The sequence below is a fragment of the Hyalella azteca genome, unplaced genomic scaffold (genome assembly GCF_000764305.2).
Source record: "Hyalella azteca isolate HAZT.00-mixed unplaced genomic scaffold, Hazt_2.0.2 contig7147, whole genome shotgun sequence".
In the NCBI taxonomy this organism is placed as follows: domain Eukaryota; kingdom Metazoa; phylum Arthropoda; class Malacostraca; order Amphipoda; family Hyalellidae; genus Hyalella; species Hyalella azteca.
In genome coordinates, this window is record NW_025937277.1 from 65,743 (window position 1) to 137,831 (window position 72,089).

At 36.9% G+C, this 72,089-nt stretch overlaps 3 protein-coding genes across 3 annotated transcripts; 1 reads left to right on the forward strand and 2 right to left on the reverse strand.

Moving 5' to 3' along the window:
• Positions 1 to 13,463: 13,463 nt before the first annotated feature.
• On the reverse strand, positions 13,464 to 33,984 carry LOC108680764 (carbonic anhydrase-related protein 10). The gene is made up of 10 exons (XM_047881140.1): positions 33,686 to 33,984; positions 32,137 to 32,333; positions 28,099 to 28,524; positions 26,386 to 26,481; positions 25,300 to 25,366; positions 24,418 to 24,572; positions 23,689 to 23,826; positions 21,345 to 21,387; positions 20,726 to 20,803; positions 13,464 to 13,828 (listed from the first exon to the last, which is right to left on the reverse strand). The coding sequence occupies exons 1-9, from the start codon at positions 33,936 to 33,938 to the stop codon at positions 20,781 to 20,783; spliced, it is 1,398 nt and encodes a 465-aa protein (XP_047737096.1). The 5' UTR covers positions 33,939 to 33,984; the 3' UTR covers positions 13,464 to 13,828; positions 20,726 to 20,780.
• Positions 33,985 to 38,909: 4,925 nt separating this feature from the next.
• LOC108680765 (proline-rich extensin-like protein EPR1) lies at positions 38,910 to 40,298 on the forward strand. The gene has a single exon (XM_018169662.1). It carries the CDS (start codon positions 38,910 to 38,912, stop codon positions 40,296 to 40,298), a length of 1,389 nt encoding a protein of 462 aa, XP_018025151.1.
• A 102-nt stretch (positions 40,299 to 40,400) lies between these two features.
• Positions 40,401 to 48,711, reverse strand: LOC108680769 (cell division cycle protein 16 homolog). Its single transcript, XM_018169666.2, has 8 exons — positions 48,574 to 48,711; positions 47,410 to 47,562; positions 45,537 to 45,689; positions 44,014 to 44,939; positions 43,473 to 43,647; positions 42,788 to 42,980; positions 41,981 to 42,070; positions 40,401 to 41,520 (listed from the first exon to the last, which is right to left on the reverse strand). The coding sequence occupies exons 1-8, from the start codon at positions 48,628 to 48,630 to the stop codon at positions 41,117 to 41,119; spliced, it is 2,151 nt and encodes a 716-aa protein (XP_018025155.1). The 5' UTR covers positions 48,631 to 48,711; the 3' UTR covers positions 40,401 to 41,116.
• Positions 48,712 to 72,089: the final 23,378 nt, after the last annotated feature.

The following is a 72,089-nucleotide window of genomic DNA, read 5'->3' on the forward strand; positions in this document are numbered from 1 at the left end:
TTCAAATTCATTTGATCTCAGATGAACAATTTTATATTTAATAGTAATAGTTTTTCCGTCTTCTCTAAATGAATCTGATGCAATGCATGTAACCTCTCATTTAAACTGCATTATTCGCTCTGAATGCTCTGCTGTGGCGGAGTCACTCTGACATTAAATAGAACATTTAATTGAACATTAAATAGAACATTTCATAGAACATTAAAGGAACATGTTGCTGGAAAGCGCTGCCATTTACTTGCAGTCCTGGGCAATGTTCATAAATTCCAGCCGCGTGTTCCGATCTTGTGCAGACCTACAGTGAACAGTGAACAATGAACATTTGCATAGATCATTAAACGTTGAACAATGAGCATCTGCATGGATTATTGAACAGTGAACAATGAACATCTGCTTTGAACAGTGAACAATGAACATTTGCATAGAACATTGAACGTTGAACAATGAACATCTGCATAGAACATTGAACGTTGAACAGTGAGCATTTGCATTAACCATTGAACAGTGAAAAATGATCATCTACATAGAGCATTGAAGAGTGAACAATGAACGTTTGTATGGAACATTCCTAAGTCTATGTAATGGATTCAAAATATTAAATTAAGTTATTGTATCCGCTAAGCACTTATGTATAATCAAGATTTCATACGGGGGAAATGGGACAAATCTTACATGTCCCATTGGCCAAATTATTTCATAAAAAATAATTTCTGCACAATGAAATCATTTTATGACCAAACATTTCTGTTATATGAATTTATTTTACAAGCGAATGATTCTGTATAATAAAGTTTCCATACAGGGGAAACGTACACTGATTATTAATGGGCTCTGTGTGTATAATACAAGATGGAATTATTCAAATCACATTTAATGAAACATATTTAACAGAAAAACAATTCATGAATTGAAAAAGTTAACAATAAGTTCAATAAACCGTTGAAAACTCATATAAATGCATTAATTTCCATTTTTAGTTATAATTGTTATTATTATTATCATCAATATTATTATTATGAATATTCTCATTATTATTACTATTAATAATATTATTATAAATAATTATTATTATTGCCTCTAGTCTTATTATATTATCAATTCTGTAACCCTATGAGATTTTAACAGGATGCATAATTTAAATGATTTATAATAAGCTTTATAAATTTCAAAACCAATTCACTAATTGCCGGGTAATTTAAAAAAACAATATAGTAATAATAAGGATAATAAGATAACAATAAAAAATTCCAAATGGACTATAGGTTTAATTTAGATGTTTTAATTCTCTATGATTTACCTACGTACATTCAAATGAAATCTAACAAATTATTCAGACAAAAGACTATGATTTCACGTTAAAACATATAATTTTTTACGTGTTATCATTAATCATTTATTATACACTATTATTTATTACGATTAAACAAGTAGGCATTGTGTTCCTTCAACCAAATACCACAAAATTTAAATCAAATAAGCAATTTTTTACCATGTGTTGAAGTGAACAATAATTTGAATGTTTTTTTGGCAATAAATAGAATTTTCGGAAACCAATTTTGATTCCGGTAATACATTATCGTGGCCCCGTAATGCTGACTTTAATTGGTAATTTAGTATGTTAATGGGGGAGCTATACATTAAGTAGGAAGTTAAGTAGGAGGGAGGGAGTTAGGGCACGTGTGGGAGGGTGGGAGTCAGGGCACGTGTGGGAGGGAGGGAGTCAGGGCACGTGTGGGAGGGTGGGAGTCAGGGCACGTGTGGGAGGGAGGGAGTCAGGGCACGTGTGGGAGGGAGGGAGTCAGGGCACGTGTGGGAGGGAGGGAGTCAGGGCACGTGTGGGAGGGTGGGAGTCAGGGCACGTGTGGGAGGGTGGGAGAAACGTTTTACTCATTAAAGTCCGGAGTTTATGTAATGCAATAAGAATATTAAGTAACTGAGTATATAGAAAGATAAAGTGTGTTAAAATCACAAAAAGGCGGAAAAGGTAGAAGAATTAATGAGAAGGCGAGATAGTCGAGAGGTACATGATACGAAACATCAACAGATGAAATCGGCATTAACACAAAACAATAAGTGAAAAAAAAAATAATAAAAAATAAGATAAATAATGAAGTTTATTGTATATATTATAACTCCATTGCGTAAATATTTAAACTAAATGAATTTCAAACGCATATGAAAGGGAAATAGAAGCAAGAAAGCAAGAGGGAAAGCAAGAGGGAAATAGAAGCAATAGAAAGGGAAATGAAAGCAATGTAAAAATTAAATTAATATTAACTCAGCAAATTTGTTAGCTGGCATTTAAAGTTTTCAATGAAAAAAATGTGCGCTTCAGAAGCGACCTAGCTTTACAAATAATATTTTTCACGTAACGCATAAAAAATTTTCACGAGCCTCGGACATAATTTTTCTTCCCCTTAGAAATAAAAAAACGTAGAAATAAGAAGAAATAAATCTCGTCACATTCACACTATTTCCCCCGAGCTGCGGATATTTGCGTGAAATAAAAAGCTTGTGCCGGGAAACACTTTTAGATTTATTTTTATTAACACGAGATTTTCATCCTCGGCGAGCTTTGATGAATACTTCAGTGTCATCGAGGCCAGGGAAATCGAAGTCAAAAGATGAACTCGATGTCGATTTTATCGTGATTTTTACCGCACGATATCGACCACAAATAACAGTTGTTTCCATAACTAATATTATCACAATCAAATTGTTCTCTCATCATTATTATCACAATCAAATTGTTCTATCATCATTATTATCATAATCAAATTGTTCTATCATCATTATTATCACAATCAAATTGTTCTATCATCATTATTATCAAAATCGAATTGTTCTTTCATCATTTGTACACTTATTGTTAAAAATCAAGTTTTTTCCATAACAAGTGTTCTTATTTTAAAAAATCATCAAAATTTCATATCTACTTTTACACAAAATAGTTTATCCTCGCAAGAATTAGCCTATCCTCGCAATAATTAGTTCATTTTCATACTAATTTGTTTAATTTCGTAATAATTAGTTTATCCTCGTACTGATTAATTTATCATCGTAATTTATTCAACAGTTTTGCAGGGAAATTTCCCTTAAATTGAGCAAAATTCGTTCATAATTTACGGATTTTAGTAGACTCAACGGTTCATCGATGGAAAAGACAACGATGGAAAAAAAATTTAAGTTATTCGTGTTAAAAAAATTATTATTTTAAACGGAAATGTTGGTAGATTTAGCGTAGATAATACATATCATTCCTTAAAAAATTTCTGGCCTGCACGCAGCAGTGATGTAGGCCTACACGCAGCAGTGATGTAGGCCTACACACAGCGGTGATGTAGGCCTACACGCAGCAGTGATGTAGGCCTACACACAGCAGTGATGTAGGCCTACACGCAGCAGTGATGTAGGCCTACAGGCAGCGGTGATGTAGGCCTACACACAGCGGTGATGCAGGCCTACACCCAGCGGTGGTGTAGGCCTACTGGCAGCGCTGATGTAGGCCTACAGGCAGCGCTGATGTAGGCCTACAGGCAGCGCTGATGTAGGCCTACAGGCAGCGCTGATGTAGGCCTACCGGCAGCGGTGATGTAGGCCTACAGGCAGCGGTAATGTAGGCCTACAGGCAGCGCTGATGTAGGCCTACAGGCAGCGGTGATGTAGGCCTACACGCAGCGGTGATGTAGGCCTACAGGCAACGCTGATGTAGGCCTACACGCAGCGGTGATGTAGGCCTACACGCAGCGGTGATGTAGGCCTACACGCAGCGTTGATGTAGGCCTACAGGCAGCGATGATGTAGGCCTGCAGGCAGCGCTGATGTAGGCCTACACGCAGCGGTGATGTAGGCCTACAGGCAGCGTTGATGTAGGCCTACAGGCAGCAGTGATGTAGGCCTACCTTGAATTCCGGCGGCGTGGCAAGTTTTTTAAGCGGCCACTTTAGGGAAAATTCGTCGCGGTTCCATTGAGGGCATTGTGAGGGCTGAGGCGGGACTTGCATAGCGAGGGTAGCATCCATATGGAGGAGTGTAGCGTCCATATGGAGGAGGGTAGCGTCCATATGGAGGAGGGTAGTGACTATATGGAGGAGGGTAGTGTCCATATGGAGGAGGGTAGCGTCCATATGGGGGAGGGTAGCATCCATATGGAGGAGGGTAGCGTCCATATGGGGAGGGTAGCGTCCATATGGAGGAGGGTAGCGTCCATATGGGGTGGGTTGCGTCCTATGGAGGAGGGTAGCGTCCATATGGGGGAGGGTAGCGTCCATATGTGGGTAGCGTCCATGTGGAGGAGGGTAGCGTCCATATGGAGGAGGGTATCGTCCATATGGAGGAGGGTGGCGTCTATATGGAGGAGGGCTGCGTCTATATGGAAGGTAGCGTCCATATGGAGAGGGTAGCGACTATATGGAGGAGAGTAGCGTCGATATGGAGGAGGGTAGCGTCCATATGGAGGAGAGTAGCGTCAATATGGAGGAGGATAGCGTCCATGTGGAGGAGGGTAGCGTCCAAATGGAGGAGGGTAGATACTATATGGAGGGTAGCGTCCATATGGAAGAGGGTAGCGTCCATATGGAGGAGGGCAGCGTCGATATGGAGGAGGGTAGCGTCCATATGGAGGAGGGTAGCGTCCATATGGAGGAGGGTAGCGTCCATATGGAGGAATGTAGCGTCCATATGGAGGAGGGTAGCGTCCATGTGGAGGAGGGTAGCTCAATATGGAGGAGGGCTGCTCCATATGAAGGAGGGTAGCGTCCATATGGTGAAGGAAAGCGTCCATTTGGGGGAGGGTAGCGTTCATATGGAGGAGGGTAGCGTCCATATGGAGGAGGGTAGCGTCCATATGGAGAAGGGTGGCGTCTGTATGGAAGAGGGCTGCGTCTATATGGAAGATAGCGTCCATATGGAGAGGGTAGCGACTATATGGAGGAGAGTAGCGTCGATATGGAGGAGGGTAGCGTCCATATGGAGGAGAATAGCGTCAATATGGAGGAGGATAGCGTCCATGTGGAGGAGGGTAGCATCCATATGGATGAGGGTAGCATCCATACGGATGAGGGTAGCGTCCATATAGAGGTGGGTAGCGTCCATATGGGGAGGGTAGCGTCCATGTGGAGGAGGGTAGCGTCCAAATGGAGGAGGGTAGATACTATATGGAGGGTAGCGTCCATATGGAGGAGGGTATCGTCCATATGGAGGAGGGTAGCAACTATATGGAGAATGGTAGCGTCCATATGAAGGAGGGTAGCGTCCATATGGGGGAGGGTAGCGTCCATATGGAGGAGGGTAGCAGCTATATGGAGAATGATAGCGTCCATATGGAGGAGGGTAGCAACTACATGGAGGATCGCGTTCACATAGGGAGAGTAGCGTCCATTTGGAAGAGGGTTGCGTCTATATGGAGGAGGGTAGCGTTCATATGGGTAGGGTAGTGTCCATATGCAGGAGTAGCAACTATATGGAGGGTAGGTTTCCATATGGTGGAGAGTAGCGTCCATATGGAGGAGGGTAGCGTCCATATGTAGAAGGGAAGCGCCCATGTGGAAGAGGGTAGCGTCTATATGAAGGAAAGTAGCATCCAAAAATGGGGAGGATAGCGTCCATATGGTGAACAGTAGCGTCTACATGGGGGAGAGTACCCCTCCACATAGGGAGGCTTAGGGAGGCTAACTTCCATATGAAGGAGGGTAGTCTCATCAAGAATATATTGTGTTACGTGGTAAGGAGGAATAGACGTGGCTTATGAGACCGACGATGACATGTCAATCAAAGGGACTTTCACTCGTCGCACTCCTCACAATATTACTAAATGAGGAGGGACACTCTTTCCTCTCACCCCTTGCTGTGTTACTAAATTCCTTATCAATACTCATAAAATAAAGTCACTATATACATACCGCTTAAATTGACCATCTATCCTGTTGACATTACGATACCATGTTCAAAAGATTACGAACAATTAAGCGAAGCTTTTGAAAAATCACAGATTTTCAAGAAATAGCTTCTTAGAACGTTCTAAATCATTAACAATAAATAATAAATGAAAATAATTAGTAATATAACATATAATATCAATTTCTTCAGATAGTTCTGGTATCGTTCACAGCTCGCAGCTCTGGAAACGCACGCTACGCTGTCGCTCTGCACGGGCTGTTGAACCTCAAAGACTTGTGATGCTCCGTGGCTCTCAGAGCTCTCTGAACTCAAGCTCTTGATACGCGCTCTCAATAGCGCTCTAAATACATGCTCTCAATAGCGCTCTAAATACATGCTCTCAATAGCGCTCTATATACATGCTCTCAATAGAGCTCTAAATACATGCTCTCAATAGCTCTCTAAATACATGCTCTCAATAGCTCTCTAAATACATGCTCTAAATAGCTCTCTAAATACATGCTCTCAATAGCTCTCTAAATACATGCTCTCAATAGCGCTCTAAATACATGCTCCCAATAGCGCTCTAAATACATGCTCTCAATAGCGCTCTAAATGGAGAAGTTTTCATTTCTCATTTTCAATTTAGAAGTTTTGATGAATATGTCAGTCTCATTATGGCCAGCATTAATAAATTTTCATAGCGTTTTGAAAAATAACCTTAATTTGATAATAAAACTTAGTGAATTATTAAGCAGTTATAATGAAATAAAACATTAAGGTATAGATTAAGATATTAAAATTTATGTGTAATGTCCGTAGACTACGACATAGCTCACAATGAACGTTTGATGTTATGGGAAATGTCCGTGTACAACTCTGCTAGAGATATTTGAAACATAATGTTTGCAGTACATTCAAATAATGTTATTGATGATTATGTTATATTGTAATTAATTATAAACTAATTTGCTGCTAATGAGTCAAGTAAGAGTAACCGCATTACCAACTAATTACTCAATATTACTAATTTACTAGCAAAATCCAGCTATTATTATAATTTGGCTTTTGCAATTTCTTAAACAAAGTTAAAACTGAAAAACGATTGAAACTCGGAAAATTTTTTGGCGAGCGAATAAAATTATTGTTACCTTTTACAATACCTAGTTCTTCTTATTTTTTACAATATTTATTCCTATTTTTTACAATAATTATTGCTATTTCTTACAATATTTACTGTTATCTTATACAATAGTTATTATTATTTTTTACAATAAATATTGTTATCTTTTATAAATATTATTGTGAATGAAGAGTATCGACTTACGCGTACATATAATGACGTTCTGAGGCAGACGACCTCCACCTGCAACAACATCGTTTGAATTTGACGTCGAACTGAGGAGCTTCCATTGCTTTAATGCCTTTAGTGAGTGCCTTTAGTGAATGCCTTTAGTGAGAGCCGTTAGTAAATGCCATTAGTTATGCCTATAGTGAGTGCCGTTAGTGAGTGCCTTTAGTGAGGGCCGTTAGTAAATGCCTTTAGTGAGTGCCTTTAGTGAGTGCCGTTAGTAAATGCCTTTAGTGAGTGCCTGTAGTGAATGCCTTTACTGAGTGCCGTTAGTAAATGCCATTAGTTATGCCTATAGTCGATTCCTGTAGTAAATGCCTTTGTTCGATGCCTCTAGGCGTTTAGTGGATGCCTATTGAATGAGGATTTTCCGAGCATCCTGCCTATCATCCTGCCTATCATCCTGCCTATCATCCTGCCTATCATCCTGCCTATCATCCTGCCTATCATCCTGCCTATCATCCAGCCTATCATCCTGCCTATCATCCAGCCTATCATCCAGCCTATCATCCTGCCTATCATCCATCCTGCCTATCTTCCTGCCTATCATCCTGCCTATCATCCTGCCTATCATCCTGCCTATCTTCCTGCCTATCATCCAGCCTATCATCCTCCCTATCATCCTGCCTATCTTCCTGCCTATCATCCTGCCTATCATCCTGCCTAGACGGTTGATATAAGGTTGACAGGTTCAAGACAGATCTCAACCCTATTAATAACACCGTGACAACTAGTCGCCTGAGAAACGAATTTATTGACATATAAATCCATGAACCTTATCTTGACATATTCTTTTCTTATCACCATTTTTGTTGCACTGAATTCATGCTAAACGTTTAGCTCTTCAAAGGTGCATGCAATTCAGTTGAATTTTCTGCTGGAATTGTGCGCTGAATTTTCCACGAATTTGTCTTGTTTTGAAGCGATGTAGCGAATGCCTGATTAGGTCCCCTATTGAAAACCAGAGCCGAATTATCGGGGGCTCACGAGCAAGATTTTCATAAGGGTTTTAGGCTCTGATGCAAATGAAGGGAAAACCGCATGCAGCTGCATTTCTTTATATATAAATATTCATATAGATGTATTTATTTTACAGTGTATGCAATTTTATATGGATTTTACGTCTGTTTTGTTGTTTTATTATTGATGTTTATTATATAATTGATTACTACATATTAAAAAGTAATTTCTACTTGAAAAATCTATAAACTTTAGATAATTTGTCCCAACCATCCTTTTTTATGTCAGTTTCATCATATATGAATGGAAATTACTTTCAATATGAAATAAGCTTAAATTATTTATTTGAGTCAAACGATAAATTCTAATAAATCTTCATTAGTGGAACTCGCTATTAATTATCTTTAAATTAATTGGCGTGTAAGCCGCACCTGGTAATCGATGGGGACAAACTGGGACAAAGACTTAGTCCCTGGACACACGGTACCAGCTGGGACAAAGACTTGATTCCTGGAACACACGGTACCTACTGGGACAAAGACTTGGTCCCTGGGACACATGTTACCAACTGGGACAAAGACTTGGTCCCTGGGACACACGGTACCAGCTGGGACAAAGACTTGATTCCTGGAACACACGGTACCAGCTGGGACAAAGACTTGGTCCCTGGGACACATGGTACCAACTGGGACAAAGACTTGATCCCTGGGACACACGGTACCAGCTGGGACAAAGACTTGATCCCTGGGACACACGGTACCAGCTGGGACAAAGACTTGGACCCTGGGACACACGGTACCAGCTGGGACAAAGACTTGATCCCTGGGACACACGGTACCAGCTGGGACAAAGTATTTGTCCCTGGGACACACGGTACCAGCTGGGACAAAGACTTGATCCCTGGGACACACGGTACCAGCTGGGACAAAGACTAGGTCACTGGGACACACGGTACCAACTGGGACAAAGACTAGGTCACTGGGACACACGGTACCAACTGGGACAAAGACTAGGTCGCTGGGACACACGGTACCAGCTGGGACATGGACCTAGTTCCTTGGATACCTGAAGAAAAGCTGGGACAAAGCCCTGGTCCCAGAGACTAACAATAGTCCCATTCAGATCATCCGTTCCTACTCTACATTAATTCACATTCATTATTCAGTTCTCAATAATCTCTTGTATTTGAAGCATCAATACTTGCGACAGTGAACCCAATACTAGAAAAAGCATTTTACATTCAATGGTATATATATGAAAATATAATGTGAATTTTGATTTTTTTTACAGTTATCTATAACTCCGATTAATGCGAGCATATCAAATTATCAATTGTTTCATAACCATCAACATAATTCCGATCAAAATATTAATAAGATTCCGATCAAATTCTTGTCGATATTTTTATAGATGGGCAATTCACTATTCGTAATTCATATCAATGAAATAATATGTCTATAGGACAGTCATGATTCATTTGGTATTATCGTTATTTACTTTCAAACGATTCTAAATGGAAAAAGTCTTCTTTATAACAAGATAGTAAGTAATAGGGAATTTAATTGATAATTATGATTATGAGTATAATCATTAATTAGGATTGTTTAATTTGAGTCTGCACTTTAAATATATGGTTAATGAATTGATTGGAATCTAAAAGCATCGATTTAATGGGCCATTAGAGGCTAAATGGACTCCAGGCACGCGCCTCTTTCACAGCCTTACGAATATATTAGATTTTATTATTTATGTGTATGTTATATATTATTTATCAATTGTATTATATATTATATTTTATGATTACTTACCATAGTCTGAATGTATGTTATCAATTTGGAATAATGGGTTTTGATATTATGTACCATACGCATTTCCTTCATTGAATCATTTATGATTGTTTTACCCGTAAGAAAATAATAGATTTCACGTCGTCGGTGATTTACCGACGTGGTCCGGTTAATGAATGGTGAATGGCTTGTGTGTTTATTTAGAAATTCATTTTTCACAAATTCCGCACTTTTCGACACTAAATTAAAATTCAATAAAAAGACTTGTTACAAGTACTCTTGGTTTCGTAAACAAGTTCTCGAGAATACAGTATATATAAACAAATATAACCCATAGCATCGAATAAACAAATTAACTAGCATTAATCTTAATTAATCATGTGGCAATTAAATCCCTCCTCACAAATAAAGCTTGGCTTAATTTAGCGCATAAATCTAAGCAGCGGGGAAGTGCGTGTAATCAACGCAGGGAAATAATGCAGGGGAAATTCCCTCGAGATTTAAAGTTAATGGGAAAAGGAGAAGCGATTTCCATTTTTTGGTGAATTTTATTTATGTTTCAGAGGCAGCTGGGAAGTGCAAAGGCTGGGAAATGATGCAGAGACTGGGAAGTGATGCAGAGGCTGGGAAGTGATGCAGAGGCTGGGAAGTGATGCAGAGGCTGGGAAGTGATGCGGAGGCTGGGAAGTGATGCAGAGGCTAGGAAGTGATGCAGAGGCTGGGAAGTGATGCAGAGGCTGGGAAGTGATGCAGAGGCTGGGACAGAGGCTGGGAAGTGATGCAAAGGCTGGGAAGTGATGCAGAGGCTGGGAAGTGATGCAATAACTTTTTCCTGGAGTTCAAGATAATTTTTGCAGATTTTTCACGGCGTCAAGAAAATTTGCGAGTTGATTTAATTTAAAAGTTTTAATTTCCTTCTCACCGGAACTCAACTTCACGATTGAGATTTTTTCTTCGAGATTAAATAAAAAACTTCACGGATAAAAACTTCTTTAAAAACTCTTCCATTTTTTATTTTTAAGTAATGAGACACGTGCTGCGATGTTTGAATTCTGGACTCAAAATTCACTCATTTCCCAAAAAATTAAAAATTTAAAACTTATGACATTAATACCTTGAACATGAATAATGAGTCATACTCCATTGGTAACAAACACATTGAAGCATTTCAGTGAACAAAATGCATTTAATAGAAAAGAACATACTATACTGTATATGAATAGTCTCTTATACCCAGTTATTGGTGGCTTGATATTTGTTATTGGCTGCCATCGATTTACTGATGGATATCTTAGGCATTATTTCGTGACTGGTGGATAAAATGAAAAACAAAGTTATTGCTTATTGCACTTTATATACAATCCTTATTATTTTTTTACTTGGTTTACAATTAATATTTTCCCTTCATTTTAAAAGATGCATTATTGCTTGGCAGCTCTACGACGTTGCCTCATTATACTTAAGTTTATATCAAAATAAGACAAGCACAATAATATTTATACAGATAAGATTTATTGCGATATGGTAAATTCACGATCATAATATAAGATAATAATCTGATATAGATAATAATCTAATAAAGATAATAATTAGTTTATGATGGAATAATACAATACAGGAATATTTAATCAAATTTTTTCGACTGCCACCAGCTTAGGAGCGGCCATTGGCCTCCATACGCTCGTGAATATTTCAATTCATCGTTGATTATCAATTTTACGACATAACTGATTATTCTTATAACAAAATTACTATTAATTTTGTTAATTTCACTGATTCACTGATGTACAATTAATTTTTCCTAGTTTGTATGAAAATTTTGATGATCTAAAATTCGTCAAAACGTGAACAGCAATTAGTATTCATTTGCCTAATCATCACAAAAATAATTGATACAATATTTTATTAAACGATTAATGGTACTAATATGCATTCGTTGCTATGAATTTAATTTTACCGGAAATTATAATTATGAAAGGGATCTGCACGTCAAATAAGAAACGCTTTTTATTAATGTGTTCTAGTAATCGACTGGGCACTTTCGTACTTTTATTCGTAATGCTATTCCTACCTGATCTGATTTGTAATGACCACCCTTCCAACAGACGTCAGATCAATTGTCTTATTCGAAATGCTATTCCTACCTGCATAGGCAACCATCTGGTGCTCAGGAATTAAATGTTTTTGAGCATGTCAACATTCGGGACTTGGTTGTGTCAACAATTAACATCACCTAACTTTACATATTTTTTCGCATTTATATAAGTAAAAATTACATTATTATTAAAATTTTTTCATAATTTTAAATTAATTTCTGTAATTTATACCGGGAATTTGAGACGTACAGTAAAATTACGCCATGATATGTGTCATGTTTTACTGATATGTGTCATGTTTCACTGATATGTGTCATGTTTCACTGATATGTGTCATGTTTCACTGATATGTGTCATGTTTCACTGATATGTGCTATGTTTCACTGATAAGTGTCATGTTACACTGATATGTGTCATGTTTCACTGATATGTGTCATGTTTCACTGATATGTGTCATGTTTCACTGATATGTATCATGTTTTATTGATATGTGTCATGTTTCACTGATATGTGTCATGTTTCACTGATATGTGTCATGTTTCACTGATATGTGCCATGTTTCACTGATATGTGTCATGTTTCACTAATATGCGTCATGTTTCACTGATATGTGTCATGTTTGAGGGTCATATCCAATTTTAATTCGGGGACTGTTGCTTCTCATATTTGAACAATCACGTTTGTGCTTAAAAGTAGTCAGAAGCTTAAAAAAACCTTCCAAATTAAAAAATTCGTTTCCAAATTAAAAACGAAATCGCAGCGATTTTTTTGCCCTATTGGAAACATCAGTTTTAATTAACGGAATAAAATGGACCGATCGCTTCACTTATTTCAAATAATGACGAGCGGAAAATTGGCAAAATGCCAAATACTTCTTAAACAATATCTATTTTTATTATCCCTTCAATTATTGCATTTTTTTATCAAAGTCTTTTCAAAAATCTATGACGAAAATCACTGTGGAGTAAAATAACCGAGAACCTTAAACAGACCTTGAGACCTTAAATAGACTTAATAACCATAAATTGACCTAAAGACCCTAACTAGCCCTTGAGTCCTCAAATAGCTCTAGAGACCTTAATAAAGTAGACCCAGAGACCTTATATTTACCTTGAGACCTTAAATAGTCCTAGAAACCTTAAGTATAAGATGTAAAGATTGGACAAAGCTTCGTATTTTAGGTAAAGTTACAATTCAAGTCAGACAATCACCGACACTTCGCAATTATTAAAGCTGTTTTGCAGTGCCATATATACATGTATATATACCATATACGGTATATACCACGTATATACCATATATATATACCGTATTTATCATGTATATATAATATACAGTATATACCACGTATATAACATAAATATATACCATATATACATGTATATACCATATATATACCATATCCCATATATACACGGCGCAGGTAAATTCAAATGGTAAGTAAAAGGCGTACAGAAAAGCTGAGAGCCACGCTCTCTGTATATCACATGTGCTCTAAAAAAATTAGTGAGAATTTGTCTAAATAGCGACACACTTTCTGCCCTTGCGATGCTCATCCTCACCCAATTTGGCCCGGCCAAATTAAGTATCAGTCAGTACTACGTGCAGAAAATGTCACAATTTGGACAATATAATCCCTTTATTTCTTTGAGTGTGGGTGCGCTGCAGAATATTGGCCGAATCATCGTCGGCCAGTCAGCGGCAGCCTTTATTTTTTGGCAGGAAAGCGAGGGCGGAGCGCGGAACATCAGTGAGATCTGCAAGGGAAATAATTTGAATTGAATTTTTTTTAATTTATACTCATTCATATTTAATTATCACACTGAGTCATTACGAAGCTATTGAAGAAAATATTTATTAACTTGATGTTGGGAAAAGAATTCAGCGGATCCATGTTGTAACCAATTTTGCACAATCTTAAGTATCATTTTCCTTTTTAACGGTCATTTGACACTTTTAACGTCTGTTCTACACTTTCAACTGCCATTTGGCTCTTTTCATGTCCGTTCTTCACTTTCAACTGCCATTTTGCTCTTTTAAGTCTGTTTTACACTTTCAAAAGCCATTTCGCGCTTTCAGCACTAAATTTAGTTTTTCTTCAGTCATTTAACACTTTCCACGGATAACTTTTCAAAGTACTGAGCTGTCTGATCATTGAAATATTTCGGAAGTTTAGACGAACCCGCTAGACTTCATTACAAGAAATTTCATTACAAAAATTTGAAATAATTCAAATAAATTTCGTTAGATTTTATTCCAAAAAAGCAATAATCATGTGAGAATTTTTTGGGCAAAATGGCTGTTTATTCTAAGCTAAAAATTACAAAAACCAGCAAATAATTTTTTTTTCAATTTTGATGTTCAGAAACTAATTTGGTTGACTGAAGTAGAGTTCGTAATTTCCCTTGAACCTCTTTCGAATTTAAATGTAACTAATGTATTCATACATGTTTAAATTAACCACTATAAACATATTACCCAGTTTTCTCATTGAAAATTAAAAGATGTTGAGTGAAGTTGGGAATAATTTCTCTACAGTAGCTTTTTACATGATTTTGAATTGATTCAAGAAGTTCTTCCTAAAATAGGATTGTTTTTTATACATTTGTATCTCAGTAGTTGTAAATCAAGTACATTTCCAAGTTTGTTCATATTTCTTAACACCAAATCCCAGCCAAAATAAACCCCATTCTATCTAAAGAAAATTGTTCTGCACAATTTGATTTAAACACTTGCGCAATTTGATTTAAATGTTTTTATTTATAAATTGATTTTTGTATCTTAACAACAAACTGACCCTGGCCTAAATAAAGTAACCTCAGGCCAAACTACATCCGAGCTGTCGGCGGAAATTAAAACAGAAATTGCGACGTTTCCGCAAGAATGACTTCCAATGGCGGACAAAATTGCTGCGGCCCAAGTGTGTGTTTGGGAGAATTCCTTACGGGCGCGTCAACAACAAGGAACTTCCTGCTAACATATATACTATGAGAAAATATTCTTCGACTAAATGCTACTTCAAGTGGCACGAGACTTTAAAAATTAAATAGTTCTGTTTAAAATAAATGCTTTATTATTCTTTAAATTGAATTTTTTTCGTTTCAATAATTTGAGCGAGCTTACTTTGTAAATAAGTATACTATGGTAACGGTAAAATTTTATAATGCAATTAATAAGCCTTCCTTTGCTGTAGATAACACCGTTGCTCTTTGGCCGCTTTATGACTCCCGATAGATAATTGTATTAAATAAATTATTTTGTCAAAAATTATTAGGAGACTGAAAGCAATGCATATATTATTAATTAACGAATAATTGAATACTTTCCTTGTCTCTGACGTTTTTGTAAAATATTTTGTAAATCAAGTCATATTCTACCAACAAGAATCTTTAAGCATATCCGAACGTTTATCTTTTTCTCAAATAATTATAACAAAAAATTGCAATATTAAATTCTGCAAGTGTAAATTAAAATATAAATTTTAATTTAGCCAAACAAATACAAAAGATATGAAAATTCGTTACACATATTACCAGGGAACCCGATTTCATGGATTTGAGCAACGGAAATGTCGGTCCATCATCAATATTAAAGGTTAATTGGTTTTAATGGTTGTAATTGGTTTCAATGGTATTTACCATCTTTACCACATTAATGTGCAATTCCTTGAGAAGAATGTAATATTGACAATAACAACTCATGTTTAGCCGGCATGATGGGGATAGTTCTAAATTTAAATACATTTTAATTGAGCGGGCTAATAATTTTCAGTAAAACATTTGAAAAATAATTTGTACTCTGAGTAGCTCTTAAAATTTTGATAACATTAGATTTTTGATAGTAAAACAGAAGACTAACGACGCACAAGTGGTAGTTTCACCACCGAAAAGTTCCAGTCACCGAGCAGTTGACTGGCTGGTGCCAGAGTATCCTTCTCTCATAGCAACTATCAGGTTGCTGGGGAATATCAGTTGACATGTGAAAGGTTATGTCATGGCTTTACTGTAGAGGCTCAGGGTGTGTAAAATATGCATGCACTAGGCAAATATTTTAGAGAAATTTGGAGATCCTTGATATATTTCCAATTTATACACAAATCTGCATTGATTAAAATATATGCTCAGGCGACCAATTTTAGAGAAATATGGAGATTCTCGCTTCAATATCGATATTTCCAATTAAGACCTAAATCTGTATTGTTTAAAATACAAGCTCAGGCAACCAATTTGAGAAACACTTAAAACTAGACCCTCTATATAAATACATCAATTACAAACCTAATAAAATACGTTAATATTACGATGTCTGGGTGAATTATTTAAACTTATTTTGGCCCATATCCGTTTTATTTTATTCTGTATTCATTCTTTATTAATTTTTCACATAGGGAAAGATAACAGGAGTAAATATATGATAAAAAAGCGGTAAAATTGTATAATTTATGCTTATATAAGTAAATGGTGACGGGTGAACGTTGATGCTGAACAAAGCTACGACCAAATCAGAGATACGAGGCTAAGGATACGAGTTAGAAATGCAGGAAATTTTACACGGTTTAAATTATATACTTTCTTCACTAATTACTTGCGAATGTCATTAATTTTTACACGTCGTACTTACAATCATTATCAAGCTGAATCTCGAAATGATCTTCAACTTCACCACAGTTTCAACACAAAACAAGCTAGAACCTCTGCCAGAAGTCTACATCCGGCTTTGAGTTTTACGCTTCCTTAGCCGACGTTACAGCCGAATTATCCCCGGCCAATCACCGGCCATCTATAAACCAACCAAAAGATTTACAAAATGGCGGTAGAGTTTCCGGAGCGATCTTTCGTAGGAAATAAAAGTTTGGTTAAGTAGCCGCTACCAAGTTCTTAAAGTCCAGTAATTAGGCGCGGCTTGCAACTGCAAGTGCAGCTGGGAACCGCGGCGCGGTTAAGCTGGATCTTCTGCCATCTGGGCAGCAATTTAGGTAAGAATAGCACTGTAAACGAGTGTTGACTGACAGTTCTGGTAGGAATAGCACTGTAAACAAGTGTTGAGTCACAGTGCTGATAGGAATAGCATTAGATACAAGAGAATGCACATCTCTGCAAGGACAAGATATGTAATACTTTACCCTCAGGTAGGAATAACATTACAGATGTAAAAAAGGCTGAATTTTTACTTGCAGTAACTATGTGAGAGTGAAGTTACAGCTCATGATTTTAAATACTTGATGACAATGAATTACATGTACACTGTTTGTGCATTTGTATTTAATGACTATATATTGTTTGTACATTGTATGTACATTTGTGTTGAATGGCTTTGTATTGTATGTACACCGTAGCACATTAGTATGAATGACTATGTATTGTAGAAGTTCAGCGATTGTAATACATTAAAAGATATACTAAATTTCGGAAAACCTGAGTGTAAAAGTAAACCATTTTCTTGAATTCTTATCATCAAATTAAATCGAAATCTACATAATTAAGCGAGTCAAGTTACTGAAATTTTCTAAACTCTATAATTATGTACAATTTGGTGAAATACATGTAAACATTTTTTATAACTCTTTCGGTGCATCGAAGGAAATTTTTAGTTAACATTTTTTCCATTATATTTTTTTTTTGTTTGTGGGAATTTACTCGGTAGAAGCATAAATTAATATATTTTCCTAAATTATTTGAAGGCTAGGAAAATACAAAGGAATGCACCACAGACACTTTCTTTTGATTTTAAATTCATCCTTAATTTGCCATATAAAGAATCATAATCATCTTATTATTTCTAATATGGGGAGGAGCTTCATATCTTTAATGTCATTTACAATCTGAAATTTTATTATAGTTTGCGCTCGAGCTGACTGTAATCGCGGTTTCGAGAATAATAGAATTAATACGTGGCATCAGCTGCGATATTTGCTAATCTCTTTACATTGATACTTCAGTAGCAGCTCGAGTAAAATCTGGTGTTCTTGTTCTAATAAGGAGGATGACGACGGCTTATCCTTTTGAGTGGAATCTTGTATAAATTGTATTGGAATATTAATTAAAGTGATAAAGTATTTTAAAATGCTTGTTATAGTGCCTACCCTTTTTACTACATATGTTTTTCTGGAAAAGTTAATTGTGTTACGTATTTTAGGATGTATTTTTGTGATAGTGCCTTCTTACTGGGAGAATTTTCAGCCTAGATATTATTTTAAAAATAATTTAAAAGTTTTAACTTAATTATTATTATTAACTTTGTAAACTTAAAATTTTAACGTTCTGACATTAGCGTGAACATTAACACAGAGGGAAAAAACTATGAAACATTAGGCTTCACTATGAAATATTAAGCTTGACGCTTGAGCAGCATTGAATTATACATTTAATCACTGCATTTTCTACTCAAAATATGACCTATTCTTACATTTCCAAACAACAATTCTAGTTGTTTTTTAACTGTATATTCATGTCACATGATACCATCTCAATGAATAAATCCCAGAGGCAAAACCAAGATATGCTAATGCAACCGCTAGGACAAGTTTGCTCATTTTCACGAGCAAAAGTTAGTTGAATGTTAGTTTCAAAGACCGTAGAGTTTTCCTGGAGTTAGTTGAATGTTAGTTGCAAAGACCGTACAGTTTTTGCCGCAGACTCAATACGACTTGGACGTTAAATAGCTCCGCTTCTGACTGCCTTAATAGACATGAAATTAATATTACAAGTATTGGTGAAGTTGCCGCCTTATTAAAATTAAAATGGGTTATAAACTAAAAACTAAACTGTCAACGCCAATTAATTAAAAACATAATCAAGTATATAATAATGTCAAAATATTACTCTCATAAATTCAAACAATGAAAAGAAAAAAAAACATTATCAAAAATCATGTGGTCAGACCTAAATTTTGTCTAAAATATTCACAATGCATTTTAATAACCTGAATCTTTGATAATTAAACTCAAAATAATGAGTTAATATAAATAATATAATGAATTTTAATATCATTGCATACTGCAGCACAAAAATTCCTTATGCGGGCTTAGCAATGATTTGAACAGAATATAGAGGCCATTTTGTTTTCAATTATCTGAAAATTCCAAATTAATTGCACATTATGGTAGATTTGTATCTCTATTATTTTTTTCACCTAATTGATACAATATTTGTTGCCTGTTAACTCACGTACGAAATCTTACGTTAACGTTAATTAACAAACGCGTCCATTAATTGAACTTCTAATTAAGGTGTGTCCATTAGTTAAATATGGAATTTATGTCTGTTCGTTGAACTTCTAATGAAGGTGTGTTCATTATTTGAACCTTGAATGTGTGTCCATTAGCTGAACTTTTACATAAAGTGTGCCCATAAGCGGAGCCTTGAATGTAACTCCATTATTTTAACCTTGATTGTGAGTCCACTATTTTAACCTTGATTGTGCGTCCATTATTTTAATCTTGAATGTGCGTCCGTTATTTTAACTTTAAATGTATGTTCATTATTTAAATCTTGAATGTGTGTCCATTATTTTAACCTTGAATGTGCGTCCATTATTAGCTGAATCTCTGTTGTTGAACATTAACTGAATCTTGGATTAGTTCAACAAGACAAATAACGTTCATTTAAGGCTGAAGTCTTACAAACATTTCTTCAAGTAATTCATAAAAATTAAAATATAACCCCAACTGTTTAGTTACTAGTCCTCACTGTTCAATGGAAAATAATGAAACGTTACCATTTCTTATTCTCACGGAGATATTGTGGTGAACAAACGAATTTTATAATATTTTAGCTCACAAAATAATGTTAAATGTTGTAGTGTACTAAACAACTTTCCAATTTATTAGGGTGCACAATAACTTTAAAATTAAAACGCACCCAAAAAACGACCCAAATTATATTTAAAATTTAATTTCTGGAGAAATCATCGAGCCTTTCAATAGCGCGTAATTAACAATATAAAACGCATGATCATCCACTCACCCTGTCATTCAGGATGAATGAGGTAAGTTATGAGTTGACGCGCAAGGCATTCACGATGAATGAGGATTCAATAGATATAAGTCATAACTACTCTGATTCAAGTGACTCAGCACTTGACTCACTTCAATTAATAATTGTGATTTTTAATTAGAGTAACTGTCGTTCAGTCCTTCAATTCTATTAAATGGGGTAATTATATTTCGTAAATTGCAGTATTTCTGATGCAGTTATTTTACAAATTATTTATATTATAATTATTTAGACAAATATTATATTACTATAATTATTTAAATTATTGATATTGCTTAGACTATGGGGAGGTGAACCACACTCAGAGATATAAACAGATCGTAATGTCCAAACAGTGACACATTTTATGCACGGAGCATTGATATGCTCTATTATATGGCCAAACTGGGTCAGGATGACCTATAAAAGGACATAAAGTGCATCGTTATTTGGACAAAATCCCACTGATTGCTCTGAGTGCATGAAGAAGAAAAAATATAACTCAGTACTCACTGCAGTGAGTGACAGAGAGCGAATTTTCTCGTCGACGAAAACGTGAAATCACGGACGGACAGACAGACGGATGGACAGACGGACATGCCGAGCATAATAGTTAATTTTTTCCATAAATGAGAAAATGCGCTAAAAATGTCTGGGGTGAATTTTTTGGGGGGGACTCACCTTGGGATGGGAGTTTAAAGCGAAGTACAGTGATGGGGAAGGCGGTGCCCCCTTATCATGACCCCAGCCAACTCCCAACTGGGGGAATGAAAACGAACTTTATTGTAAAAGTGACGTCATTTTGAATGTTCCTATAAGTGATAAGTGAAAATATTCAAGGAATAATTCAGAGGTTTCAAAGAGATTAATATTTATTATGGCTTATGAGATAATAATAATTTAGGGATGAATTATGCCTTGAGATCAGATGGTTATAAATCAGATCTAGGTGGCCTAATAAATGAATTAGATGGATCTAACTGAATGATGAATAAAAAATTTGCAAAATCTTGAGCTTGTTGGAATCCATGTGAAGATTTACACTGTCTATTGAAACATACAGTAAATTAGCCAGGGTCAAAATCGGCTGAAGACTTCATGGTTTAATAAATAAATTAATCAATATTTTATTAAATAATTACGTCCATATGCAAAAAGAACAGACATTTTTTCATTTAATTTAATAGTCTGGAAATTCTGGATTCATATGGCTTAATTCAGTCTAATTGTAATTCGCGAAATTTCTTGTTCTGAATGAGCCAATTCATGTATGATGAATGATTTATGAATGCTCACTCACCTCGGTAAGCAAACCTTGGGTCGGCGATGTGACACCGCGTCTCCTGCACAGCAAATACATATTTGTTTATTATTTATTCATATTTCTATAAATAATTTATATTAGAATTGTTTTTATAATAAATATTTCATTTCTAAAATAAAAATATTAAATGTTTATTAATTATAATATATTCAAAGTTAAATATTTATGATAAATTTAATTTAAATTAAATATTTGTTAAAAATGTTACTACTAAATGTTCATATATATTATAATAATATGAAATACTTATCATTTATTATATATTTCAATTTAAATATTTTTAATACATATGAAATATTTATTTCAAAAATGTATAAATAATTTTTTCCTTTTAAAAACCAGTAAAAGTTAAGATAAAGAACAAATATATTATGGAGGGCGAGTTAACATTTAAAATATAATGTTGGGTGCGTGCACCGTGAGATGTGGTAGCTTGCCTGCGAGCGCTCCTGACACGAAGAGAAACTAAGTGCCTTTAAACAACTATTGATAATTCGTCACAAAAACCTTACCTACTTTCTACCTTTAATTTGCTTCTTACAACTGCTATTAATTCCAATTGATTAATTATAATCTCCAATTGCCTAACTCTAATCTCCAACTGCATAACTCTAATTTCCAGCTGCATAACTCTACTCTCCCGCTTCATAACTCTAATCTCCAACTGCCTAACTCTGATGATCAACTGATTAACTCTATACTCCAACTGCCTCACTCTAATACCTGAGATCAAGATTAAAAATTTACGACCACCTAACTATCACTTTTCACCGCCCACAATTCCATCGAGAATTTACATTGAACATTAAGAAGAATTTTTATAGCAGGATATTATGTTTGCTCCAACATAATAATATCTAAAGTTGGGTAAATAATCACTATATACGGCAATAATAAACAAGATTAGGCTAATCATCAATAGGAGCGAATTAATAATCAATAGTATAATATTGTTAATTAATGAGATTAGTATTATAGTAAAAAAGATTAGCGTAATAATAAAGTTAATTAGGTCTAAAATAAACAATAGTTAGCACCATAATATTTAATAATTAATGATATTAAGTAAATACTATATTAGGTTAGGTCAATAATATTGAAAATAAGGTCTAATTAAAAAACATTGAGTGTGGTAAGTGGCAATCGAAGCCTATTGATTACCGAGATAAGTGGTGATTAAGCTACCCACTCAGTCTACGGTCGCTAGGGGAATGAATGGCAAGTGCATACCCCACACAAACCACTCTGGTGTGAACACATTCAGGTGAAATCAATCAACATTCAATGCATTTATTATAATACAGCGACCGTAAAATTGTGACGCTGAAATACGTGCGATGTATACGATACGATACGAGAAAACAATTTGGAGGAACAAAGAAAGAGAGAACAGCATAAATTGAAAGGACAATAAAAGAAAAGTAAAATTAAAATAATAGAACAGGAAAAGAACAAGGAAACAGTAAAAACCGAAGTCGTTCGCGCGTTAGTTAGCTAAGAATCACACATTAAATTAATCGTAAACACAACTAATTCGACGTTAAACACCGCCGGCCTAACATGATAATGAGCATCAGATCAGACATTCAACTCATTAAAGACATTCAACTCATTAAAGATATTCTGCCTATTAATGCCATTCAACTCGTTTAACGTCCCTCAACCCAGTTCAACTCTTTCCCGATCATTTTTAGCACTCACCCCTCAACGTGTTGGGATTCTCACCAGCATGAACATTTGTTTGATTTAATAACTTTTATCTCATCAGCTTTGGCAGTGTCATTAGCATTAAGCATATATAACATCAACATTATTCAACATGAGCATCCACCTCTTCAACACTTTCAACATGTGCATCCCTCTCTTCAACATCACTAAACATGAGCACAAACCTCTTCAACGTCATTCAAAATGAGCATCCACCTTTTTCAATATCATTCAAAATGAGCATCCACCTCTTCAACATAATTCAGCATGAACATCCCCCTCTTCAACACCTTTCAACATGTGCATCTACCTGTTCAACATCATTAAACATGAGCACAAACCTCTTCAACGTCATTCAAAATGAGCATCCACCTCGTCAACATCATTCAGCATGTGCATCCACCTCTTCAAAAAAATATAACTTAGTACTCACTGCAGTGAGTGACAGAGAGCGCATTTTCTCGTCGACGAAAACGTGAAGTAAAGGACGGACAGACGGACGGACGGACATGGCAAGCACAACAGTGCCTTTTTTCCATAAATGAGAAAATGCGCTAAAAACCACTCGACAACATCATCAACATTCACAACATTCACCAACATTGAAGATCACCTCGCCGAGGGGGCGGCGCTGGATGTTGGCGCGCACGGTGCGGTGGTGCGCCGTCTGCGCGGGGCGGAAGTTGTTGGCGAGCGTGGCGTGGGTGAGCGGAGGTGCGCTGCTCTGCCGCAGCCCCCGCAGCTCCTCCAGCTGAGATGAAGTGGGGGAAGTATGGGGGATGAGATTATTTAGGGTGAAATACCCACCATAATATTTATATGACCTCCCCACCATAATCACAGTCTTCCATCAACAAGCAAGTAATCCTGGTCCATCATCATAACATTTTTTATAAGACTGTAGTAATCGCATTTAGTTGTTCAACATACATAAAAACCCAACCATGTCGTTCAACTTACATAAAAAAAAAACAAATTATCATCCAATAAACTACGACGAGTCCGCTTCGCCTTGTCGGCAGGTTTCCGCGACCAGGACCAGGCGCAGAGGCCGAATTACCGTGACAGACTGACGCGACTCATCGAGAGTGACAAACAGTAAAGACGAGACTAGAAGCCTGGTACAAACCAAACTAACCGACACCCTTAAACTTTGTTGACCCCTTTGGACCTTGCCGACGCCCTTGAGTTTTACTGACCTCGTGAGATCTTGCTGGCGCCTTGAATCTTACTGACCCCTTAGGTTGAGTAGACAGAAGTGTGGATGTACCCACCTTGTCACGGGTGATGCAGACAGAAGTATGGATGTACCCACCTTGTCACGGGTGACGCGTTCACCCACCTTGTCACGGGTGATGTAGACAGGTTTGTTAGGCAGTATCCATGTTACAGTCTCGTGGCAGGCGGGCTCGGTGGTGGAGCCCTCATAGGTCATGTACTGCTGGGTGCTGGGCACCAGCTGGTCCACCCGCACGGGCGACGTGCGCACGCTCGACCCTACGCGGGGTGGGGGAAAAAACCCCACGGGGGAATGAAAATATATTAATATAATGTATTAAACGGTGGGTTATATATATATAATATTACATATAAATGCGTATAACGCTAGAATATGTGTGAGGTTGTAGCTATAAATCTGCTACTGTCAAGTAAACGCAACGTTATGGTAAAGTTGGGAGTTGTAGCAGCATATATGCAACTGTAACGTAAAACTGAAGTTATAGTAGAGTTGAGAGTTGTAGCGGTAAACATGCAACTGTAACGTATATGAAGTTACAGTTGAGTTGAAGAATAATTTTTAATTTTTAATTTTAGAGAAGAATTTTCGCAGCAGCTTGGATCAAACCCACGACTCAGCGCCCCCATCTTGGTACCTTGAACTTTACCACCAAGCCAATGAAGTACTTCTTATAGAAACTTAATTAGTCATAATTTTATTCATAAACAATCATGAATCATTTACGTAATAGGATCCGATATTAATTGAATTATTTGAGTAAATCGAATAATAAAAATCACGTATAAAAAAATATAACTCAGTACTCACTGCAGTGAGTGACAGAGAGCGCATTTTCTCGTCGACGAAAACGTGGTCACGGACAGACGGACGGACGGACAGACGGACAGACGGACAGACGGACAGACGGACAGACAGACAGACGGACATGACGAGCACAATAGCGCCTTTTTTCCTTAAATGAAAAAAAAACAATGTCTGCCTCACCGCCATATTTGATCGCCTTGACGTCGCCCAGCATGACCTGCAGCTCCGGTGACACTGCGTCTCCTATCTGAATAAATATAATTATATTATATAAAAAAATATAGAAATAAGTATAATATATATACTCAAAAAAATGAGTCACAATTCGTCCAAATATCGATACCCTTTTTACGCTTTTGTGGGTCAGTCATCCTGATCAAGTATGGCCCGGGACGAAGGGTAATCAGAGCTACTTTCTGCTTGTACCATGAGTGAAAATGTGTCATTATATGAACAATGTGACCCATTCATTTTTCTGAGTAAATAACTATTGTCCGTAAATAAATAACTCAGATATGAAGTATATCGTTGAATACTTTAATACAAAGGCAAATAAAAAAGAAAAATTCAATACAGTTCCCTTCTAAGATTATCTGTGAAAATAAAGTTTCCAGTTAAGATATATATTGAATTTCCCTTCTTCATTTTTTTCTTTTCTCAGTAAGTTTAAGATAGAAAAAAAATGATTTTCATTATTGTTACATGATTGTCTGTATGAAAATATTGACTATTCTCTATATATATTATTTTAAGAAATCATCAATAAGATAAATCTCTTGAATGCATTAAATAATGCCAAATATGAAAAGTTTTTTCTTAATTTCAGTTTATAGAGTGAATAGTGCGATGCTAATATCCTCTACACGCCTCCTATTTATGAATATGCATTTAATAATTCATGGTAATGTAAGGAGGCTGAGATGTATGCAGGAGATGTATGTTGCAATATTGATAGAAATATAAACCATTATTTCGAGACTATTTACATTCACACTTTCAAAATTCACATAAAAATAAAAAATACGTCGAATTACTACATTCAAGGGTTAATTATGAAAATACATTTACACTTTTTTAACATTCACAACATTCACTTGAAAGTTAAAACTAACGTTGGCTTCCTACATACATTCAAGGATCGACTAGTCGAAATTCATCTATGTTCTTTATTCCATTCACTAATAATATTGTAAAAAAATATTAATTTTTGCAGGTTCACAAACCTCATTGAAAAATCAAGAGTTACAATTTGTATCAAATAGATACCTGCAAAAATATTGCAATCGCTGCTACTCCGTAAACTTTGCTGGAGGCTTCGCTGAAATTTTGATAGAGTTGGGAGTTGTAGCCGTAAATCTGCAACTGTAACGTAAGAGAAACGTTATTGTAGAGTTGGGAGTTGTAGCCATGAATCTGCACTGTAACGTAAATGAAGGTTATAGTAGAGTTTGGAGTTGTCGCCGTAAATCTGCAACTGTAACGTAAACGAACCGTTATTTTAGAGTTGGGAGTTGTAGCTATAAATTTGCAACTGTAACGCAAACGAAAAGTTGTTGTAGAATCGGGAGTTGTAGTCATAAATTTACAACTGTAACGTAAAAGAAAAGTTACAGTAGAGTTGGCAGTTGTAGCCATGAATCTGCAACTGTAACGTAAACGAAACGTTATTGTAGAGTTGGGAGTTGTAGCCGTAAATCCTCACCTGTAAATAAAAATCTCGTAGCCATGGCTAACCTTTGCCCCTATCGTTATCACAAACGAGATAATCCTAAATTGATATGATTTAATAATTTCATCTTAAATAATTCATGGAATAACTTGCTATCAAATCCAAACTTTTCCTTAAAACCAAAAAATTCATCATTTCCAAACATGCTACGGATGTAAATTTGTATCAGATTTTCTACAAAGATATAGATATATAAATTATTCGTACATACAATACCATAATCTAGATGCATTGAATATCTTTTCGTTTGCAGTGGCAAAGTAAGTTTCACAACTTAGGTTATTTGACAGGCCGAAGACGCAGCCGAACACAAAAAGTTTGGCATTAGCCAACGCTATTCAAGTTCGCGCATTCGAACCAAGACTTGGCCATTAAAACTTTTCCTTTGTTCTCGGCCTCCACCAGCAAAATCGCTCTGAAGTTTGTTCGTGTCTTAACTTTTCGTAGGTCCAGATACTTAATACTCATAAGTTGCTGAGTTTTACGGGGGTCGTTACTCTGACATTCGCACATGCGGTGAATAAATTGAGTCGTAGGCGTAATTTAAACACGATACATTGATTTATACTGAGAGTTTTCTGATGGATTTGCGCCATGTAACGAAAAAAATATTTTTATAAATGGTTATAATTAGCCATATGCACTGTAACTGACCTTTAATTACTTACCTGTACTTTTATATCCACACATCACATATCCTTTGATTCACTATTTTCACCACACTTAACAGAACTTAAAATAACTCCACCTTTCTTACTCGTACTTTTATAAATAGTTAACCAAATACTCGGTTGGTAATAAACCTAACCAAATATTTCTTACCCTCACTATCCTTTCATTACTTATTCCTACATTCACATGGCATACATTATCATAACAATATTTATCTGTACACTCGCTACTCTTACTAATAGCCCACCTATAACCCACTAATACCCCCACTTCTTTCTCCCCAATACCACACCAATATGCCACCTATACCCCACCAATACCTCATCTATTCCTAACCAATACCCCACCCATATCCCACCAATACCCAACTTATACCCCATCAATACCCCACCTATACGTCACCTATACGCCACCTACAGTATACTCCATCAATACCCCACCCATATCCCACCAGATACCCCACCTATACCCCGCCTATACGCCACCTATACTCCATCAATACCCCACCAAAATCCCACCAATACCCCACCTATACGCCACCTATACTACAACAATACACCACCAATACGCCCCGTTACCTCAGCTGGGAAAGGCCGGCCGTCGAGCAGATGCTCGGAGCCCTGCTGGTCGGTGTCGCCGAAGTGGAGTCGTGTGTGTGTGAGGGAATACGTGTACGACAACGGCCCCCCAGACATGTTTGCAAGGGGGTTGCTGCCCTCAGACCCCCCGCGGGGGGTCACCAACCCTCGGTTACGTAAACCGCGACTTGATAAGTCGCTGTTAACGGTGTAGTTCTGGCGACTGTTCTTCCAGTCGTTGTAGTCTTTGGGGAGAACTGAGCGACTTGGCGAGGAAGTTAGCTGGCTGATTGGCGCTATATTGGCTGATTGGCCGGATGATTGGCCGGATGATTGGCCGAATGATTGGTCATCAGTATCGTACGAGGAGTAGCCACCCATATGCCATTCAACACTGTGCCCTGTGTTGACCAGATCACCTGCTACCTGTAGGTGGAATAATAGAATATTTAGCACATTTATACATACATATATCATTACTGCAACTACAAGTTGTTTAGTAATAATTGATGTGCAATAATAAATGAAAATGTTTCCGGAATTTATTGGTGTTTTTGTGTCTTTTACATTGGCTTTTCAAGCGTGTATCCGCAATACGAGATTTTACCTCGACCTGAAATTCGCATTAATTGGGGTTTTGTGCGAGCTTGAACGCTGCTGTCGTTAATTATCATTGCTTAAATTAGGTAATAATTTAAAAGCTTGAATAATCATAGATATATCGGAGGCTAGTAATATATGTATTCGTGAAATATTGTTTGAAAAATGGCTCCACAGAGATTAAAGATTTGATGTATTTTAATGTATTATGCATGACTGTGTATTGTAATGTATTATGCATGAATATGCATAATCCTGTGGCTTTTATCAGGCTAAGCCTCTTACCTGTAAGGAGAGGCATTCTCAATACTTGTATTTATTTCGAGCTATTTCGAAAATTCATTAAAAGTTCAACGGAACGGATACAGGAAAAAGTCACAATACGACATTTTGTGGGTAATTCCATCGTTCCGGCTGCTTCAATCATCTCAAGATCATTATCATTAGCTGTGTATTTTAATCATTCCGAGAATGTTTTAATCATTCCGAGAATGTTTGAATCGTTCCGATAATATTTTTATCATTCCGAGAATGTTTTAATGATCCTGAACATGTTTTAATAATTTAGAGAATGTTTTAATCCTTCCGGGAAGTTTTTGTTAATTCAGCGAATGTTTTATTCATTCCGAAAATGTTTTAATCATTCCGAGAATGTTTTGATCATTCCGTGAATTTTTGTATCATTCCGAGAATGTTTTATTCATAACATGCATGTTTTTATAACACGTGTGTGTTTTAACTATTCCATGGATGTTTTCAATTATCATGGACGTTATCATTTCGGTTTTCTTTCGTCTTCTGACATGAAACAAATGATTTATGATCATTTGATGGATATGAAAATAAAGGATTACTGGAAGTGTTGTAGTATCAGTACGAGCACAGTTTGCGTATATCATCGTCGGAAATATGCGATTGAAGTTGAATGAAAACTCGATAAACTATACCCGTTATATCCCATCCCTATATATTATATTTATATATTAATTTCAAACATATATCCCATCCTTTTACTTTTGAAAAAATTCACGAATCACAAAGATTTAATAAAGACAATGATTGAAAGCGATTTTAATATCAAATAATTAAGACGAATTGCAACATTCACGCTGTTGTTTTATTTTCGACGCCCCTGCGACGGTATTTATTCTTGCGGGAAGTTCAATTCAAACGGAAACAAAGCTGCCGGGGTTTGGCCCCGAACTAAAACGTATGGCTTCATCAGAACCGAGAAATATTTTATTGGATAAAATTGAGCTGGACGTCGGCCACCAATGGCCATCCATAAATCGCCTCTGATTCGAAGCTCCACCAGGTTCGCGTAACCGGATTTTCGGCTTCGTTGTTTGCATCCGCAAATCCGGAAGGAAATACGGAAAGTCTTTGCATTTCATCCGCTTGTCCGAGGTATATAATATTTTTATTTTTGAACAGAAAAGCGAGTAAGAGAAATCGTATTTAAGGAGAATGATTTCATGTTAAGATGAGTCCGTAATTAAAACAAAGAAACCTAATAACATTACCGTTGGAAGAGCTAGCCAATAAGTTGCTATAAACCAGATCAAAGAAAACGGCGCTGGTCGATTACTGTCTTTGCATTTACTGGCATTTGAGTGGCCTTTACATCGGCATTTACTGCTGTTTGGATAGACCTTAACATCGGCATTTACTGCCGCTTGGATAGACCATAACATCGGCATTTACTGCCGCTTGGATAGACCATAACATCGACATTTACTGCCGCTTGGATAGACCTTAACATCGGCATTTACTGCCTCTTGGATAGACCATAACATCGGCATTTACTGCCGCATGAATAGACCTTAACATCGGCATTTACTGCCGCTTGGATAGACCTTTACATCAGCATTTACTGCCGCTTGGATAGACCTTTACATCGGCATTTACTGCCGCTTGGATAGACCTTTATATCGGCATTTACTGCCGCTTGGATTGTTCTCTTACATATCTCTTCTCTTTTACCAGACTGTTATTTTCATTTCGTATAACATATCACTCTGTTTCATCAATCTTAAATTTTACTTTTTTAATGCCTGCTTCCCTTTATTGCTGTTATTCTCATATTTTAATGACAATTTCTTATCTTTGATTAAACTGCACCTCCATCCCTCTATACCAGCCTATAAATATATCACGTTAACTCAACAAACAATTTTGTAACCGTGCTAATTACTTGTTTTCTTCAAACGAACTTAAATCCCGAGGCGTTCTTGTTTACTGGTTCACAATTAATTTGATTGGCTTAATCTGCGGCAGGATTTAGGAGTGGATGTAATCCAGTCTCTCTGGGTGCTAGGATAAACCTTAGCCAGGAATCCTCTGAATAAAGTTATTCTCTTAAATCCTTGTCGTAATCCCTTGAGTAAAGTTATTTATTTAAATCCTTGTCGTAATCCCTTGAATAAAGTTATTTATTTAAATCCTTGTCGTAATCCCTTGAATAAAGTTATTTACTTGAATCCTTGCCGGTAATCCCTTGAATAAAATTATTTATTTAAATCCTTGCCAGGAATCCCTTGAAAAAAAGTTATTCACTTAAACCATTGCCACTAATCCCTGGAATAAAGTTATTTACTTGAATACTTGAAAAGAATTTCATGGATACAGTTATTCAATTAAATTCTAATCAAGAATTTTGCGGTTAAATTATTTGCTGAAATCCTTGTCAGGAATCCGTTGAATACAATTCTGCTTTGAAATCCTTACAAAATATACATGCAATGAATTATTTCCCGTAAGTCCTTGCAAAATATTTTTTTAATAAAAACCTCTACCTGTGTACGAGAAATACATTCACTTAATCCGTTACCCAAATTGCCGCTACAATATTCATTTATTAAATCCATAAATATTCCATTTTATTTAATAAAAATTTAGGACAAAAAAATAATGAAGGAAAACCATCCATTCCAAAATTTATTCAAAATTAATCCAACATTAGAACATTCTGGTAATTCCATTAAATAGAATCTGTTATTTTAATTATGAAACCAAATCAAAATCCACATTACAAAATTTTGTCTATATACCAATTGAATAAAATCTGTCACTCGAACATTACTATAAATAAAAATATATTTCTCACTATAATTCAAATAAATTATGTGAAAATGACAAGGTTTAAGTGAAAAATATTAATAAATAAAACCCACATTTTCTCTTACTAATTTTCGAATAAAATCTTAGAAAATGACAAGGCTTAAGTGAAAAATATTAATAAATAGAGAACAAATTTTTCTTACTAATTTTCAAATAAATGCTGTGGAAATAGAAAAGTTGAATTGAAAAATATTGATGTTAAAGTGAAAATGATTAATGAATAAAACCCACATTTTTCCTTACTAATTTTAAAATAAATTCTGTGAAAATAGATAATTTGAAATAAAAAATATTAATGTAAAGGCCCCAGCAACTCACGCTGGTTTTGTCGACCGTGAAGGGGGAGAGGTTGGGGTCGAAGAGGAGGGTGCGGGGGTCCACGTTGATGGGGGATTGGCGTCTGCCATCCCTACACATCCCCCACGCGGGGTTAATGACCCCCCAGAACCTGGGGCCTGATATCCCCTCGTACGTCCACCACTGACCCCAGTCAATCCCCCTGGGGTTGCCCTCAGCTGGGGGGAAATATACAGCGAGCAATCAGCTGGGGAAAATATATAGGGAGCAATTAGCTGGGGAAAATATATAGGGAGCAATCAGCTGGGGAGAATATATAGGGAGCAATCAGCTGGGGAGAATATATAGGGAGCAATCAGCTGGGGAAAATATATAGGGAGTAATTAGCTGGGGAAAATATATAGGGAGCAATCAGCTGGGGAAAATATATAGGGAGCAATCAGCTGGGGAGAATATATAGGGAGCAATCAGCTGGGGAGAATATATAGGGAGTAATTAGCTGGGGAAAATATATAGGGAGCAATCAGCTGGGGAAAATATATAGGGAGCAATCAGCTGGGGAGAATATATAGGGAGCAATCAGCTGGGGAGAATATATAGGGAGCAATCAGCTGGAAAAAATATATAGCGAGAAATCTGCTGGGGAAAATATATATATAGCAATCGGTTGGGGGAAATATATATAGAGCAATCAGCTGGGGCAAATATAGATAGAGCAATCAGCTGGGAAAAATATAGATAGAGCAATCAGCTGGGGAAAATATAGATAGAGCAATCAGCTGGGGGAAATATAGATAGAGCAATCAGCTGGGGAAAATATAGATAGAGTAATAAACTGGGGCGAGTATATATAGAACAATCAGCTAAGAAAATTGTACATAAACAATTGAAAACAATCATTGCCTATGAAATTTATAATTTGTGCGATTGAAACGATAGATGTAGTCAGAGTTACACAAACTGCATGAATTAATTGAATAGATATGGCTACTCAGGAAATAAACTATATGATAGAGAAATAATCGTAACTCTAGATACTAAATTAGACTAACTAAAATGTAAGTTATAGTAGCGGAGGAGAGAGAATAGGCCAGGGTAAACTAGGCGGTCATAGGTTCTAGGTTAAACTAATCGGGAATTCTAGGAATTTTGAATCAGTGAACTGGAGACAAGCAACTAGAGGTTATAGTTACTCTAGCAGCTATAGCGATAGTTATAGTTACTGTAGCAGCTATAGCGATAGTTATAGTTACTCTAGCAGCTATAGCGATAGTTATAAGCTATAGTGATAGTTATAGTTACTCTAGCAGCTATAGCGATGGTTATAGTTATTCTAGCAGCTATAGCGATAGTTATAGTTACTCTAGCAGCTATAGTAATAGTTATAGTTACTCTAGCAGCTATAGCGATAGTTATAGTTACTCTATCAGCTATATCGATAGTTACTCTAGAAGCTATAGGTATAGTTACTGTAGCTCTAGAAGCTATAGGTATAGTTATAGTTACTCTAGAAGTTATAGTTACTCTATATATATTTATTTACTCTGTAGCAGCTATAACGGTGCCTCACCTGTAGCAAAGAACAGTATCAATGCGAGAACAAGAGCTGTTCTCGACAGAACGAACTCTTTTCGATGAATTCTTGTTGTTGCTGGAACTTTATACGGAGAACTTGAGCCAAATCTTCTACACGAAAACAAAAAACACAGCAAACACACATTCATGAATGAGGTGAACATTCGCAATACATTCGTCCTATTAATTCTCACAGTTGAGCCTAACTGGCATCGCCAGTTAGGCAGTTCCATCATCCAATTTTCCATAACCTTATTCACTTTTAATTCATAAAAATATATTTTCAAGCGCAAAAATTTCAAAAAATATTTCCATTTCCAAATAAATTTATAATTTTTTCAAAAAAAAATTGTGAGAAAAATTTCATGTTTTTTCAAAGATTTTAATGCATTTAATTTTAATATTTATGCATCGTTTCAGTCACAGGATAAAGAAAATCTATTGAGTTTCACTGTATTGTCTGTATATAAACTTCACCAAGAAAAATTATTTTTTAAAAAATCAGAAATTACTGTTGAAGATAATTCCACCATATCGTCATTTCTTTTTATATTTCAATATTTCAAACTATATTTTTTATAATTTAACCACATTTTTAACGACAGTTTTTCATTATTATCATCACAATCATATGTTATCATCAAACTTGAATTTCTTCAATAACTTGAGCATTTTTGTTCTCTATTTTTTTAACAATGACTATGAAAATGTTTGCCTCTGACCCGAAAAAATTTGTAAAAAATCATAAGATAATTACCTCATAAATTTCAAGATAAACGTACAATTGGTTTTGTTCCCTCGTACACAAATATTAAACAAATCATTTACAATGTTACAATGCAGCTCTGGAAAAAATGGTAAGAAAATAACAATAGCTCTCAAATAATCATAGTGAAAAAGTTCACCGCAATTCAAGAATTAAATGTTTGAAAAATGAATCTCATAGAGAGCAGTATCAGGGCAGGCAGTGCAGTATCAGGGCAGGCAGTGCAGTATCAGGGCAGGCAGTGCAGTATCAGAGCAGGCAGTGCAGTATCAGGGCAGGCAGTGCAGTATCAGGGCAGGCAGTGCAGTATCAGGGCAGGCAGTGCAGTATCAGGGCAGGCAGTGCAGTATCAGGGCAGNCAATGATACGCGGTGGACACAATGATACGCGGTGGACACAATGATACGCGGTGGACACAATGATACGCGGTGGACACAATGATACGCGGTGGACACAATGATACGCGGTGGACACAATGATACGCGGTGGACACAATGATACGCGGTGGACACAATGATACGCGGTGGACACAATGATACGCGGTGGACACAATGATACGCGGTGGACACAATGATACGCGGTGGACACAATGATACGCAGCAGGCGAGGGGCGCGCATCATTAAGGCCTAATAAGGCGCGGTCGCCTGCGGCGTCTTACAAAAATGAGGCTGAAATTTGTGCTTGTTTCTTCCGTATTATTTGTTCATATTTTCTTGTTTATTAACACGTTTTTCTTAGCTTAGCTTCGCGTTTGTTTGTTTGTTTGTTTGTTTGTTTGTTTGTTTGTTTGTTTGTTTGTTTGTTTGTTGTTAACATTGACAACGAAAATTAGCCCACTTCTGATTGCTCTAGAGATCTGAAATTCGGCATGCAGGCTATTTTCGCCTAACAATTTCAGATACAATCATAAAAACTAGCAATTAGAGACCTAAATTAGCTTAATTGAGTATAGTATATATAAATAGTATATATATAGTATGACGTGCGGGCGCTGACGTTATAGACGAGCAGGCGCTTACGCTGCGTATCATCGATACGTACGTCAAGGCAAGTAAATTGGCTCGCAACAACGTTTTTCATGTGTAGCAACGGACTAAAAAGGAGAAAATAAAATACTTAAAAAAAAACTTTTTAAAAAACCACGTTTTTCTTGAGGACTAAAAAGTAGAAAATAAATTATGGCTCGCCCCAAAAAACGTGGGTCGGACTGTACGTTCACCATCAAATTTCCCAAATTCGTGTGTTGTGTGCTTTTCGCTTTTATCATAAATCTGCCCGATACACGTTTTTGGGGCGAGCCACAATTTATTTTCTACTTTTTAGTCCTCAAGAAAAACGTGTTTTTTTAAAAAGTTTTTTTTTAAGTATTTTATTTTCAAATGCGTTCAAATTTTGGTGTTCGTTCTTTTATTTCTTTTTTTTGTATCCTCTTATTATTATTGCCTTTGAAATTTTTATTCTTATGTGTCCGTTTCATTGTTGCCTTTTTTTTGTATTCGCTTGTAATTATTTCTTTATTGATTATTATTGTATTTTTTTGTGTATTTGTACACGCAAGTCAGCCTTCCCTTCATTATATAACTGTTGAAAATTGCTTAAACTCTAATCAAATTTATTTAGCTAAACTTTAAATTTAGTTTAACCAAACAATTTATCAGTTTACGATTGATTATTTATCATTTTATCATTAATTATTTACCATTTTAGGGCTAATTATTTATCATTTTATGATTAATATAGTTATAATAGTTTATCAGTTATTTAATAATGATTCAACAGTTTATGATTAATGGTTTATCAATTAATAATAAATGATTTATCAGTTTGTGATTATTAATGATTTATGAGTTTAGGATTAATCATTTGTCAGAGTATTTACTCACATTGCACTCTCAAATTATCAAAATAAACGCAAAAATTAAATCAATGCGTAATTACAGAGTTTACTCAATTTACTGGCTGCCTAATTCGAATTATTTCAATTTCAACCCATTTCGATTAAGCTAATAAAAAATTCAGCATAATTCATCCCAATTTACGACTAAATGAAAAATATCTTTTAATACGAAATTTTATAATAATTATCCCAGTTCATCCGACATCCCAGTTGATACGACGCTCACCCCAGTTGTTCAATCCCTCCAGTTTATCACCCATATCATTCACCCCAGTTTATCACCCATATCACTCACCCCAGTTAATCACTCGCCCCAGTTGATCTCGCACTAATAACATGTTTTTTACAATTCATCACAGATTTATAACAGAATTCATCGTGTGATTCTTAAATTTAAGTCAGTCATCCCACTTCAACAATATGACAGTAGCGATGTCATTTCAACAAATCAACACTTATTGTTTTATAGTTCAACAATGTTACATTTATCAATTTTGATTCAACAATTTAACATGTACACATCTCAATTCAACAGTTACTCAAACAGTTTCAACAAACACAAAATCAAGTTTAATTAAAACAAACGATAATCACGTATCACATCATTCATTATTAATGCAACACAGACCAGTTTATTATTAATTCATCCAATTTGATAAAAACTCAGGTTTATCAGTAATTCAACCAATTTAATGAGAACTCCAGCCAGTTAATCATAAAATTAAATTCGATGCAGAGATAACGCAAGCCAATTTATCAGTAATTCAAACACAGTTTAATGAAAGCTGAAGACATTTTAGGAATAATCTTTAACATATCAATTAGAAGTTAAGCCAGTTGATTATTTATTTATCCACAGTCTAATGGAAACTCCATCCAGTTTATCCCAGTTAGCGCGGGATGAACTGGTCACAGTTTGAGCCGCTGAAAACAAAGTCCCGAGGACAACACACACAAAGAACGCCATTAAAGTCAGCTAAGTGGAGCTAATAACATAAGTTATTATCATTAATAAAAGTTATCTTCATTGGGTTCAAGTTGAACAGGGTTAAAGTTCGTAGGGTTCAAATATAAGGGGAAACTTTTCGATGCCGTCACAGGAACAAGGGAAGAGAAGCGGCGGCGGAGCGACGACAACCTCCCCCCACGACTGCCAGGACGGCACTGCGTCTCGCTGCGTCGGTCGAGACGTGAGGGACGAGACGTGAGGGACGAGACGTGAGGGACGAGACGTGAGGGACGAGACGTGAGGAGGACGAGACGTGATGGACGAGACGTGATGGACGAGACGTGAGGGACGAGACGTGAGGGACGAGGCGTGAGGGACGAGACGGAGAAACGAGACGTGATGGACGAGACGTGAGGGACGAGACGTGAGAAACGAGACGTGATGGACGAGACGTGAGAAACGAGACGTGATGGACGAGACGAAGCATTATTCAATAATAACAAAACTCTACGGACATTTTTCCACGTGTTTCATTAATACCAAATTTGCACTCAACGCAATTGATGTGTCATATACCCCAAATACCGACACACTTTCTGTAATAAGCTCCGTTTTGCCAGTGCAAGCAAGTGGGTTAGAATAATCTACACAAGAACAAAAACAGCTTCGCTAATCGGACAACGACCTTCTCATTTCTCCGAGCGTAAACACCAGATGTAAAAGTCCGCAGGAATAAGCGATGAGGGAAGTGAATACATTGTTTGTCTGTGTTTGTGTGATTGTTTACTTATGTTTTTTATCTGTATTTGTGTGTTGTTGGCTTGCTTGTGTTTGTTTAGCGTGCAGTTATGTGTTTTTATATTCATGTGTGTTTGCGTTTCCTGGATCTGAATATGTACAGGAACAACGCAATGTATGGATCGCTGATGAATGATTTCTTCTTTATTTGATGGTAATTAGGTTATATGATTATAGCTGGACGGTTGGATGGAGGGACGGTTGGATGGAGGGACTGTTGGATGGAGGGACGGTTGGATGGAGGGACGGTTGGATGGAGGACGGTTGGATGGAGGACGGTTGGATGGAGGGACGGTTGGATGGAGGACGGTTGGATGGAGGGACTGTTGGATGGAGGGACTGTTGGATGGAGGGACTGTTGGATGGAGGACGGTTGGATGGAGGACGGTTGGATGGAGGGACGGTTGGATGGAGGGACTGTTGGATGGAGGGACTGTTGGATGGAGGGACTGTTGGATGGAGGGACTGTTGGATGGAGGGACTGTTGGATGGAGGGACTGTTGGATGGAGGGACGGTTGGATGGAGGGACGGTTGGATGGAGGGACGGTTGGATGGAGGGACGGTTGGATGGAGGGACGGTTGGATGGAGGGACGGTTGGATGGAGGGACGGTTGGATGGAGGGACGGTTGGATGGAGGGACTGTTCTCCATCAATGCCCCCTCCATTCCCCACCAATGGCCCCTCCATTCCCCACCAATGCCCCCTCCATTCCCCATCAATATCCCCTCCATTCCCCACCAATGTCCCCTTCATTCCCCACAAATGCCCCCTCCATTCCCCACTAATGCTCTCTCCATTCCCCACAAATGCCCCCTCCATTCCCTACAAATGCCCCCTCCATTCCCCACCAATGTCCCCTTCATTCCCCACCAATGCCCCCTCCATTCCCCATCAATATCCCCTCCATTCCCCACCAATGTCCCCTTCATTCCCCACAAATGCCCCCTCCATTCCCCACTAATGCTCTCTCCATTCCCCACAAATGCCCCCTCCATTCCCTACAAATGCCCCCTCCATTCCCCACCAATGTCCCCTTCATTCCCCACCAATGCCCCCTCCATTCCCCATCAATATCCCCTCCATTCCCCACCAATGTCCCCTTCATTCCCCACAAATGCCCCCTCCATTCCCCACTAATGCTCTCTCCATTCCCCACAAATGCCCCCTCCATTCCCTACAAATGCCCCCTCCATTCCCCACCAATGTCCCCTTCATTCCCCACCAATGCCCCCTCCATTCCCCACCAATATCCCCTCCATTCCCCACTAATGCTCTCTCCATTCCCCACAAATGCCCCCTCCATTCCCTACAAATGCCCCCTCCATTCCCCACCAATGTCCCCTTCATTCCCCACCAATGCCCCCTCCATTCCCCACCAATATCCCCTCCATTCCCCACTAATGCTCTCTCCATTCCCCACAAATGCCCCCTCCATTCCCTACAAATGCCCCCTCCATTCCCCACCAATGTCCCCTTCATTCCCCACCAATGCCCCCTCCATTCCCCACCAATATCCCCTCCATTCCCCACTAATGTCCCCTCCATTCCCCACCAATGTTCCCTCCATTCCCCATCAATGCCCCCTCCATTCCCCACCTATGTCCCCTCCATTCCCCATCAATGTCCCCTCCATTCCCCACCAATGTCCCCTCCATTCCCCATCAATGCCCCCTCCATTCCCCACCTATGTCCCCTCCATTCCCCATCAATGTCCCCTCCATTCCCCACTTATGTCCCCTCCATTCCCCACCAATGTTCCCTCCATTCCCCATCAATGCCCCCTCCATTCCCCACCTATGTCCCCTCCATTCCCCATCAATGTCCCCTCCATTCCCCACCAATGTCCCCTCCATTCCCCATCAATGCCCCCTCCATTCCCCACCTATGTTCCCTCCATTCCCCACCAATGCTCCCTCCATTCCCCACCAATGCCCCCTCCATTCCTCACCTATGTCCCCTCCATTCCCCACCAATGTCCCCTCCATTCCCCACAAATGTCCCCTCCATTCCCCACAAATGCTCCCTCCATTCCCCACAAATGCCCCCTCCATTCCTCACCAATGCACCCTCCATTCCCCACCAATACCCCCTCCATTCCCCACCAATGCTCCCTCCATTCCCCACCAATGCACCCTCCATTCCCCACCAATGCCCCCTCCATTCCCCACCAATATCCCTTCCATTTAAATCAATAATTCAGAAGATTCTGGGAACCCAAAATTAGCTAATTAATTTAAAACTTCGTTATCATTTTGATCTATGTAACAAAATAGAAAAGGATGATTAAACAATGGAAAAATAATGAACTTGTTAGTTTAATTATAACGGAAGTGAGCATGACTCTGACACAGCGGCAGCAAGCTAATATATTGATAGCTTAATAGCAATATTGTACAGGGCAATGCCGGAGATGAATATTATACATTGTTATGACGGGAACAAATAATTAAACATCGATAAAAATGATCCTAAAACACTTTCAGTTACACCATAACTGAAAGGAAAACCGATGGTGACCATAACACCACAACGCGGGAAACCGATGATATAATAATATTGTATGGAGACAATGACATGAATATGATGAAAAATGTAATTGAATAAATGGAAAAAAAATTGAAGGAAATGAAAACATTGATTGATTAGGTAGTTGAGGTGAGCAAACCTCGGCAAATTGTGTAATGATCAAAAAATATATATTTCTATATGCACAAAGAAAAATTATGTGGACGAGACTGCATAAAAAGTACGGATACTAAACGGAATTCCAGACATGTGGAAGGAGGAAAAGGCTTACTAGATGATGAATACTGAATAGTGAAGAGTGTCCTAGATTATGAATTTTAGAGTGCCCTAGCAGACATGTGAAAGGAGGAAAAGGCTTACAAGGTGATATATATTGAATAGTGAAGAGTGTCCTAGATTAAAAATTCTGGAACGCCCTAGATATTAAATGCTAGAGCAAGCTAGATATTAGATCTTAGGATGACCTAGATACGAGATCTTAGAGCATCTAGTCGCTGTCGTCATCCATGACCATGTCTTCCAGGCTGTGCAGCGACTGTTCGGGGTCGGTCTGGACGGTCAAATTTGAGTCCATCTGAAGATTTCCGTCCATTTGCGGCGAACGATTGGCGTCCATCTGGAGTGAACCATCAGCGTCCATCTGCGGCGATCGCTCGGCGTCCCCCAGCAACGATACTTCGGCGTCGATCGGCATTGACAAATCGGCCCCGACCGGCATCGACATATCAGCGCTGATCGGCATCGCCAGATCAGCAGCGATCGGTGGCGAATTATCGGCGCCGATCGGCATCGACAAATCAGCACTGATCGGCATCGCCAGATTCACGCCGATCTGCGTTGTGATGTTGCAGGCTTGGTCCACCTCGGTAGTCTCCGTGCCGCACTCCATATCTGCATATGCCGTACGTAATAACAATTAAAATGAAAAGAAACATAATTTCATTTTTATCATATGACGCAGAGTTGGAAATCATCTTGGGAGTACAGAAAACTTATTGCCTGTTATCCATTATATCTTGTATTTTTACAATCCCAACTTCATTTCAATCAATTCAATGCCTTTAGTTAAATGAAGATGAACAGACTGCACAGGATTGAAAATCTTTCAGTTCAAAAACGATTAAATAAATTCTGAGTATTTGCATGGAATTAAAATTGGCATGAACTATAGTGTTTAATTATGGCTCGTAACAAGTATAAATTAAATTATTTATCTATATAATTAATTAAATAATAGCATGATAATAATATATAATATAATGATTGTATAAAAATATGTTATATAATTTATTTATATAATAATTATTGTATTTTTATGTTGAGGGAAAAGAACATAAACAACACGACGCACCAGCAGGCTGTGGCAGCAGGGGAGGGGAGGGCGGCGGGAAAGCCTCGTGGGAGAGCAGGTTTGGGGCCAAGTCTTCAGTGAACGATACTTCTGCACAAACATTAAAGTTAATAACATTAACAACATCCTCTGTGAACGATACTTCTGCAAAAACATTAAAGTTAATAACATTAACAACATCCTCTGTGAACGATACTTCTGCACAAACATTAAAGTTAACAACATTAACAACATCCTCTGTGAACGATACTTCTGCACAAACATTAAAGTTAATAACATTAACCATGAAACAGACATACAATAATTAAAACAAACTTTTTAAATGCAAATAAAATAACACCGAGAGAATAATGCAACTTGATAACGTATGAAAAATATTTTCATGGAAAGTTTGCAAGATAATTCGTTATATAATAATGATAAAATTACTTCAGACAATAAGTCTATTTTTTCAAAATTAAAGGCATACACAAATTAAGATAAATTACAATATTAATTAAAGTCAGACACAAATTAAGATAAATGACAATATTAATTGAAGGCAGATACAAATCAATATAAATGATAATATTAATTGAAGGCAGATAAATATTAAGATAAATTATATTATTAATTGAAGGCAGATACCGACACAAATTAAGATAAATGATAATATTAATTGAAGGCAGATAAATATTAAGATAAATTATATTATTAATTGAAGGCAGATACCGGTACAAATTAAGATAAATGATATTATTAATTAAAGGCATGATAATATTAATTGAAGGCAGATACAAATCAAGATAAATAAGAATATCAGCGCACCAGGGAAGACGGTCTGCGTGGCGGCCATGCGCTCCATGAGGAGCGTGAGCAGTGTGGTGGCCACCGTCTGGTCCCTCTGGAGGGAGAGGCTCACATGGAGGGCGTCCACCGCAGCCTCATGCTCCCCCAGCAGCGCGTGACATAGGGCCATCCCTGTGTGACATATGGCCTCGCTGGGGGACAGCATCACCGCCTGTAACGCGTTACACATGGGGTGTTATGGGTGTAGTGCTGGGGTGTTGTGGGTGTAGTGCTGGGGTGTTGTGGGTGTAGTGCTGGGGTGTTGTGGGTGTAGTGCTGGGGTGTTATGGGTGTAGTGCTGGGGTGTTGTGGGTGGAGTGCTAGGGTGTTATGGGTGTAGTGCTAGGGTGTTGTGGGTGTACTGTGGGGGACATCGTCAGCGGTGTATCGGGACATTATATTTGTCAGGGATTAAACTCAATGAAAAAATAAAAAGAGCCTTAAATGAAAGATGCTAGAGCTATCATTTTAATTCCAGATCAATATGACAGATTTGCTGAAAAACAATCAATGATACTGCAGCACCAAGTGATACTTGTCAATTATACAGCAGGTCCAAATGATACCTGCGATTGATACTTCCAGACCAAATGATACTGCAGGGCCAAATGATACCTGCGATTGATACTTCCAGACCAAATGATACTGCAGGGCCAAATGATACCTGCGAATGATACTGGAGAGCTAGCTGGATCTTGCCGAGCTTGCGCAGGGTGTGGGCCAGGTTATTGTAGAGCGCCGTCCACTTGGCGGGGATGTTGTAGTAGTCGTTAGCTTCTACGTACAAGTTCTGGATCACATCCATGGCTTGCATGAAGTATCCTTCTGCTGCCTCGTACCTGTAAATAAAACAAGAACTTATACTTTGCTTCTGCTTACTGATGATCTTCATAGCTGGAGGTAGGATATTCAATAATAACCTATCTTTACAGACAAAGATAGGATATTCATCAATTACCAATTTTTACAGACAGAGATGTGATATTCACCAATAATCTATTTTTACGGAAAGAGATGGAATATTCAATAACCAATTTTCACAGCTGAAGATGGGTTATCTAATTTTAAAAAATTCACATTTTCATAAGTTTTCTCATTTGTTCAATGCTTTCAAGAGTTAAATGATTTTAAAAAGCTGTCTGCATTTCACGTCAAAACATTCATTTTAAATTACAAGGCAGTATTAGTGACATAATTTGACTCACTGTTGGTTGTTGAAGTTGACTACTCCAAGCTCATGTAGTACAAAAGGATCATCGGGCGCCATTTCTATTGCTTTCTCAAAAAAATTTTGTGCAAATTTATTGTTATTGCTAAGGTTATATTCCATGCCTATATAAAGCAGAGGTAAATGTGATCCCTTCATGAGGTTGGCCGCTTTGAAGTACGCAGCGCTGGCTTGGTCGTGTTCTTTCTCTGCGGCAAAGGAGTGGGCAAAGGCAATCCAGGCCGGACCAAAGACTTTGTTGATAGAAGCGGCTTTACTTAAGTATCTTCTGGCAGGTTCATTTTTGCCTATAAGGTAATAATAGCAGCCTACAGCAAACCAAGATAGTGCTAGTTCAGGGTACAAGTCTACTAGTTTGTGTGCCAGTAAAAAGAGCGTGTTGGGCTGTTGAAGTTCTATTAAACATGCGATGTGGATGGGTAAGCAGTCAGTGTGATAAGGATCTTCCTCTAAAACTCTTTTGGTCAATTGAAAACATGGCACAAAATGACACTTGTAGTAAAAGCGTTCAGCCTGTGCAGCCAAAACGTCTAAATTATCTGATAAGCATGATAAATGAGCAGGCAGGTTATCAATCTGCATGTCACATGAATCAGAGTCAAGGACCACGACGCTGCCTTTGCTAATTTTAGTGTCATAACTGACATGGACCAGGTCTCTTAGAGCCTCTGTTTTGCAATGAACAGAGATTGGAAGTGAGTCATGAAGTTCTTTTTTCTCTTTAATAGTTAGCATATGGTGGTCTGTGAGGGCTTTTAGAGCATCATAACAAAGAGGATCTGCCTTAAGAGCAGCTTGGTAGCACTCGGTGGCAAGGTTGGAGTTGTCGATGGACTCGTAGATCTGGGCCCTCAAAACTTGTCTCGAACACTCCAGTGATATAATGTCATCCAGTTCCGGCACCTGCAGTACAGACAAGTTAATATTAAATACATTAATTCATTAATTTACAATTATTAATTTACAATAAAAAATGAATTATTGATAGGAAATTAATTCATAAATAAGACATTAGTCGAAAAGAATCTATGATTCATAAAATTAATGTCTCATGAAGAGAAAATTGTAGGTACTTTATTTATATTACATTGCACCAAGACAAAGTCTGTGGCAACAATTCTTTAATCTCATATAAGAATATAGCAACAGCAGGTCTAGTCATAAAATATAATATAATTGGTTAATTTCTCCCAAGAACCTTCATAATTTGCTGTCACTTGAAAATAGATAATTTAAATCATTCTTCTGCAATGATTGCACAATTAACAAGATACCTACTACTTCAAACTTGATAATTAAAATCGTCCTAAGTACCACCATATATACAAATCGTAACAAGACTTAAAATTTGGTAGTCCAATCCATTTTTATTAATATATACAACCAATGATAGGACATGTACTGAGAGACTTCAAACTCGATGATTCAAATCATTTTTATTATCAGTAATGATAGTATGAATATAAATATGAACCAAAAGTGATGATCTATTAAGAAGACCTGATTAGTGAAGCCCCCCGCGTTGCTGGAGGTCTTGCCATTGCTTGCGTCCCCAGCACTCGGCCACGCAGAGCTCTCGAGGAGGTCCAGCGCGCGCTCGTGCTCCCTCATCTTGAAGTGGCAGAGCGCAGCCAGATAACACAGGCTACCGTTCTGCACAATACATGTGTACAATGTAGTGCTGTGTACTGTACAATACAGGTGTACAATGTAGTTCTGTACAATACAGGTGTACAATGTAGTGCTGTGTACTGTACAATACAGGTGTACAATGTAGTGTTGTGTACTGTACAATACAGGTGTACAATGTAGTGCTGTGTANTCTCAACATTGCTATAAATATAATTTTGTAACAAGTTCAAGACTTTAAGTTAGGTGTTACTGGCTGACTGCTGTCTCTTATACACATCTAGATGTGTATAAGAGACAGGTACAATGTAGTGCTGCACAATACAGGTGTACAATGTAGTGCTGTGTACTGTACAATACAGGACAATGCAGTGCTGTGTACTGTACAATACAGGTGTACAACGTAGTGCTGCATTCTGCACAACACAGGTGTACAATGTAGTGCTGCATTCTGCACAACACAGGCGTACAATGTAGTGCTGTATTCTGCACAACACAGGTGTACAATGTAGTGCTGCATTCTGCACAACACAGGCGTACAATGTAGTGCTGCATTCTGCACAACACAGGCGTACAATGTATGTGCTGCATTCTGCACAATACAGGCGTACAATGTATGTGCTGCATTCTGCACAACACAGGCGTACAATGTATGTGCTGCATTCTGCACAATACAGGTGTACAATGCAGTGCTGTGTACTGTACAATACAGGTGTACAACGTAGTGCTGCATTCTGCACAACACAGGTGTACAATGTAGTGCTGCATTCTGCACAACACAGGCGTACAATGTAGTGCTGTATTCTGCACAACACAGGTGTACAATTGCTGCATTCTGCACAACACAGGCGTACAATGTAGTGCTGCATGCTGCACAACACAGGCGTACAATGTAGTGCTGTATTCTGCACAACACAGGTGTACAATGTAGTGCTGCATTCTGCACAACACAGGCGTACAATGTAGTGCTGCATGCTGCACAATACAGGTGTACAATGTAGTGCTGTGTACTGTACAATACAGGCATACAATGTACTTGTGCTGCATTTTGTGCATTTTGCAATTTTCCTTTAGATGTTTTCATCCAGCAAAGTCAGGGTGGCTTCAGAAGCAAGTATTATACAGTGGTTACAAGAGGACATACAATTCTGAATAGTGTAATATATACGAATCTCACTCAAAAATAATTAAATCAATACTATCAAGACTTTCTAGACTGTTGAGAGTGATGTCACATGCAGTAAAATTGATTATTTTTTTTTCACAACTACGGTAGGTACCATAAGCAGAATTCTATATATATTTAAAACACCATAGATAAATATAAACCACCATACGGTATATATAAACCAACACATGCATATATAGACCCTCATAGATATATAGACCATCATATAGGTATATAGAACAACAATTGCATGCACCTTGCAATGAAGACAAAGTTTCCTGCCAGGAGTCCTTGCAAGCCCTACCAAGGTTCCTGAGATTTGGATTGTGTCATCAGACTAAATAATGTGTAATAAAAATAATAAATAATCAGACTAAAATAATATCAATTTTCAAACAGCATTTGTATTTTAATACAAATAAAGGAATAAAGGAATAGTTCAATAACGAAGCAAAATAAAGTACGTGAGTTCAAAGTTGAAGTTGTGTCAAGACTTACACTAGTGAGGTTGTGTCAAGACTTACACTAGTGAGGTTGTGTCAAGACTTACACTAGTGAGGTAGTGTCAAGACTTACACTAGTGAGGTTGTATTTGTTGATGAGCAGACAAGCTCTGTGGTACTGACGGGTGTGCAGCAGCGTCTGTGCCAGCCAGTACACATCAGTGGCCGCACCACCCGTCACACTCACCACCTTGTCCCCCCAAAACTCTGCAGCTTCAAAGTGATGCTGCACAATAAAAAATATTTTTAATTCAAATAAATTCTTTATCCTGTCTTTTCTTGGTTATAATATGAGATGCTTTAAAGCTTCAGAATGATGCTGAACAGTGCAAATATTAGTTAAAAATTAATAAATTAATGAATTATAAATAATTAGTTATTCTATCTATGCTTGAGCTTGAAAAAAATGCAAGATGCTGTACAGTGCAAATATTAGTTAAAAATTAATAAATTAATGAATTATAAATAATTAGTTATTCTATCTATGCTTGAGAAAAATGTGAGATGCTGTACAGTACAAATATTAGTTAAAAATTAACAAATTAACAAATAATAAAAAAATTAGTTATCCTGTGTATTCTTGAGAAAACTGAGATTAAGTGACGAAATAACTATTTGCAACAGTTCACTCAAAACCAGAATGAAAGAGGCTCAAATTAAAAATATTTTGAAAAATCTAGAAAGCAAATTAAGACATGTCACTTTTAATCTTTTCAAACTGGCCCTACAAATATGCTGTTGAGTGGTGACCAGAACAGAAAATAAACTCACACTAAATTGAGTGAATTTGCATTTTTCATCATTTTTTAAGTTATGTAAATTGTAGTGATGCATGATTTCTCAGGTAAAGAATGTTTGATTGAAACACTATTTTGTTCCTATAGATTGTACTTCTATAAGTTATAGAAGTACAAGTGTACAACATTGATCCAACAACAGATACCGGTACCTAATTGCCAATGCAATGACTCGACAAAATTATGGAGATTTTTCATTTATATTTTTCAAAACAAAATTTATTCTCATCAGACAGTTGAATTTTAAACTCAAGACTAATAAACCAGTTTTGATAAGCTGTAGATAAAGCAGACCTTCTTTAGAATTTGTGAACATTAATAAATTTTATTACACATTAATAATGAAGTTGTATAGGAATATAAATATAAAAAAGATAGGTACCGGTACATAGTTAGGAACTTTTTCAATTATTGAACTGACTTAATCACTTGATACTTACTCTTTCAATGTAATTTCTTATAGAAATTCTAAGCTTTGCTATGTCTTCTGATTCCATAGTAAATCAATTCTGTAGACGGAAAAATTATTAGTTTATCGATATATAGAATTTAACTCTCTTAAAAAGACTTATTGGATTGGCATTGTTGCAATAATAATAATAAATAATCTTGCACATTATCAAGTGCATGATATGGTTTTTCTCTATAAGCAAAAAATAAAGGCTTTTTCCATTATTACAAGAAATTATACCTACGTCCTATGGTAGTAAATAGTAACTAAATTAAATGATTTTGCAAAATTTTTTGATACCTAACTGGTGATGGGCTCATTGATAACCCTATAGGCTATAGCCACTGAGACTGATTGAGTTTATTTTTTCCAGATTTATATGCATTTCATATTTTAGATAAAATATATTGAGCATAATTTAATGTAACTTTAGTCAAATGATGCCAAGAGGCTCTAATAAAGCTACAAGTTTTAGCTTCACCTTCATACCTACATGACATGTTAGCAAGTAAGATTGCTGATAATATAAAAATATATGGATTGAAAAATTGGGTAAGCGTAGGCCTATATTCGAAATTTGAAATTTCCAAATGTTTTTTCCTCTAAAAATCAAAAATCAAATACAAACGTGCAATGGTTAAAATATTTTCATACAGTGGTTCTTTGTAGTAATAAGGATATTATAAGCATACAAATCTCAACATTGCTATAAATATAATTTTGTAACAAGTTCAAGACTTTAAGTTAGGTGTTACTGGCTGACTGCTACTTGTTAGTGTTAGAACAGCACTTCGACAATTCAACTACAAACATTTAATTACTTAGATTTGAAAAAAAATCCACAATCCACCTCAGTTGCAAATTTTTGAAAATAGTTCAGAACGCCAAGAACTAACGTCCTATCACGATGAATGATCAAAGTAAACTTAACACAGGAAAACCAAAATTCTTTTCTTTCTTTCTTTCTTATTTATTCTTATAGGAGCACTGGAAACTAGTCCATAAAGCCCCTTGCCTAAACTGGGTTTAGTTTGTACCTAACTGCTTTAACAGCTCTGAAAACAAAAACCTGAAACAGAGAGAAAACACACACACGGAAAAAAGAAAAAAATAATAATAATAATAATAATAATAAAATAATAATAATAATATTTATAAATAACTGAATAAAATAAAATTATACAAAAATTAAACGTAGACAAATAATAAGGATAAAGCAGTAAATGAAATAAATATTAGAGTAAATAACAAAAACAATGAAAATTAAAAAGAAAAATATGTAAATAAAAAATAATGATAAAATAAAATAAATAAGAAATTAAAAATAAAAAAGAATAATAATAAAGTAAAATGAATAAAAAGAAAAAATAAAATAAAATTTGAAATAAGAGAAAAAAATTAAAAAAAAGCATGCTAGAACAAAAGAACAAAACAATATGAAATGCAATAACATAACAGCATGGACGGCAAACCCGTTGAAGTGAACAAGACATGGCGACTTGCACCGCACTCCACGGCTCCGCCGCAGAACACGGCCCGGTCGTGGGACACGGCAGAGCCGTGGAACACGACCAAGCCGAGGAATGCCGCGGAGCCGAGTAACAAGTCAGAGCCGCAAAGCATATCTATATGCACAAACATCTATATCTATACAGCATATCATATCTCTATATATACACGTGGACCTCCTCAGAGAGGCGGCCCAACAACTTTGGATGCTACCACTACGGTCAGTCATCAGGTAAATATTCTTTTCAACAATTCTAGTTCAAATCTAGTATTAGTTGTCACAGTCACACACATGCCCTAACTTGCGCCACACATGAGATCATCATGCTAACTGAAGGTCCAGCCTGGGTGGGGGCAGCCTGGAGCTTCTTCGGACTCGACAGCAAAAGGAACAGAGATGAACTTTTGATTGCAAAACAAATAAATTAAACACAATCTCCTGTGGGCGGGGTTATGACTGAGGCTAGGGAAGGCTCGGCAAAGTGGGGTAAGAAGAGCACTCCTCACAAAAGGCAGTCCCTACTTACATAAACTAGTCATTCCTAAATCTATTAAAACTGCATAGAGTGCTCTTCTTTCCATTATCAAAACACTCAGTTGAGTCTGTCTCTTATACACATCTAGATGTGTATAAGAGACAGGTGGTATACCTAGACTTTGCTAAAGCATTTGACAAAGTTGACCATGGGGTGCTCTTTAGAAAGCTGAGGCTGTTGGGGGTAGGAGGAAGCCTGTTAAGGTGGATCCACAACTTCCTTANCGTTCAGTGGAGGAGGAATTACTTTCTTGTTGGTGAAACACATGCATTTAGTTTTAGAGAGATTTAGAGTCAAACCCCAGCTTTGTGCCCATTGGAAAAATTGTGAGAGTTGCAATTCAATTCTACTAGTGGCTGTGTTCATGTCTGGACTACTGGTGAAGAAAGTGATGTCATCTGCATAGTCAGCAGTAGACACGCCTGGCAATGAAGGGAGATCTTTCATCATGACATTAAACAACAGTGGAGAGAGAATGGCCCCCTGAGGAACTCCAGACTTGATCGTTTTCAGTGATGAGGTCTCACCCTCAAACTGCACCTGAAAGTACCGATCTGTTAGATAGGCCCGCGGCCATTGCAGCATTGTCCCATGCACACCACATTGACTCAGTTTGTATAACAGTCCTGTGTGCCAGACTTTATCAAAGGCTAGAGTGAGGTCGCAAAAGGCTACCAGTAGAATGGATTTGGTTTTCAGAGCAGCTCGAATAGCTGCCTCCAGTCTGGCAACTTGGTCTATTGCAGCAATGCGGCATCGGAACCCTCCTTGAGATGCACGGAAGGAGTTAGTTTGCTCCAGGAAGAAACTCAGACGTTTGTTTAATATCCATTCAAGCAATTTTCCCACGCATGAGAGCAGGGATATGGGCCTGAAGGAGGAAACAGAGGTTAGCATTTTATTAGGTTTGGGTATGGGCACTATAAGGGAAGTCTTCCAGGCTGTTTGAAGTGTGGCTTCAAGAAAGCAATGGTTAAAATCTGCCAGCAGCCAAGCCTGATATTCTGTTGGTAAGTGGGATAGATGCTCATTGTGAACCTGGTCCAAGCCAGGTGACGTTTTTTTAAGGTGTTCAAGACCTTTGTTCAACTCATAGAGAGTGATTGGCTGGTTCAGGTCTGAGTCGCTTTCATCACTCAATGCCAGTGCTAGTAGTAGTATGACATGCGAGGGGTAAGGGGATGGTGCAGGAGATGCTGAGACCTCTTCATAGTGAGTTGCAAGAGCCTCTACTTAGGATAGGGGGTCAGAGAGAACTGTGTTAATTGTTGACAATAAAGGGTTGCGATTTGCGGCTGTATGGCGTTCGAAGGCCTTTAACTCTTTTCCACAGTATTTTTAGGGGAGTGTCTGATGTAACAGTGTTGCAAAAATTTTTCCATGAGTCCTGTTTGGCTCTTTTCACTTCCCACTTGACTCTTGCTTCAGCTCGTTTGTAAGCAATGAGAACAGGGGGAGATGGGCATGAGAGAAGGGCTTTTTTAGCTGTTCTTTTGGCAGCCACTGCTTCCGCACATTTTGGGGTGTTAATCTTGGTGTTAATACTTCCTTTGTTTGAGAAAAAGCCTGAAGGCTAGCTGCTCTGATATTGTTTGCAAATGAGATACTACTTGCTTCGAGGTCTGGTTGTTGCATTGTACCCTTTTGAATGAGTAGAGATGACCACAAGCTCCATGAGCCTCCTTGAAACTTCCAAGATGGGCGGACTTTGTACAGAATAGTTGATGGTTCCACACCAACACAAGTGAAAATGGCACAGTGATCACTGCCCAAGTCTTCTCCAGTGAGCACAGTAGATATTGGCTGTAACTGGGATGATATGAGTGAGAGATCCAGCGTTGAAAATGAATTGTGATAAATGCTATAAAATGTTGGCAGTGAGGCAGGAGTTAGTAGGCATAAGGATGGGTCATGCAGCAAAAGGTCCTCTACACTCTTTCCTGTGATGTTTGAAGCCTTGTTTGGTTCCCACATTGGGCTGTGGGCATTAAATTCTCCAACAATTAGCCGAGATGACCCCAGTTGTCTCGAATAGTGATTTAGTTCTGCTACTGTAATGTTTTGGCAGGGGTTGTATACATTCAAAGAGTTTAACCCCACACACCTCTAAGTTCCCCAGTGGATAAGGTGCCAGATCTATATTTAAAAAAGAGACATCACTTCTCACCAGAATAGCCAGGCCTCCCCCAACTTGTGCATCACCTCTATGTTTATAAATTGGAGTATAATTAATAAATTTTGGCTCATAGCCAGTTGATAGCCATGTTTCAGATAAGCAGGCAATGTGGGGTTTGTGTGTGTACAGATACAGTTTAAAGTTACTCAGTTTATTACGCAGACTATGGCAGTTCCATTGCAGTACTTTCAGCTGTCTGTCTACTGACATTTTCTTGGACTATGCTTAAGTGAGGTAACTGCAGCTTTGAGAAAAGTCCTCTGTTGTTTACCCATTATCTTAGGTTGTGGCTTGCCCCCTATTACTGGTGAAGGGCGAAGAGAATAAGTTTTTTGTTTTTTCTTGGAGATAGCTCCACCTAGGATTGGTGAGGGAGTAATCTGCCCATCCTCAACAAATACATCTGAGTCATCCATTGCTGTCTCCAGGGAGGGCATAGGTGCAGGATCATCACTGGGCCTTACAGCCTGAGCTTCAGTGTTCTGGGGATTTGATGTTTCTGGCAGCACTGAGCAAAAAGCACTAGTATCCTTTAACTCAGCTGATGGATTGAGTTTGAAACTTTCAGCAGCTATTTTGGCAATGGTTTCTTTTGTGGCAGTGGAATCTGAGTAATTGCATAGTGACAGAACACGTGATAAAAAATCAATCAGTTGGGTGAGAGAGATTTTAGCTTCAAGAGATTGCTGAACAGGTTCAGTATTTGAGTGCTGACAGAACATTTAGATTTTTAAGCTTGTGCAGAATATGACAAGTTGGAGTTATTTCCACCACTCAAATTCCAGGTCCTGGTAGAGGAAGCAGGTAGTTGGGGGAATTGAGAGTCTGAAAAGTTGTGAATATCAGTGGCAGTGGAGTGAATGGGAGATGATGATTGGTTTGTTACTTATTCAGTTTGGACATGTTTTACAGCATCCCTGTAGGAGCATTTAAGCATGGTTCTGGTTTTCTCTATGATTCTAGCTTGCTTCATGTAGGGACACCCACCATAGCTTGCGGTGTGGGCTCCGCCACAGTTACAGCACTTAGGGGTGCCTATATGAGTACACATTTTCACACCATGACTCCCACCACACACGACACAGCGGACTGCAGGTTAGAGCATTGTGTTTAAAGTGCTGACATCTGAAACACTGCCAGGGTTTATCAACAAACATGTTAACCTGGAAACGCTGGTAACCAATGGTTACGTGTGCAGGCAGGGCACTGCAAGGGAAGAATACTTTGAACATTGAGGTCCTGATGAGGTCTTTTCCCTTCAAGATTCTCTCTGCAGTAACACCCAGATGTCCTGCAGAGGTCAGAGCTTTGGCGAGTTCCTCATTGGACACTTCAATGCCAAATGGGCCAATAACTCCTGCTGTTGTAGTTTGACTAGCAGGAAGTCTGCATTTAATTTTCCACATGCCCAGCTTCTCTAGCTCCAGCAGATGTGAGACACCTTGTGATGTTTACATATTTAGAACTAGTAATTTACGGGCAATATTTTTTGACATGCTAGAGATGCCAACTTTTCCAAAAGCTGAGGTGGCCAGTGCCTTGCTGAGAGCAAGGTCATCAGAGAGGAACCTACTTAAATCAACTTGATCAGATGCAGATTGACAGTCTCCACCATCCAGGAGTGAAATTGGCTCGATCAAATGACACAGCTTTACTGACTTGTTAGGTTTTCTACATTGTTTCTTTGTCCGGCTGTAATTACGGTGTCAGAGTCAGAGACATCATCAAGCGAGAGAGAGCTTAAGAATCCCTCAAAGTTGTGATTCTTGTGAATACCAGAATTAGGTAGTTTTAGTTGTAATGTTGGGCATCATGGGAAGAACATTTGATGAAGTATTACAGATTGGCTATGCACCAACCACACCATGGCTACTGTGGGGAGGCAGGTCCAGGTTACATTGAATTGCTGAGCCTGAGCTCTGAGTTAAGCCTATGGCTAAGGGAGGTAGTTGTGAAAGAGATGGAATTCCATTTGGATCGAAAGAGGAAAGTAACGAGTTTTCATGGCTGGAGCAAGTGTTTCCATCTGAGTCTGAATGATTAGAAGCTCCACTTTGCTTTCTCCGTTTGTTTTTGCCCATCGTGTCCAGCACCACAAGGCTGACACAGGGCAACCGCCCTTCAACGGATTACGAAAAAAAAATAATAATAGTTTTGATAGATGATAAGTATAAATAATGCTGAGAAATAATTACAACTTTACAGTGGAGAAGAGCAAGTCAGTTGCTTTCCTTTGTTGTAGTTCGAGCTTCGAAGCTAGCGCACACACCTTACGTCCTGTCACCATCCGCCCAATCCTTCTCCGTTAGTTAAATTGACTCCTCCCATGAGTTCTTCTTCTTCTTGTTTGATGATTACTGGAGCTTTGGAGACCCGTCCATGTAGCTCCACGTCTGCAGGGGGATTCAGTTGTTACAGCAGTCCCACCAGTCTCACGACTGCTCCTCAATTGTCAATTCAGAGTCTGCAGCAGTCCCAGCAACTGTGTGCACATGAAGAATGTCATTAGCTTAAAGCATTATAAACATTGTGTTAATTGATCAGCTACAGCTCATAAAATTGGGGAGTTATATGTCACTATCATTATCATGTTCAGGGAAATATTTTGCAGAGGGTCGATCAAGGGACAACATGTTTCAAAATAAAACATCATCAATATTATCAGGAGAAGCTAGTGACTAGTTCATACTAAACAGAAGATGCCATTAATATACCGTAGTTAGGCCAAATTACCCAAGTTAGTAACTAGAGGATGCCCTACCTTGTGCCACTGCCACATACAAGAAAGTGAAGAAACCAGACTCTATGTGAGGGTCCAGCCTGGGTGGCGCAACCTGGAGCCTCTCTCAGCCAAATGTGGCAAGTGCAAACAGTATTTGATGCAAATAAGCTAACAAGATGTCTCTCTTATGGGCAGGGCTCAGAAGGAGGCAAGGGAAAAACTGCTTATCTGGTGGAGGCAAATATAGGCACCCTTCACATAGGCAGTTATTACAGAATACAGCATTCAATAGATTTGCGCAGAGCACCTCTACTTGAACTCATGGATGCACCTAGTGGTGCGTTTGTTGAAGATTGAAGATGAAGTTAGTTCCACAGACTGCACAGAGTGTTATTTGCAATTAGTATACTTGCAATTGTTAGATGTGACAGGCGAAAGTTGAATAAAAGTTATAAAACAAATGAGCAACATTAAGATAGGTTGGACATACTAAATTCTATTCCTTAAAACTACATTTGCTTCAGGGCATTAATTTCCTTCAGGTATTCAATGGTAGCTTTGATTATTTTCACCTGTATCTCAGGTGGGAAAGGGCCTCCCCCTCCCATGAGTTACAGAACGACAACACGCACACACGGCCCCGCACAGAGTAAACAATCCATCCGGATCCGGACATGTCATTCCGAACTTTGGTCGAAAATTATTTGTTTCCTTTTCAAGGGGACCGGCTACCTAAAACCGAGGTAGCCTATAACTCCTACAGTTATTATCCGATAATTATGAAACTTCACATACTTACGTAAACTGTAAAAATAATAACATTTTACTTCTATGAATTTTTCGAAAAAATTGATAGAAAACGTGATATAATTAAATTGGATACCTTCTAATTAATAACTTACAGCGATAGTAGCGCGACCAAGCGGATTTATTTATGATTTCTACATACAAGCGAAGTGAGCGATCGAGCAGAGGTGGAACAATTGGGCATCAAAAATTAAATTGAAGGCGCACCTTACATTAACAAAAATATTCAACGTGGTTCAGTAAATACCGTTTAAGATTATAACTTCCGTTGACTTTAATGATAAATTGAAAATTTTAATTAATAAATATACATAAGTCTTTCACCCCCATGCGGTTACGAGAAAGGGTTTTGAAAAACTAAAAAAAACGATGGCTTTTAAATCCATTACTTTTATTTAGATACAGAGCTCAATATAGATATATTTGTTTATCAAATCATATGAAAGTATTAGAATTTACCTAACATTGTAAATTATCGAACTTTAATTTAGAAACAGTCAGAAGAGTTTTAGCAGAATTATTAGATCAGATAATGCCAAGCGATGCGAGTATTTACATGAATATTCAACACTTCAACATTATTGACGCATGTAAAACATCCGAAGCTTAAAATAACGCATGTCAAAATAAGGGCTTACATTGCTAATTATTAAACCATGTGCAAGGTTTTCTTACTATATTAACATTTATACATTATTATAACCTCACGATCATCACTGCATTTATTTTTACAATTATTATTTTCATTAGTGAATGGTACATGAAGTGAATTTTCCACCTCAAGCAAAACTAGGATCTTGTGTTGAGAATCAATTACAATTTACTTTACTTCAAATAATAACATTTGATTTTCAATGAAGATAACACCTGGCGCGTGTCCAATCCTCTTATGTAAGATGTTAATGAAAGAAGGAAAAAAACTTAGTCCAGTTACTCATAACCGCAGGCCGCGGATGTCAATGGGATTCTAGAAAAAAATGTTAGGGCGGAAGGTAAGGTGTCGACTCGTGCTAAGTCTGGAGCACAAACCCGAAACCAAGGAGGCAATTTTTGAGAAGAAATGTGAGGCCTGCAAAAAGCCAAAATTAAAAGTCTATTTATCATAAATTCCTTTTTTTTTGTTCCGCATTCAAAAAAGCAGCCTTGAAGTAACAATTTTTTTAGAGAGGTGAGGGAGGGATTTCGAAAAAAGGTATAAGACTCGGAGGCTGGGGCCCTAGGGAGAAGGTGGGTTGGCGTGGTGAGGTTATAAGGTCAATGGATACTATGTCACTGTGACATGAGCATTAGTTACTCTTCATTGGACTACCAGCCGCTTCACCTTTTTTTATGCCATCACGTCAAATGCTTGCGAAGACATCAGCTATACAACAAAGAGATTTGCTATGCTGAACAATTACCAGATGCGTTAGTGTAAAAGAGACGTTACGCGTTAGAAAATCGTAATTTTACAGCTTTCTTTGACTTTGTTATTATTATTACCACGTTTTTCTTGACTTCGTTTCGTGTCTGTCATCAAAAATTCGTACCTTAATTTAGAGCTCTTCTAAACATTCTAGAAACTTTAAATTTGGCATGCATGCTTATGCTGCCTAACAATTCAAGATTTGATCATCAGAAATAATAATTTAAAAAAAAATTTAGAAAAAAAAATAAAAAATAAATAAATAAAAAAAACACGAAAAATTCACGGTTAGTAATTGAGTTTTTTCTCGAACATCCACACTTGCCAACCCTGGAAATTGATTTCAATTGCTAAAATTGCTAACTAAAAGGTAGAAAATAAATAAATATAAAAAATATTTTTAATTAAAGACCACGTTTTTCTGGTATTCAAAGGAAGTAACAAAATAATGTTTTTCTAACACGAAAGTCAAACAACAAACAAATCAAATGACGTAAGTAAAAGCAACGACAAAGGAAGTAAGTAGAAGTAAATAAATATAAAAAAATATTTTTTAGAACCACGTTTTTCTGGTTTTTACAAAAATAAAATATGAAATAAAACAAATAAAAAAAACTGTTAAAAAACACGTTTTCATAATTAACGGACAACAAAGAAAAGCATTTACTCATACATAACATTTTACATAACTTAAATGTTATGTAAGAGTACATGTTTTTCTTTTCTGTCCGTTAAGAAATGTGTTTTTTTAACAGCTTTTTTATTTGTTTTATTTTAAGGACGTGGTTATTTTAAATATTTTTTATATTTAATTACTTTTACTTACTTCCTTTGTCGTTGCTTTTACTTACGTCATTTGACTTTGTTTGACTTTCGTGTTAGAAAAAACATTATTTTGTTACTTCCTTCAATTTTGTTTTTACTTACTTCCTTTGACTTTGTTTGACTTACGTGTTAGAAAAAACATTATTTTGATGCTTCCTTTGATTTTGTTTTGTTGTGCCCGTGTTATGTTCTGAGAATTTTGTTTGCATCAAAGCTCAATACGGAGAGTCGTAAAATTTACACACGATTCAAATTGGAATTAAAATTTAAGAAGATTTTGAAAATGTGTAATTAAAATTTAAAATGGAATTCAAATTCATAAAATGCGCCATCATTTTGCGAGTGATTGATATCAACTCGACCTCATGTAAATCATTATTATTACATGGATTATTTTAAAGAATTACATTATTTTCATTTGACATATGCAAAAACTCTAACGATAACTTTACTTATTAGCAAAGTTCTTGATGGTACGACATTCCAGAACCTGAGAACATCACTTGGTTCTCACTTCATCACGCCGCCATCTGATCTTCCAAGATAAGGCTCATGGCTGGATACGGACGCTTATTTGTAATTGCTTTGTGGCTTTTAATTACATCCTGTACAATCTTTATGATGCTGGAATAAAGATGTTCTTGCGGATATTTGACTGTTGCGGCCAGGCAGATGTAGTTGAGATAAGACGTACTAAGAAAGACAGTTTTTATATCAATTCCACAGTCAATAATCCATTGAAATAGTGACTAATAACAGCATGAATTCCTCATCAGACATGTCAGAATTACCAGTCAGAAACGCTTGAATTATAATTATAAATGACAGAATTAACTATCAGAATAACAAGGCTACTCTTCAGAATATCATGCATTCTACCCGTCAGAAACAAAATTATCCATCAGAAGTGACAGAATTACCCGTCATAATAACGCAGCCATGGTTGAAATAATAATAATAATGTATAATAATGTATTACAATATTGCATAATAATGTATTATTTCAACCATGAACGCAACCATCCGCCAAAAACTATAGGATACCTACTTAGGCCTAGTGCACCGTTGAGGCTATATAAGGGGCTGCATGCTACAGAGACCTTCAATGTGCCAAAGGCAGTGTAAGGAGTGACGTGCTGTTCCGCCGAACAAAGACGTTTCGAAGAAAATATTTTATCTGTCAAAAAGTAGTGAACAAATTTCTGGTGACAAAAAGACAGTGTTACAATTGCGTGAGTGATCAAAATTAATCCGTGACGTAAAAATTTTATTTGTTTTCTCTGTGAAGAAGAAACTTTAGACGAACATTCTGGACATAAATAAGTCATGGTAAGTACCGGGAGCACATTTCATGCACAACATCATAAACATATTTAGCACTTCTTTTAACACATCCCGCATATATTTGGCACTTTTTCAAACACATCCCGAACATATTTAACAACTTTCCTGCACATTTTCCTCCACTTCTCGTACAGAGCGCTTATTTTTCCATACAGCTTCCATTAATTTATAATTATTTCCAATAAAATTTATAACATTATCATGCATATATGATCCTAATTTTCCAGCTATTTATTCTCAACTTTTCATATCATTGTTTTTCAATTCTCATTGAGTTTCGTTAATTTTTTATAAATAATTAAGGATTTTTTGGGTGTTTAGCAATCAATACCACGGTTTGTTTGCAATTATGCTATACATAGTATGCGTTCATTTATACTACATTTTTCCTAGACTTTCAGACATTGCATTTTTCGTCAGTCTCTTTCTAATCAGTTCTCATTTGATATGGTATCGCTTCATTACATTTCATAAAAAATTTGTAATTCCAAATTCATTATTTCATACATTATATTATTGTAAATCAGTTATGTACCCTTGATCAATGACTAATTTTTATATTGAGAATTTTTGGAGTATTTTATTTTTATTTAATAAATATATATCATATATATTATATAATACTAACAACATATTACATAAAAAATACAAAATACAGCTTACATTAAAACAACCTTTTTGCCGTAACTTTGAATTATTGCCGAGTTATCGGTTGAAAATGTCATTCCGTAATTTCAGCGCAATTTTATGTTGTAACATAAACTTGGTTGCGTTACGAAAAGTTCATATTACATATGATGTTGATTTATTCCATGTTTGAACTATATAAGATTGACCCACGAGAAGTTCCGTCTTTCAGTTCAGCTTTCTTGTTACGTCACGTAGAGCGAGAAACGTAAACAAACCCGTCATTCCCATGACGGATTGGTTGACTGGTTTGATCGCATTTCGGTGATTGGTTAATGCCCCTGACGTCACTGAGATCAGTGACGTCACAGGCGAACAATTTGAACTACATCTGCAATAATATGCGTTTAAAAATTACTTTTTAAAGACAACACTTCCAAAGAGGCCATTGTTTCCGATGTTCCTCTTGTACAATTAATTTCTAATTTTATTTGTGAATAATAAAACAAATTCCTTTTTTACAACACTTCTCTTTAACTTCACTTCTTGTTGTTTGTTTGTTTGTCTGCCACAAATCTTATAATCGATATTTAACACACTTCTACCTCTCCAATCGATCTGAAATTTTGCACACTTGCGTAAAGTTGGAGACAATGCATGAATCAAATGACAGAATAAAATAATTTTGAAAATTAAAAAATATTTTTTTTACTATTAAAAAAAATTGACAAAATAATTTTGTCAGCTACAAATCATATAATTGATATTTGACACACTTCTACCTGTCCAATTTATCTGAAATTTTGCATACTTGTGTAAAGTCGGAGGCAATTCATGAATCAATTGACAGAATAAATAATTGTGGAAAAATTATTTATTCGTAATAAAATTAGAAATTCTTTGTACATCTGTAACATTGGAGACACTGGATTCTTTAGAAGTGTTGTCTTTAAAAAGTAATTTTTAAACGTATATTATTTAATATTAAAAAAATAATTTTTTTAAATTATTTTCTGTGTCAATTGATTCAAGCATTGTCTCCGACTTTACTCAAGTGTGAAAAATTTAGAGCGATTGGACAAGTAGAAGTGTGTTAAATATCGACTATAAGATTTGTAGCAGACAAACAAACAACAAGAAGTGAAGTTAAAGAGAAGTGTTGTAAAAATGGGCTTCTGATGGGTCAACCTTATACTAGTTCAACCATGGATTTGTTCTCTATTGTTGATTTAAGGTGTCATGTAACATGTAGGCAAGTGGGTTGAAAATGTCATGGTATTATTTTTATTCTTTTTTTGCGGATGGAGCATCTAATGGGTAGGCGGGGCGTGGCAATCATCTGTTGACCAAAGTGGAGAATGACTGAAGATGTTCGGTATTCATCGGGTCTAAAAACGTATTGAGGATTTTGTGTTAAGGAATTTGATTCAACTTATTTAAGATATCATTGTTATATATACTTTTGGGAGATTTAAACAAAATTCTATTGTTCTAATTCTCCTTAAATTTTAATTGATTGTAACGTATTTTCATTCTGCATCAGAGGGTTAATCAAGTTCCTTTTCCTCAACAGAGTTGGATGGCAAGCGAACCGGGTTCCGTGCCACCGCGGTTCATGGACGCGATGGTCATGCAACCGAGGTACCTAATACCGCGCGTCACTCAGCCGAGATACCAGCAACTGCGCACGAGCAATGTACAAAACGTGAGTGCCCTTATCTTCTGTTATCTTTTGTTGTCGCATGTTGTCTTATGTTATCTTCTTCTATCTTTTGTTATCTTTTGTTGTCGCATGTTGTCTTATGTTATCTTCTTCTATCTTTTGTTATCTTTTGTTGTTTTTTGTTATCTCTTGTTGTCTTTTGTTGTCTTATGTTATCTTTTGTTATCTTTTGTCGTATTTTGCTATCTTTTGTTGTCTTTTGTTATCTTTTGTTACCTTCTGTTATCTTTTGTTATCTTTTGTTGTCGCATGTTGTCTTATGTTATCTTCTTCTATATTTTGTTATCTTTTGTTGTCTTCTGTTATCTTTTGTTACCTTCTGTTATCTTCTGTTATATTCTGTTATATTCTGTTATCTTCTGTTATCTTCTGTTATCTTTTGTTATCTTCTGTTATCTTCTGTTACCATCTGTTATCTTCTGTTATCTTCTGTTATATTTTGTTGTCTTCTGTTATCATTTGTTACCTTCTGTTATCTTCTGTTATCTTCTGTTATCTTCTGTTATATTTTGTTACCTTCTGTTATCTTCTGTTATCTTCTGTTACCATCTGTTATTTTCTGTTATCTTCTGTTATCTTTTGTTGTCTTCTGTTATCTTTTGTTACCTTCTGTTATCTTCTGTTATTTTCTGTTATCTTTTGTTGTCTTCTGTTATCTTTTGTTGTCTTCTGTTATCTTTTGTTACCTTCTGTTATCTTCTGTTATTTTCTGTTATCTTTTGTTGTCTTTTGTTATCTTTTGTTGTCTTCTGTTATCTTCTGTTATCTTCTGTTATCTTTTGTTATCTTCCGTTATCTATTGTTATCTTTTGCGATATTTTGCTACCTTTTGTTATCTTTCATTATCTTTTGTTATCTTGTGTTATCTTTTGTTATCTTCTTGTTATATTTTGTTGTCTTTTGTTGTCTTTTGTTGTCTTTCGTTGTCTTTCGTTGTCTTTTGTTGTCTTTTGTTGTCTTTTGTTGTCTTTTGTTGTCTTTTGTTGTCTTTTGTTGTCTTTTGTTGTCTTTTGTTGTCTTTTGTTGTCTTGTGTAGTCCTATGTTGTCTTTTGTTGTCGAATGTTATCGTTTGTTGTCTTTTGTTGTCTTATGCTATCTTCTGTTATCTTTTGTTGTCTTTTGATATCGAATGTTATCTTTTGTTGTTTTTTGTATCCTTTGTTATCTCCGGTTATCTGTTGTTATCTTTTGTTATCTTATGTTATCTTTTTATCTTTTGTTATCTTTTGTTGTCTTATGTTATCTGTTGTTGTCTTCTGCTATCTTCTGTTATCTTCTGTTATCTTTTGTTATCTTTTGTTATCTTTTGTTATCTTTTGTTATCTTCTGTTATCTTCTGTTATCTTCTGTTATCTTCTGTTATCTTCTGTTATCTTCTGTTATCCTCTGTTTTCTATTGTTATCTTTTGCGATATTTTGCTATCTTTTGTTATCATCTGTTATCTTTCGTTGTCCATTGTTGTCTTATGTTATCTGTTGCTATCTTCTATTATCTTCTGTTATCTTCTGTTATCTATTGTTATCTTTTGTGATATTTTGCTATCTTTAGTTATATTTTGCTATCCTTTGTTTTAATCTTTTGTTATCTTTTGTTGTCTTATGTTTTCTGTTGTTGTCTTCTGTTATCTTCTGTTATATTCAGCTATCTTCTGTTATCTGTTGTCATCTTCTGTTATCTTCTGTTATCTTCTGTTATCTTCTGTTATCTTCTGTTATCTTCTGTTATCTTCTGTTATCTTCTGATATCTTCTGATATCTTCTGTTATCTCTTGTTATCTNCTGTTATCTTCTGTTATCTTCTGTTATCTTCTGTTATCTTCTGTTATCTTCTGTTATCTTCTGTTATCTTCTGTTATCTTCTGTTATCTTCTGTTATATTTTGTTGTCTCTTGTTATCTTCTGTTATCTTTTGAAATATTTTATTATATTCTGTTATCTTTTGTTATCTTTTGTGGTCTTTTGGTACTTTTTGTTATCTCTTGTTTCTTTTTGTGATCCTTTGTCATTTCTGTTTTTTATCATTCGCTTGGTGTTATCATGTTTGTATAATTGTACACAACAATCATGTACATTGTACATAATTGGTTGTTATCTTGTTTGTACATGTTTGGTTGTTTAAAAGTTTATACACGATATTTTTCCATGTTTGTGCATAATTGTTTGGTTGTTATTATATTTGTACATGATTGTTTGGTTGTTATCATGTTTATAACCATATTATCATGGTTCTGTTTCTTTTCAAATGTTAATTTATTATAAGATATTTTCAATCTGAACCAAAGGGTTAATCCAGTTGTTCCTTTTCCCTCTACAGAGTTCAATGGCAAGCACCGTGTGGACTGAAAGCCTCCCCGTATGCTCCGACGGACATGAACAAGGTAGTGCTTACGCGCAAGATTGGAGGAGCGAATCACTGAACAACCCGACACTTAGTGCCTCATACGACCTGAGCAGCATAATTCAGGTCAATGGTGGCCTGCCTGTGTTGGTGGCGGGACCACGGAGAAGAGCACGGGACCACGGAGAAGAGCGTCCCGTGCCGCCCCGCGTCATAGCGCCGCTTCAGCCTCGGTTCCAAAAGAGGCGCAATGAAGAAAAAGCAAAAAAGCTAAAGAGCAAGGAAGAAAACGTGAGTACTCTTTATCAGTCTTATGTTATAACTTCACAGGGTTCTACCAGTCAGCCGTTTCTTTCTATTCCTCAGGAGAATTGATCACGGTAGTTTCAACACTTATTTATTTAATCAGAAACAAAAAATTAGCATTACATCTAAAAGTACATAGGTCTAGAAGGGCGCTCTGAAGGGAGACACTTCAGAAGAGACTGGAGTCTTATGGTCAACTACCAGGCCATGAATTACCACGCTCGTGGTAAGCTCCCATCCGCTGTCCAACTAACTATCCATATCATTCTGGATACCCGCTATTTTGTAAATAATTAATTAAACGTAAATGATTAAACCCTTACATCTTATCTTTTGTTATCTTTTGCTATCTCCTATTATATTTTGTTATATTTTGGCACTTTTGTTATTTTTTTTGTCTTTTGCTTGGTGTTATCATGTTTTGTACATAATTGTTTGGTATTATCATGTTTGTACATAATGGATAGGTTGTTATCATGTTTGTACATTATTGTTTGGCTGTTATCATGTTTGTACATGTTTGATTGGTTGTTATCATGTTTGCACATGATTGTATGGTTGTTATCATCTTTGAACATGATTGTATGGTTGTTATGTTTGTACATGATTGTATGGTTATCATCTTTGAACATGATTGTATGGTTGTTATCATGTTTGTACATGATTGTTCGGTTGTTATCATTTTTGTACATGATTGCTTGGTTATTATCATGTTTGTACATGATTGTTTGGTTGTTAAAAAGTTGTTTCCATATTTATACATGACTGCTTGGGTTTCGCTGAGCAAACTCATGGTCAACTTTCCACCAGTGAGGTAATATATGCGTTGTACGTTGAATTAGCTATTTTATGAATGATGTGTAGAAACATAGTCAATTGTTAAGTAGTGATACAAACTTTTTTATATTTTTCCAGGACGTGAGGGAGACATACAATGAACTGCGTGCCCTACGCAAGCAGGTAATTCACCGCCTCCTCTTGGAGAATCCTGAAGGTGAAGAAGCATCTATTCTTAATAGGCAAAAAGAAATCCTGAATGAATTAATGACAATATTAGAACAAAAGATAAATCATGTTAAGCCTAAAGAGATTTGTGAGGATATAGACCTTCATAATTTATCCGTAGCAGAGAGTATACAGGCATGTGAAGTTTTTTTAGAAAAAAATTTAAAGAATTTACATAGATCAGCTAGTGAAGGGGGTCCTCGTAAAGGCAAACTGAGCTTCATCACGGGCTATGGACGTCACTCACCGCAAAATATCCCGAAGCTAAGACCAGCCATAATTGAATGGCTTTTTAGTAAAGGGTATCCTTTAAATCCAAAAGAAAACAACCCTGGTGTAGTTTCAATCATTATTAAGTTATAATGCATTATAATTGCCGAGTTTCCTTGCCATACACTAGGCTGGACGTTATTTTTTTAACATTCAGTTGGCCTGCGCTTTACGCGTATAAAATTTCAGGTAGGTAGTTTCGCGTTAAATTGATATAATTAGTTTTTCGTAAATTTACCACAGTTCTCCCCGAATTTTAAGATACTGTAGGGATCTCATGTTTATATATGATATTATCGACTTCATCAACTCATGTGCATCACGTTTTAGCATCGGCTTCAGCTTATCTTGTCGATGTCTTAAATGAATACAGCGTATCATGTCGATGTCTTAAATGAATACAGCGTATCATGTCGATGTCTTAAATGAATACAGCGTATCATGTCGATGTCTTAAATGAATGTTATTAGTGAATTTATCCCTCCATTATCAGCTACCGTTGTCACGCTGCGATCCTTTTCGCCTCTTGTGTTAGGATGATGTTTTCTTGAACAAAACATTTCAAACATCAATTATTCAATTTTAAATTGACAGAACTCATGTTCATTTTAGCTTAATTTTAATCAGCGTTTTATGGGAATCGTAACTGTACACAGAGTCATGTTAACTGTCGCAAATGCCTACCATTTCTTCTATCATTCGTAAATAATGCGAGTATATTTTAGTTGTAAGTGGTAAGCTGACTGTGATCATGTTCGTATGTTTGTCATAATGCAATTTTTAGCGCTTAGGATGTGAACTGTTAATTTTAATTGTCAATTGCCCGCCAAAGTTGTAAAACGATTCGCTTCTATCAAATAGCTTCATTCCATTAGCTTAATTAAGCTTCATTCCATTAGCTTAATTAAGCTTCATTCCATTAGCTTAATTAAGCTTCATTCCATTAGCTTAAAGAAACTTTTAATTGTTACTTCAGCATTACTGGATTATTTCGGTGTTTATTAGTTAGTTATTCGTGAATTTTTCTTGTCATTATTAGTAGGTCATTATTTTAGTCATCATTAGTAGGCCATTATTTCAGTCATCATTAGTTTGTCGTGATTTAAGTCATCATTAGTACTTCATTATTTCATTATTTTATCTTGATTAGTTCGGTTTTTAGCCACTTATAACAAACTCTTTGATTTATTTAGACTCAGTCTCTATTTTGTGTTTTATTTCACATGCAACTTCTGTGTATTTTACAAATTTATTTTCAATTGAAAATTTTAACTTTTATTTTCCTTCTGCTTTTTATAGGAAATTTTCTGCTCATTTTATAGGAAATTTTCTGCTCATTTTATAGGAAATTTTCTGCTCATTTATAGGAATAGAAAAAAGAAAATTTTTATTAAGAAGAAAAATATTTTCGAAAAAGAAAATGGACAAAAAAGGACGATTTTTTTATTAATTTTTCTGTCGATAGAAAACGTGACGATCAACTAGAAAATTAGACGGGGACTAAAAATGTAATTAATAAATTTAAATTTTCGACACGTCCAGTTGACTGGCCAAACTTGTCAGGATGACACACACGGAGGCAGAAGGTGCATCGGTATTTGGACAAAGTAATCAATTTATTTGAGTGCATGCATGCACCACAATATATAGGCTTAATATACTGTATTATCTTATTTTACCATGGCTACCGAGAAATGGTTTGCTTATTATTTTGTTTGTTAAGTCAAAGAAATAAGAAAATTACGAAATTAGGTGGGAATATTATGATATTAAAATGATACTTGAATGATGATATTCTGTAATGACCGGGAAGTAACAAAATCCTTCAAGAAATTAAACGATTGATTAATTACTCGTTAATATACACATTGCGATGAACCGACCTGCCAAACACACAGAAAAATGAAAGCGTCATGCTGTCCAAATACTAACTCACTTCCTGTACGTAGCACTGATACGCCTTTTTCCGAGTCAAACTGTGCCAGGATTAACCACACAGGATTAAGCGTGGGGCAATTTGTCCTGACATGCACGCAGTTCCACCTGGAGCTTCTGGTGCTGATCACTGCTACTCAAGCCGCGGGTGTGTACCATCTGTTCGGATACTTCTTGGAGGAGACAACTTCCGCAGAAAGATTCAACATGCGATAATAAGAGCAACAATGACCTATTTAACACAAACAAATAACCTTAATTCCCTCATGAGCACCATCCTGGTTTTAGCTCTGATCAAAAACCGGAAGCCCATCTGATAAAACCTACAAGGATCATTGACACACAACGCTTAAACTTTTTGCTGAGTCCAGATGTAACAAGTGGTCTTGTGCTGCTACTTCTTCACCTTCAAGCCGCAACAAACATGACAAATCGGCTGCGGAAAGCATGAGATGATGGCTAGAATGTTTGCACGATCGCATTACAGAAAACGAGAATGATTACCTAAATGAAATAAAACCAATGTTTCGTTCACATTTAAAATAGTATTCAATAATACACGACATTATTACTATCCAAAGCCATTACTTACCCTGGCCTCACGACATTATTACTATCCAAAGCCATTACTTACCCTGCATGGCCTCGGAGTCTATACTTTAACGGAAGAATCGGGACGCTGGCCGGGATCATGCTGCTCCTACAGACCGGGGCCGGATGAGGGCGTGAGAAAACGGCCAGATGAACTAGCAAAAAAGGCATAAAAGGCCTTTGTTCTAGATTTAATGGGAAATATGCAAAATGCGAAATAAGAATATTTTTTTCGTGTTTCAGAAATTGGCCTAAATAATTTGTATCCGTTGAAAACTATTCTGAGTTTATTTAAGACCCTACACAAATTTTGGCCTGCCCAACGCAATAACGACAAAGTCCTATATTATTGAATTTGGCCGTAAAGAGGCCCATTTGACAACCCTGCTGACCAGGGTTGCCAGACGACCTTTTTTCCGGACAAATTCCGCAATTTAGTTTTTTTAATTGAGTTGGCCGGCTAAAATTTATGATGGCAGTACTTCCTTATTAAATTATAAAATGTGAGAATAAATGGCAAATGTTATTTTTACACCTGAACCTACTTATGCACAAGAATATAATGAGTTATAGCCTTATAGGCCTTATTGGCTTTTTTGTCCGCGGACTTGGCCATTTTTTCAGACCACGCGGCTACCCTGCTGCTGACCGCTACAAAAAATGATACCCGCGTCAGGTGGCCAAGCTTTATCACCGGCGTCTGAATGCAAGCAGAAAATTCACCGCTTACTTCCCCGCACGTATCACAGTAGAAAAAATTAATTGGGTAAACTACCTGTGCAGCTATGAAGACGTTCTAGAAAAGGCCTCACACATGCGTTATCAAACTGATTTGTTTAGTGTCCGAGGAGGGGAGGTGTTGTATGGGGGGTTACGTGACAGGAGGGGGAGAGAGGGAGGTAATTGGAGAGGTCAATGCACGGTAAAAATGTATATGAAAGATTATATTAGAATTATACAATTAATTGATATTGATAGAATTATACAATTAATTGAACTAGTGAAAATATATGCCGAATTAGTCAACATTCGGAGGTAAAAACATAAATAAATGAAAATTTCAAGTTAATATTGAACTGAACTTAGGAAATTAAATTTTTTATGAATACGTGATGTATTGAGCCTTTGGTATACTGGCAGTAGAGAGCATTCAAAGTGACAGAACAGGCTGCATGAATTACATCGCAGCGCAAATTTACCATAATTTAGTTTTTGCATTCAAGGCATTCTCCAGATGGTTGGCTTGTACAAGCTTTTGTTGCCTTTTTAGTGGTACTTTTTACTCTTCTCTGATATGTTCTTTTACTCTCTCAATTACGAGATCACTGAACTAATTCACTGGTAAATATTTGTTATATTTGCTCACAAATTGGGCCGATATAATGAAATCTAAACACTTAACGGGAAAAGCGAAATTCGGTAAAATGGCTTTTAATATCCACTTTGTTCTCTATACACGCTCTCATTACTGACTTCACACAGAATTTCAGACTTTTCACTGAAAAAAAATTCACAGAATTTCAGACTTTTCACTGAAACACGCAGTACTTTTTTTAGAAAAAAAGTCATATCAGGACCGGTACGACACGTCACGTCCGTCCTCTGTCACGGCTCAAGCAACACTCAGGCGGTCATCCTGAACACGCGTGCCACGCATGCTGTATATTGTGCATTGTTCAGAACACGCGTGGCACGCATGCTGTATATTGTGGTTTTAGGAGTTTGTATGCGCTTGTGTCTTTGTGTGCTTGTGTATTTGTGCGAGCGTTTGCCTCTTTGTGTGCGCTTGTGTCTTTGTGTGCTTGTGTATTCGTGTGTGCGCACGTTCTTGTGTGTACGTATGTTCTTGCGTGTGCGTTCTTGTGTGCTTGTGTACTTGTGTGTGCGTGTGCTTGTGTCTTTGTGTGCTTGTGTATTCGTGTGTACGCACGTTCTTGTGTGTACGTATGTTCTTGCGTGTGCGTTCTTGTGTGCTTGTGTACTTGTGTGTGCGTGTGCTTGTGTATTTGTGTGTGCTTGTGTATTCGTGTGTGCGCACGTTCTTGTGTGTGCGTTCTTGTGTACTTGTGTGTGCGTGTGTTTTTGTGTGCGAGTGTTTCCTTGTGTGTGTTTCTGAACATATGTGTACGAGTGTCTGCGTGTTTGTATGCTTCAACAATATTCAGAGGTTGTTGTGGCGCGAGTCCGCTGTACAATTTAACAATAATGAGTCCGAAATATTCAACTATAAAATACATTCATAAAATATCCACTAATGGAATATCAAATCTAGAAATATCCACTAACGGAATATCAACTAATAGAAATCCACTAATGGAATATCCACTAATGGAATATCCACTAATGTAATATCCACTAATGGAATAATAGGAATATACACTAATGAATATCCACTAATGTAATATCCACTGACGGAATATCCACTAATGGAATGTCCACTAATGGAATATCCACTAATGTAATATCCACAAATGGAATATCCATTCATGAAATATCCATTCATGATATAACAACTCATAAATTTCCACCTATGAAACATCCAATATTCATTTATTAAATATTCATTCATGGAATCTCCACCAACAAAGTCGTGCAGCGCGTGAGTGGTTGATTTCTTCTCGCTTCGAATCACCGACATGTGGAACAGCCTCCCCAATGACATGGTTGGCGCTCCGAGTATGAACGCGTTCAAGAACAGACTAGATAAAGCTATGGAAAAATATATGTTCAGATTTGAAATGCCTAGCACCATATCGAACCAGGTGGAAGTCTAATAGATAATTCAAACTATCGTCAGTCCAGAAAAGATCCGGTCAAATGACACGATTTTAGATCTTCTGTGAACAAGGCACGAAAAGTAAGAATCGGCGACAGCTAGGCCACATCAGGCCTACACTTCAGCGCCGACATAGCTATGTTATGCTATGTTAAAAAGAACGATTGGTCACCAATTATGTGGGGGATCAATTGCGACCACATTAAGTGTTGAACATACAGGTGTACAAAAATTCATGGTCCGCCATATTTTTGGCAAAGCATGTTCTTCTTATTTCTCAATGAAACAAACAGGCAACTTAATTTTTTGTTAGATTAGCTAATGGCCAAGAACTTCCATAACAATTCTAGTAGGCCGCATCAGGCCTACTCTTCAGCGCCGGCTTCCCTATTTAAACGTATTTATCCAATATGACCACCCATATTTTTAATGACGGCCTCCAACATTCGCTGGAAAGCTTCACAGGAGACTCGCAGCATTTCATGAGGGATCAAGTCCCATTTTCGTTTCAGTTTATACTTCAAACTATCCAAAGAATCATGAGGTGTTCTGCAGACCCTACTCTCTAAAATGGCCCATACAAAGAAGTCGAGAGATTTACATATATAA

Bases quoted from the DNA above. Each gene is read 5' to 3' on its own strand.
- LOC108680765 (XM_018169662.1), top strand. From the start codon at position 38,910: ATGCCCCCTCCATTCCCTACAAATGCCCCCTCCATTCCCCACCAATGT.
- LOC108680769 (XM_018169666.2), bottom strand. From the start codon at position 48,630: ATGGAATCAGAAGACATAGCAAAGCTTAGAATTTCTATAAGAAATTAC. The intron at 47,563-48,573 runs GTAAGTATCAAG...TTTATTGTGCAG, and splicing joins TAAGAAATTACATTGAAAGA to CATCACTTTGAAGCTGCAGA. The intron at 45,690-47,409 runs GTAAGTCTTGAC...TGTATTGTGCAG, and splicing joins ACAAATACAACCTCACTAGT to AACGGTAGCCTGTGTTATCT.
- LOC108680764 (XM_047881140.1), bottom strand. From the start codon at position 33,938: ATGGAAAATTGGATGATGGAACTGCCTAACTGGCGATGCCAGTTAGGC. The intron at 32,334-33,685 runs GTGAGGCACCGT...ATTTCCCCCCAG, and splicing joins GATACTGTTCTTTGCTACAG to CTGAGGGCAACCCCAGGGGG. The intron at 20,804-21,344 runs GTGAGTGAGCAT...TCATTCCCCCAG, and splicing joins CCCAAGGTTTGCTTACCGAG to TTGGGAGTTGGCTGGGGTCA.